This window comes from Pithys albifrons, chromosome 4, assembly GCF_047495875.1.
Source record: "Pithys albifrons albifrons isolate INPA30051 chromosome 4, PitAlb_v1, whole genome shotgun sequence".
Taxonomy (NCBI): Eukaryota; Metazoa; Chordata; class Aves; order Passeriformes; family Thamnophilidae; genus Pithys; species Pithys albifrons.
The window spans coordinates 51,980,459-52,041,765 of NC_092461.1; the positions used below are offsets into that span (position 1 = coordinate 51,980,459).

The 61,307-nt window shown below is 43.4% G+C and overlaps 2 protein-coding genes and 1 non-coding gene across 10 annotated transcripts; 2 read left to right on the forward strand and 1 right to left on the reverse strand.

Annotated features, from left to right (window-relative positions):
- Window positions 1-305: 305 nt before the first annotated feature.
- Window positions 306-387, forward strand: TRNAS-AGA (transfer RNA serine (anticodon AGA)). The gene has a single exon. It is a non-coding gene; the product is annotated as a tRNA-Ser (tRNA).
- A 349-nt stretch (window positions 388-736) lies between these two features.
- Window positions 737-17,915, forward strand: CFAP418 (cilia and flagella associated protein 418). Of its 4 annotated transcripts, XM_071554121.1 has the most exons (8): window positions 737-847; window positions 2,696-2,795; window positions 5,177-5,247; window positions 5,945-6,010; window positions 6,812-6,907; window positions 8,815-8,946; window positions 12,760-12,830; window positions 14,414-17,915. In XM_071554121.1, coding segments are annotated over exons 1-8 (639 nt in total). In that variant the 5' UTR covers window positions 737-746; the 3' UTR covers window positions 14,416-17,915. The 4 variants fall into 4 exon arrangements, with proteins under 4 accessions (XP_071410222.1, XP_071410224.1, XP_071410220.1 ...); XM_071554123.1 differs by lacking the exon at window positions 12,760-12,830; XM_071554119.1 differs by lacking the exon at window positions 14,414-17,915 and having other exon boundaries at window positions 12,760-13,121.
- Window positions 17,916-36,686: 18,771 nt separating this feature from the next.
- Window positions 36,687-57,708, reverse strand: PLEKHF2 (pleckstrin homology and FYVE domain containing 2). 5 transcript variants are annotated; one of them, XM_071554125.1, is made up of 3 exons: window positions 57,582-57,708; window positions 41,434-41,574; window positions 36,687-40,043 (listed from the first exon to the last, which is right to left on the reverse strand). In XM_071554125.1, exon 3 carries the CDS (start codon window positions 40,027-40,029, stop codon window positions 39,280-39,282), a length of 750 nt encoding a protein of 249 aa, XP_071410226.1. In that variant the 5' UTR covers window positions 40,030-40,043; window positions 41,434-41,574; window positions 57,582-57,708; the 3' UTR covers window positions 36,687-39,279. The 5 variants fall into 5 exon arrangements, with proteins under 5 accessions (XP_071410226.1, XP_071410227.1, XP_071410225.1 ...); XM_071554126.1 differs by lacking the exon at window positions 57,582-57,708 and adding an exon at window positions 56,944-57,244; XM_071554124.1 differs by lacking the exon at window positions 41,434-41,574.
- Between the last annotated feature and the right edge of the window lie 3,599 nt (window positions 57,709-61,307).

The window sequence follows — 61,307 nt, forward strand, 5'->3', positions numbered from 1 at the left end:
GTCTGAGGGTCTGGGGACGCTCCCTCTGCGTCTCCAATCTAGGAAAAAACTACAAAAAAACACGAAACAAAACAAAATCAACACACAACCAGGCTTCTCCCGCGGGACTCAGCAAAGCGTAGCCGTTTCGTTGTGCTCTAAACAGCCCAATACACCGCACAGTGACCTCCATGACAGACGCATTAAGCATAAACTCTGTTTTGTGCCTTCACCGCGCCACGCGTGGAGACGTGTCCTAAATAGCAACCCCTGAGCCTCCTTGGGCAGTAATTCATAAGGCAGTAAATTGCACCAAAGTAGCATGCGTAGTCGTGGCCGAGTGGTTAAGGCGATGGACTAGAAATCCATTGGGGTCTCCCCGCGCAGGTTCGAATCCTGCCGACTACGGCCGGGGGTGGCTGGCTTTTTCTGTTTTCTTTTTTTTTTTAATTTCCCGTCGTTCACGGCCGAATCGCGGGAGTGGCGGCGCGGGGGCCCGGCGGGAGCCCCAAGGCCGACCCACGACGGGCCGGGCGCGGAGCCCCCGCCCTTGGTGGCGCGGGGGCGCCCTGACAACCGGGAGGGGGCGCCCTGGCAACCGGGAGGGGGCGCCCTGGCAACAGGGAGAGGGCGCCCGGCAACAGGGAGGGGCGCCCTGGCAACCGCGGGGGTGCGCCTTGGCAACCGCAGGTTGGTCACCGTGGCAACCGAGAGGCGGCGCCCTGGCAACCGCGGGGGGGCGCCTTGGCAACGGCGAGGGCGGCAAGATGGCGGACGACCTGGACCGGCTGCTGGATGAGGTGGAACGGCGGCTGTGCCGCGGGCGCGGTGACGTCGAGGAGGAGCCCGCGGCGGCCAAGGAGGACAGGTCAGCCGTCCCGCCGCGGTCCCGGCGCCTTCACGCACCTCCCCGCCGAGCGAGGGGCCGCCTGCGTAGCGCGCAGCCCGTCCCTCTCTGACCGGCCAGGCCAGGCCCCTCACGGCGTTTAGGAGTTGAAACACTGGCGGCGGTCGGCGAATGTCCCGTGTAGCCCTTGTTTTTTAGTAATCTAAGTGGTGTGCCACCTGTTACTTCAGACAGTCTTCATCTCTTGCAAGTACTGCAGCTTCGAATTAAATATGGCGTTAAAAGCTGCAGTAATTTTCTTCTGAGTTAGTCTTGGGGCTTACTTGGCTCTATAACTCACCTCCTGATATATATCAAATATCTATAAATCTAGCAAATTGGAGCAGGAAGAGCTTTAGCAATAGTATTATCAAAGATTTTATTCTCTTGGTACTTCAGTCACTTCACAGAAGGGATCCACAAGGATCACCAAAGCCCAGCTCCTGGCTCTGTGCAGGACCATCCCCAAGAGTCACACCATGTTCCCAAACACTTCCTGAGCTCTGCCAGGCTTGGTGCTGTGACCACTTCCCTGGGGAGCCTGTTCAGTGCCCAGCCACCCCCTGGGTGAAGAACATTTTCCTAATATCCAACCGAAACCTCCCCTGACACAACTTCAGGCCATTCCCTCGAGTCTGTGTTTTCTGTTTCTAATTATTAACCATATCTTCTACAATAAGCACTTAACTTTCAGGTATCTGCCTCATATTCCAGTTTTAAAAATGATGATGCAAATAGTGGCAGGTTTGGTCCTGACAGGGTCACTGCTGATGGTACTGCCAGGCATTCAGTCTGCTGCACTCCTGCCACTGCCTGCCCTCAGGTTTCCCTCATGGACAGCAGGTTTCTGTCCTGGCCCTCAGTGGTGTCTTTATCTCTCCTTGGGCTTCCATCCCAGCCTTCATAGTTGTCTTTGCTTGTCCTCAGGTGTTTATCCAGGCACTCACAGACATCTTTGCCTGCCCTTGGGTTTCCATCCTGTCACTCAGGTTTACATGCCCACCCTCACAGACATCTGAGACTCCCTTTGGAAGGTCTGTGGACCAGAGGGCCTTGGCCAGGTGTCTCTACAGGTGGGCTGCTGAGCACTTACCCAGCAGACATTTCAGAGTCTCAGGCAAGGATCTCAAAGAACCTGATGTAAGAACAGCAAACCCACTGTGTTTGGCCACATTGCTGGGCTTCCCCATTGATTGCATAATGGTTAGATGAGTACTTAGTTTTTGTCAATCTAATTATAAACTTTTTAAAAATCACAAAGTTTTCCTCTTTCTCAGGACTAGATTTGTTCTTGATTGGTTGATGCAGCAGCACTGTAGGCCTCTCTTTCTTTGACAAAGAGCTAGAAAACAGCAGGCTTAAGTGTCACTTGAGTGAAAACAAAGTACAGGTGACCTTCCTAAACACATCCAGTTTGGCGGGAATTTCTCTAGAACTCCTGCAGTTGTATAGCTTGAGAACTCCCTCGGATGTTTTCATGTTACTGCTGCTGAAGGTTAATGTGAAAAATTAGGGCTGTCCCATTTTGTTGCCCAGTAAGTGCAGCATGGGTTATATAATCATAGTTTTATTCAGGGTTGGAAGTGGTTGGCAATAAAAGAAGCAAAAGAAAGAGCTATGATGGGACAATTCAGTGGGGCTGAAAGGTGTCACCCTGCAGTTTACACCTGTTCAGTCATGACTTGAATGGCCTACCTAAGATACTACAAAAATACTAGAGGGAAAAGGCTGTAACTATATTTATTTTTAACTTATAATTCTTAGAAATGCTGTAGGTTTTTTAGCTTCATTTTTGCTACAAAAATGAAGGCTGATTTGTTTGTTTTTCAGATCAGCTAAACTGTTAATGAATGCTGGCAGTAGTGAAGAAGATATAGATGACATTATTGATGAAATATGTAATGACAGCAGCTTTACCAAAGCACCTGTGGTGAGTAGAGTTTGCAGAAAGACACAATGGATCAGGTTCCACAATGGAAAGGAAAGCTCCATAAGCTAAAATTTTTAAGCAAAAAATGAACTAAAACAAGCTGTAGAATAAACTTGGAAAATAAAGCAGAAAGGAAAATGCAACAATCCTATAGTGTGGAGCAGGAGGGACATAGCGATGCTCTCACCTAGTTAGTAACAGGCAATTAAAGGAAATGCTAGTTCAAGACAGAGCGTAATGTCATATATCACAGAATGGTTGCGGTTGGAAGAGGGACCTGTGGAGAACATTCGGTCCAACCCTTCTTAAGCAGGGCTGCTTAGAGCCAATTGCCCAGATCTGTGTCCAAATGGCTTTCAAATATCTCCAAGGATGAAGACTACAGCCTCTCCAAGTAACCCGATTCCAGTGTTTGACCACCCTCACAAGAAGTTTTTCACATGTTTAATTGGAAGTTCTGTACTTCAATGTGTGTCCATTGCCTCTCCTGTCAGTGAGCCCCACTGAGAAGAGTCTGGCTATGTCTTCTTTATTTTTCCCTGACATGTTTTTTAGACCTTGATAAGGTTCTCCTGACCATTATCTTCTCCTGCCTAAACAATTCCAACTCTCTTAGCCTCTACCTGTATGTCAGATGGTGTAAATCCTTAATCACTTTCAGCATCCTTTCCTGGGCCCACTCCATTGTGTCCATATCTCTTGTACTGGACATAGTGCTCCAGTTTATGAGGTCCTGTCTAAAGTGCTGTGTCCAGTTCTGGTCTCTCAGACACAAGAGGGAAATGTTGCTACTGGAGTCCAGAAAAGGCCCATGGAGATGGTTAAGACTGGAGTATCTGTCACGTGAGGAGAGGCTGAGAAACCTGGGACTGTTCAGCCTGGAGGCTCCGGGGGGATCTTACCAATATGTGTAAATACCCAATGGGTGCAGTGAGGAAGGGGCCACACTCTCCCCTGTAGTGCCCAGTGACAGGACAACAGGCAATGGGCACACACTGAAACACATGAAATGCCACCTGTACACAAGAAAACACTTTTTATTGCAAGGGTGGTCAAACATGGGGACAGTCTTCTCAGAGAGGTTGTGGAGTCTTAATCTGTGGAGATCTTCAGAACACAGCTGGACACAGTCCTTGGCAAGCTGCTGAAGCTGACCCTGCTTTGAGCAGAGTAAGGTCCCTTCCAACTGAGATGACTGTAATTCTCTCACCAGTGCTGAGTACAGAGGAAGAATCATTTTCTTGGATGTGCTGGCAACCCCTCCTATTGTAGCCCAGGATGTTGTCAGCCTTCTAAGCTGCAAGGGCACACTGCTGGCTCACAGTCAGCTTTTTCTCGACTGAAATTCCCACAGCGTTTTCTGCAAAGCTGCTTTCCAGCTGCTGAGCCCTCATTGTGTTCTGATGCATGAGGGTTATTCCCTCCCAGGGGCAGGAGTTTGCATTTCTCCTTAGCTGAACTTGAAGAGATTACTCTCAGCCCATTTCTGCAGTTATTTGAGGTCCCTTTCAATGGCAGCACAGTCATCTGACACACCAAACACTGGTCCCAGTTTTGTATCCTCTGAAATGACTTCTCTTGTTGCACAGCAGGAGAGAGAGATGAAAGCTGCACATTTATATTGTCAAGACAGTCAGAATGATAGAAGACATAGAAAATATTTATGTATCAGCAGTAGAAAAATGTGTTATTTATACTTCATAACCCCTTGTGCAGATGGTGTTATTTTCATGAGGGATATTGTTTTTGCTTTTTTTGTCTTCAGTTTTTTAGAGTGGCTAAATCTGAGCCAACAAAAAACACTTGTATACCACAATACATGCATCTGAGGGTGAGAAAATTATGTCAGTACCTTTGTATAATTTTATCATTTTATATCCCTAGAACTTCCCATTTAGGATCTAGAATTCTATTATTCTAGAATTCAAAGAAACTGGGTTTTGTGCAGCAAATAAGGAACTTTTCAAAGACACTCGTGTCTTTTTGAATAATCTAAGTTCTTGATGTGTTTTAATGAAAGAAAATGTCAAAAACATTGAGGGAGAGAGTTCCTAAATTAAAATGTTTTTAAAAGCAAAATTATTAAAAGGAGGGCATAAAATACTGAGTCTCTATTGTATAGTCAAAGTGATCATGGGGTGTTGAATTCCTTCAGGCAGAGCTGAAAATTCAATATGGGAAGAGAAGCCTTGGTCTCGCTTATCTGTTACTTCAGCAGCTTTTGTCTCAAAAAGCCTCACAGCCCTGACCAAGAAAATTCCCAAATTCTTAGTCCCCTTCTTCTGTGACAGAGATTTTCTGGCTTCTGTTTATTAAGTAAAACAGAATAATGTTACATTGTTGTAATACTGCATTTTATTCTTCGATTTCTTTTTAAACAGAAATTGAAGTCTAACTCTACAAGTCTCACACTTGAAAAAGACAGTGCTGTTGTACAGGCACATGGGAAGCGGTAAGTAAGAAGTGTTTTAGTTTACTGGACATAGCTTGCTTGTAACTTCTTGTTAGTTTAATAATATTGTTGCTGCTTAATCTGTGTTGACATTAACTAAGAAAGACACAGAGTACAGAAACATTCTTTTTAAAGACAAACAAAGATACAGAGAATTTTGAACCATTGCTGATGTGTTTTCACATTTATCAAATGCTGCAATATATAGACCATGTATATTTGCTAGAGAGAGTGATTTTCACAGTTTTTCTTTGAATACCTTGGTAATTTTAAAATTCTGTAGTTTGCAAGCATTTAGATGCTTTGCCTGTATTTAGTAAATATTATTTTATAATAGTTACTTTATAAATATTATTTTATAAATAAAATTTGTTTTATAAATATTTTATAAATATAGTTTTTAAAATATAATTTATAAGTAAATAGTATAATTATATTGTAAATTTTATAAATTTGTTTTCTGCATAAATATTTTATTAATTTTATAAATTTAGAGCCAAATTATTTTATATAGTTTCTAATTTTTTATAATATTTTATAAAATTTATAAATACATAGATTTTTATAATAAATTCATATTATTTTATAATTATTATTTTTAAATTATTTTATAAATATTTTGAACTAGGAGAAGCATTATACTACTTTCTTCAACCTGTTTTGCTATAAGTTAATATTTTCTAATGAATCTGTGTAGGTGCTGTCCCGTGTACCTGGGTGGAAGCACTTCTCCATCTGGCATAGGAACAAGTATTTCGAAAAGGTAGGAAACCTGGAAAAAATGTGCTGCTTGCTTTATGATTATTTTTATTCAGAGCTGTGTTTCTGTGGTGGTGCAGAGTCTGTATTTGAACTGGGCAGGACAGGCCTAACAGGCATCTGAAGAAAGGGCTGCCTGTAACTGCAGTTGGAGTCAGCTGGTCCCTTCCAGCCCTCAGTTGCTGACCATTAGATCTTTTGTTTGTTTGAAGCGTTGAAAGATGAGTGCAAATGAGACATTGAACTCCACAAATCGTAACAAGTAGTTCAGGAAATTGCTGCTGCATTGTTATTTTTCCCTGCCTCATCTTTCTCTGTATGCCAAGAATGTGACTTAAATCAGTGGGCTGGTTTAAATCATCCCAGAACCTGAACTGAAAATAGTCAGAGTGCTTTGCAACTGCAGCTGAATTTAGTAGGAGAGGTACTTTGAAAATTTATCTACAACATCCTATAGAACATGATTGCATTTCTGTGTGGGATTTTTTGTTGTAAGTAATTTTGTACTTGATGCATACTTGGATGCTGGTCAGGTTTTGTACCAGTGAGGAAGACCAAAGAATATATCAAGAGAATATTAGTTTATTTTCTGTGATCAGTGAGGTTAGGAACCTGTAAAAATCATATTTTATCATACAGTTAAATCGCATAACATAATGAACAGGCCAGAGATGAAAAACATTAAGACTTGGTAACACTTCTTCTAGTATTTCTCACTGAGTGCTGTACTTTAAACCAATTGTGATCTGGGCAGCTTCTCTGATTGTGATAAGTTTTTTGGAGCTTTGTGTTCTTTGTTGACCAGAACGTGTGATCAGCTGCGTTGTACTGCATGTGACTTCCGTGTGTCGCTTTTCGATGACTACATCTGGGATCAGTCCTGTGATTATCTTTTTTTCAGGTATGTCTGAGGTGGGTTTGGTATTAGTACTGTGTTAACTGTGCCTTGGGACTTGATAAGAACAGGAAAGAAGAGTCCTGAGCACTGCTGTGTTATCTAAAAAGGAGTGTGTGTGACCTGTTTGGGACCAGGTGGGAAAGTCTGTGGGGAGAGGGAAGCAACATCTCCTGTAATCTGATTTTATCCATTTCGGTTTCTTCTCCCATCACTCTCCCTCTCTGCTTTTGAAAAGAATTCAAGTTTCATGAATCAAAAGGCAACTTTATTGCTGAAATAAGCAGATAATCCATGGTGATGGGTTGTCCTCTGCTGTGCCTTTGCAGGGTGCCTACAAAATTAATGCAAACTGTTCAGCATGTGCTTCTCAGCACACCTTCAGTCATACAGGCTGTGACTGTTTCAAGTCAGATTTTTTTTTCCAGTATCAAGTATTATTCTGTCATGTTCAGTGAAAATCAAATAGTTTTATTTCTTAAGAGATTTCTTTCTTGAAGCAGTGTGGTTAAATGCTGGGGTAGGATTTTTATTTTCTTCTTATATCATGATGTCTTTGACTTTAATTCTTTAAATAGATTTTGAAGACTTAAAAATAAGGAGTCCTTATTTCCAGTTTCTCTAAAACTACATCTAATGCCAAGACTTAGTGAAGGGGAGTGTAGTAGGCATGCTCCTAATACAGACATCAAATTTGGATTACTCTTTATTTTAGTACAGTCTCTGCATGTGCCTGTTAACTGATGGAAGAGTATGTCCTTGGGCAGCAAGGGGTTGGACAGCTGGAGTAGAACAGTAATGGAGACATCAGCTCCTTTCCATTATTTTTCCTGTATTACATCTTTGGTTATTCCTGTGTTTTCCTTCCAGTCTCAGAATTTGTATTTCTCTTTTAATGTCATTATTTTTCCATTACTTAAGACAGCATTAAAAACATAGTGCTGCCTTAGTCTCCTGAGATGAGTTTGGTAGTGGGACAAGTTAAACAAAAGCAGAGTTCTTCTACTTGCTCAAAGTCTAAATTATTCTGCTTCCCAGATCTTAAAATTAATAAATAAAAATATTTAAATAAAAAATACATTAGTATCAGATATTTGTATAAAATCAATAATCTTTAGCAAGATATTTAGATATTTATTTTGACAAACATGAATTTTAGAAAGCAAACTTGAAAATTAAACATTTGCCTTTCATGAATAGGTGTCTGAATTCTTTTTCTAAAAATTCTTCCCTTGATACTTGTTTTGGCTTTTCTTTATTATGGGCTAGTTAATGTTGGTCTTGAGCAATTTAGTGTCTAGTAATTGGTGGCCAGAAGGAGGTCTTGGGAGCAGACATGTCTAAAATGCTACATTTTCACTTGTTTTTTTGAAACAACTTGTATTTGTCATAGCCATGCTGAATTTTCATTTGTTGTGGTTGAGTCTTGCACAGGAATTACTTGTAGTCTGAAGGGCATTCTTCCCTCTTATGGCCATTTCATTTCAGTCACTTTAACAATCATCCTGAGTAACAGTTCCTGATGAAAAGTTTAACTCTATAATTGTACTCATCCTGCATAGCGATTTTTACCGTAAGTTGGATAAAATATACACATTTTTGGATAATTTCTTAACATGAGAATTAACTCTACCTGGTTTTCTTCCCAGCTGTTTCTCTGGAGACTGACACAGGGTCTCTAAACCCAGCAGAGCACATTGCTTACAAAAGCACCAATCTCTAGCTGGTCAGGGAACACAGCAGCTATGGACCAGGAGTGGTCCTGGGAAAGGATTAGGTTCAAAACAGAATTTCAATATATCCCTAAACTCATTCATGACAGTGGTACTCAGAAGTGCCCTTAAGAGCTCTTCTGATTTGAAATGGCCTCATGAATCTTGTTTCTGAAACAGCTGAATTTACTTGTTTGACAGGAATAACATGCCTGAGCTCAGTAAACTGAGAGCAAAGATGATAAAGAAGAAAGGAGCACGAGCATATGCTTGTCAGTGCAGCTGGAGATCCATTCATGAATTAACTGACCTCCAAGCAGAGCAGCAGCTTCGGTGGGTTTGTGGTAAACATGGATAATGAAGTCTCCTTGTGTGGGATGCCGACTTGTGTGGACATGGGGCATAAACTCATTTCCCAGTTTTCTGAGAACAGGTGAAAACCTGAATACTTATATCTAGTTATAGATTATAACACCCAGATTTCAACCTGAAAACCTGTTTTTTCAGTTTAACTGTCTTGCAAACAATGTGGGGAGCTGAACTGTTAGAAGAAACAATTTTGAGGCTTTCTGGAAGCAAAATGGAGAAGTTAAAACTCATACTCAGTAGTGTTAAAGGAGAAGAGGAAATACCAGACCTGGGCATGAGCAAAACACCTTGATACTGTTCCTCATATCTCGCAGAGAGCCTTATTTCCCACGTTTGCAGAATTTTGATTCAAAGTGGTAGGTTGGGACACAGCCGTGACACCCAAGCCTATGAATTTCTGCACGGAAATGACTTGCGCTCTTCTGCTTTGCTCACAGCTGGTAATGAGCAAGTGGTTGTAGCTCTCTTAAAAAATTTCTGTGGGGTCATCTCCCACCTCAAAGATTTCAGCACACCCACAACTTTGCTTTCTTCTACCCACCAGTAGCCAAAAACTGCAGGTGCTGAAAATTTTCTTACAGTTCTTACTGCTTTCTTCAGAGCATTTTCCTCTGACTAAGCACTTTTACGAAAATGAATTTCTCTTCATCCTTCACTGCAAGAGGTGAACAAGTTATTGTGCAATTATTAGATACTGTGCAATTTTAAAGAGACTCTGAAGAATATTCTATCAATATTTTCAAGTGAAAAAGGCTCAGTATTTTAAGAGAATATACATATCCCCACTGATGTTCAAATTTAGGGGTTTTTCAGTTTTGCTTAGCATTCACTTCAGCTTCTCTTTAAAATACCATGTATTCAGAAAGTATAACTGTCCTTTTTTAACACACTTCTTTCCCCCAGGATCATTGTTACTCAGAGAATTGTCTTGCTTACAGCCACTGTCACTGTAGTTCATGAGCTTTTTCTTTTCATTATGTATAAATAACACAGGAGATAGATTTGAATTTTATGCAGGGAGGGAGGAAAGAAAGGACTTATAGTCCTGTCATTCACTATATTTCAAAGTGTCTAAAAATGGGAAGTCTGTTAGTATTTTTACTATGCAGTGTGTGTGTCTGTACAGATAAATTCAGAATTACTTACTTTGGGCAATTCTAGCTATACAAAGCAATTTACTGCTCTGTGAAGTTTTGCTCATGGTTCTGACTGTACATAGAATTATAGAATCATAGAATTGATTGGGTTAGAAAAGACCTCCAAGATCATCAACCCTTGGTCCAACTCCAGTCCATTTACCAGGTCACAGCACTCAGTGCCATGTCCAATCTCAGTTTAAAAACCTCCAGGGATGGTGAATCCACCACCTCTCTGGGCAGCCCGTTCCAATGCCTGATTACTCTCTCTGGAAAGAATTTTTTTATGATATCCAATTTAAATTTCCCCTGGCAGAGCTTGAGCCCGTGCCCCCTTGTCCTATTGCTGAGTGCCTGGGAGAAGAGACCAACCCCCATCTGGCTAGAACTTCCTTCCTGATAGTTATAGACAGTGATAAGGTCTCCCCTGAGCCTCCTCTTCTCCAGGCTAAACCACCCCAGCTCCTTCAGCCTCTCCCCATAGGACTGATGCTCCAGTCCCTTCACCAGCCTTGTTGCTCTTCTCTGGACCCACTCCAGCACCTCAATATCTTCCCTGTACTGCGGGGCTCAGAACTGAACACAATACTCAAGGTGTGGCCTCACCAACACAGAGTACAGGGGAAGGATCACTTCCCTGGTCCCTCTGGCCACACTACTCTTGATATAGGACAGGATCCCATTGGCCTTCTTGACCACCTGGGCACACTGTTGGCTCATTTGTTCTGTTTCTGAGCTTTTCCAAAACAATTGCATGGTATTTCTTATAGAGGTGATCTCTTGAACCTGTCGCCCTCTGAAAGAGCAGATCTTGGTAGTGAGCAGAGGTATAGTGTGCTCTGCATCCTGCTTACCTTTCCCTTCCGTGAGCGCTTGGTTTAGAACCTACAGAGGACCAACATTGTTCCTGGGAGCCCTGGCAGTGCTTCTTCAGTGCTGCAGATGCATCTTCCAGTGCCACTCGGAGTCTTGCTAGCAGTCAGAGTTGGCTTTGGAGAGGTAGTACGTGGCATAATGGTGTAGACATATTTAGGAGCATATATTGATTTCAGTTAAATTGGTATTTCCGGATGAAATTTCAACTGCTAGAATCTAAAACTGCAGGTTCAGGAAACCAGGAGACTCAGAGACCAACTGATTAATGCTCAGTCAGCTGCCTGCTTGCCCTTCTCTCCTTTGTGAAGAGCTCGCCTTGGTGTGGGCTGAGCACAGTGAGTGTTCTGGGTTTTCTCCAGGTGAACCTGAGTGATCTCCATGCCCAGTAAACATCAGTGTTAAGCATAAGAGAAGAATCCAGCAGTAGTTAACAAGCTGTGGGGAAGATGAAACTGTTCTCCATTCTTCTTGAATTCATTTCAAAAAGTGCTGATTTGCCTTGGCCTGTCTGTTCTGAGGCTGTTTGAAACTCATGACCAAGTAGTCCCACAGGGTGCTTTTTTGGCTGGATTTGCACTGGAAATTGTGCCACACTGTAGGAGCAAGCTGGGCTTGCAACTTGTGATCTGGAAATGGGGAAAATCCTAATACCCATCTCAGTTCCTGAGACCAGGTCTTACATGACTTGGAAAAGGAACACGTCTCCTGTATCCTGAGCATTCCCCTGAAATAAACAGGTTTACTCAAGTGTAGCTACTTGTTTCTGGCCCTGGTCACAATGGTGGGATATGACAGCTCTTTGTCCAAAGGACGCTGTAAGCAGGTGCAGAAATAGTGCATATTATATTGGTTTTCATTACAGAGTTTAGCACACTTTTAAATTTGAGAATAGTTACTATATCATTAAATATACTTACTGTGTTGGAAGGAGGACCAGTATTAAGATTTGATTACCTTTCCTTTGCTTTCTTCAGTTAGAAATCACTTCAAAGTCCTCAAATGAAAAGAAAGTGAAAAAAAAGATAAAAATACAACTTTTGTTCATTAGATGAAGGTACTGTCAGATTGTACAAGGTTTACAAGATGTAGCCCAGACTGTAAGTGATAATTCCATGTCAGTTATCCAAGATAGCTGGGATTATGTAGAGAATCTGTTTAAGAATATGGAAAGAATTCTGTTTAAGAATGGCATTCATCTGTTGTCAGATGGAAGTACTGGAGCACAGTTTTGCTAAGTATGTGACCATTGTTTTCCTCCAGTTTTTTGTTTTGAAAGTAAAAATAACATTTCGGGTTTGTGAAATGGACAAGGAGAAAATTTGAGACTTTTATTTCGCTTAAGTGATATGCTTTGAAAATTTTCTAGCCCTCAATCTCAACAAAACAAAGGCCATGAAGGGTGACAAAATGAGAATCCATGCAAAAGCATTCCCATGGAAATGTAGTCAGTGGTTTAAGGTCATTCCAGCTTTTCTAAATCTGTGTTCCTGCAGTATTTCTGGATATGCTATTCAGATGTACACAGTACATTTTGATAGCTTTTCTTCCTCAAATTTTAATGTGGTATTCTGACTATATTTCACTTGACTTACCTGCAAACCATGGAGAGTGCCCAATCCAGATGCTGAATACAGCTCAGAAGAGTCATCATTAAGGATCTTGACCTGCCATTAAGCTTAACTTACAGAAGCGTAATAGCATTACATATTGCAAGCTCTGCACTGTGTTATATTGACTGGAGTTTTTTTCCATACACCTATTTCAGTTTTGTACTGAAGATATTCTGCAAATGCTGCCACTTGCTGAAAGGCTGCCACTTCTCTTGTTTCCTGACATGTGAGTCCTTGGGTCATGTAACCAGCACATGTGGTAGTCACACAATAGGAGAGGGACTATGCTGGGAGCTCTGTAAGCAGATTTTTTCTTCCTGTTGAGCTCTTTTTGCACAAGACCTGACCAGTTTTGTTTCTTGTCTGATACCCATAACCACAGACAGGTGGGAGGTGGAGTAAAGGAACATCAGGTGCTGCTCATTTGTGAGGGTCACTTTCAATGCCTGGGGTTTGGCATCTGTGCTTTGAGAAAACTACTTTTCAAATGTCAGCACTTAATAAATTGAAATGTTGGAACAAATCTGAATTGTGTGTTGCGTAAATTTTACTGTGGTGTTCCTATCCAAGAGAAGCCTTATAAAAATGATGTAGGACCATATTTTCTGTCAGAAGAGTTATGATATGCCCTTAGTACAAAAAATGCAGTAAGTCTTGTTGTGTATGTCTTCTTACATCAGTGGGGATGCAGCAAACAGCAGAGAATTAAATAAGCTTTTATCATTCTTTGCCAGATAACATAAGGAAAGTACATTAAATTATTGAGAGCTCATAAAGGTGGATGCATTTGCCAGATTTCTTGGAAGTTTACCTAGGCTAAGAGGTGGAACCAGCTGCTGTGGAAGGAATCAATTGAGGAATCACAGCATTTGCTGTGCCTTGGATCTTACTGCAGAAAACTGTTCTTAGTACCTGAGAGGAGTTGCTCTGTATATGGGAGTTAGAACTTGATTCTCTGCCATCAATAAATGCATGTATACATGGATGGTGGCATACATTAGGGTAACAGACATAAATATTTCCTGTACCTCATTCTGAATTCCGACTCCAGGCACTGGTGCTATTCAGGCAATAATTGTTTCCTTGACTTAATGGGCAGTGTGGACTCTATGAGGACACACAGAAACCACCCATTGAGTCAGGAATACTCATGACTTATTTACGACTTGCAGTGTCATGGTGGACCAGTAAAAGATAGTACTTATGAATGTTTCATTCACAATGACAACGTTTTTCTGTTAAGATGTGCTTTCAAAGTACCTAAGCAGGGGTAATATGTGATTATACAATGCAGTCTGCAGAGGGCAGAGCAACACCGCCGAGTGTTTTTCTGGAATAATGGAGGTTTACTTTCCACGAACTGAGGCTTCTTGCATTTGCCTCCTACTGGTGTGATTATAAGTGGGGTAGCCAGATCTGTAGCATCTCCACTTGATTTTTCCATGGCTTCATCCAAATGGTCCTCAAGTGATCCTTGACAAATACTGAAGTAGATTAATGTTTTTAGCTGTCAACTAAAGAAGCATGAAAAACTGTGTTGTGTGTTTGTAGGTATACCTCTGTTTATCCTCCAATAACTTCAGTAGAAAAACTAAATTGCAGGATTTACCTTTCACCCGGCCCAAATTAGTTTTCCATGAAAACATTAAATAATTTTGACAAGTAGAGGTTGTGTATGTTAGGATCTTCTAATATTGAATACAAAATTTATATAGCACATCTCCCAAGATGATGAACTCTTAAAAAGGAAATTATATAAGTCTAAGATTTAGAAATAATAAAAAAAAAAATTTGTTCCTGTCTATGTAGGAAAGCAACATAGACCAGAGATGGTGCAGAGCAGTCTGAGATACAGCATGAGAATCGTCCAAAGACCTGCATCCTGCAGTTCATCGTCCTTGAGCCACAGCTGAGGTTTGGGTGAAGCGTCACTCTCTGAACTCTTTTCTGATTCTTTGGGAGGCCACAAAACCAGAAGGTTTTTGTGTACAAAGGACATTTATAGGGGATGGAAGCCAATGTTATTTCCAGTAACCGGTAAAGCTGTGTCTGTTTCTGCAGAAATAATTACATACTTTTAACTAGAAGCACAAACATATCTAAACCATAAACTAGAGTTTGCTTATGTTACAGGTGAAATAGGGAGTATCATCTAAATTTAGCCTGGTTACACCATAGGTCACTGATCTCTGCAACACATTATTCTTTACTTACTTACTTTCTTCTAATATGAGAAACAATTGAACTAAAAGTTTAGTTGAGCATGTAGGAACAAGAAGTAAGGCCGAGTAGCACACAGTGCAAGGTTTCACATAGAAAAGGTTTGAGAAAACATTTTTTTCAGGCAAGAAGTAAGCCATTGGTTTTTGTTTGCTCAAAAGACCTAAGTGAACAAAATTAAAATAGCACGGTGCAGGGAGAAGGTCAAATGCCCACTATTTGCCAATAGCAAGGATGAAACTTCACACTGGGGGTGTTCTTTCTAGGAATATTTTTAAGATTGCAATTCTACAGACTGGCCCAGAAGTCAGGTGTGAATCCATTCTCCCATCCCCTGCCTAAGGGTTTTCTGCAGTATTTTGAAACCTGTTTCCTGGAGATAGGTTTTAGAGACAAGAGCTAACACAGATATTTAGATGTAGAGCTAAGATATGCAGGGCTTGTAAAACCCTCTTAGACAGTGGTTTATAACTATTATTCAAATATAAGCAAAAGAACTTGAGTTTTTTTAAGAGAGTTTGGTGAAATGGAAACCGTTGCAGCCTCAGAACTTTTTGATAAAGAACTGGGAGGCAGAGAAAAGGAAGACATTTTCATACCAGACAAATCAGCACATAATATTCTAGCACCTTAATAGCTTAAATTCTTCTATTTAAAGAACTTGATTGCCTATGGAGGGGAAAAAATGTTCACTCTTGAATGGTGATAGGGTATTTATAAAGTCTCCATAGAATTTTTCAGTCTCTATTTAAAGGCAAGCAATATGGCCTTACTCTAAGACGCTGCAATAGATGTGATAGTGAGCACAAACTTTCAGCCACAAGCTTTGAGATAGTCAGCAATCTGAGTGTGCTGAGAAGCCCATGTCCTGACTGCCCCAATGTAAACAGCATTCACAGGAAGGGGGAAGCAGCTACCAGCGACAGGAAGGTTGAATTTACCATCAAACTCCTTATCTAGGCAGAACGGGCTGCTCAGAATGCTGATAAGAAAAAGTGTATAAACTGCTACAGCAGCCTGTGATAGCTGCCTGGCCCTTCCTGGGAAGACCATTCTCATCTGTGTAATCAGAGTACAAGCTTACATGTGCACATTGGTTTAGGAAGAGATTATAACCTGAGGCCAGTTATCCAAAATAATGCTTACCATGGTGTATTATGGTCTCATTCAGTCTGGGTTATTGTCACTTGCAGGACGAGACTAATCTGCATGCTGAAGTAGGAGAGTGGGTGTGTTTCAGAAATAAAAACTTTGTCATAGTAAGAGTAATTATTAGTCTTCCTATCCATAAAGAAATGTAAGCCTTTCTTGAATCCTAATATGCACTGCAATATCTTGTTTAAGGTTTAGATCACGCGTTTTTTATCTATGCTGGCACAGCTCTGGTTCCACCTCTTCAGAGATAAAAGGTGCTGCAGCGTTGTGTTACGTGCTTTGGATCAGTGAGCTGTCTTGTTTATGAGTGGCAGATAAGTGGCTTCAAAACATTATTTGCAGTGTAATCAGTAGCTCATTAGCATATGATGCCAAATTTCCTTTTGATTTCTGTGTATATCTTGTGAAATCCATCTGCCCTGAGCCTACAGCACAACAAGGCACCATTTCATCAACGTGCACTCCTCAGTGGCTGAAGTGAAGAGTTAACACAAAATCGTAGCATTCTCCACATTGATTTTTCTGTGAATGATGACTCTTGTTTCTGACATCTTGCCCAATTTTATCAAAACTTTATTCAACCTAAGACTGAGACCTGGAAGCACTTTAAAGTGGTCTTTTAGTTGCATCTTCCCATTTATGTCTGAAACACATCTTTTTCCCTTCCCCTTCCTCTTCCCCTTTCCCTTTCTCTTTCCTTCCCTTCTCCTTCCCCTTCCCTTCCCTTTCCTTTCCTTTCTAAAATTATATTTAGTTCATTTTCAGTGAGGAAGGCTGGAAATTATTAAACCATGAAAAAGGAGAGTGGTATAAAAGAGTCTACTGATGTCCTGAACAGCAAAGAGAACATTCTGGATATGAATTGCTAAAACAATTCAAGCCAAAAAGACGTTGGGGTCCATCTGTTCTGCTAGCAGAATGTGGGTACCACACATCACCAATCTCCTGAGCCCAGGAGGACATGGTGACACAGCTGTCAGCAGTCTTAACACCCAGAGTATCCAGCCAGGTGCTCCCCACCAGGCTTGCTAGGGTAAGCTAAAATCCTTAACTGCTCTGTTTTTGCAAAAGAGTTTTCCCCCCATGGTATACTGGAAATCCCTCCTAAAACATGGAGAACATTACTTCTTTATAAAGAATATGTTTGTAAAGTAGATAATTTCCAGATGTGAAATCGTTTGGCAGACCTTGCAATAACAATTCACTACTCAGGGTTCTCAGCCAGTGCTGGGCATGTGGTTACCTTGGGTATTTTCAGGATCCCTAGTAAGGCAAATGACACCTTTAAACAGGGGGAAAACAAACAGCCTAATAGGCACCTCGTGGCAAAGAGCACCTCATCAGCGTCGTCCCAACACATTCTCACGTCATTGTTCAATAGGGTAACAGGCCATAAAAGAATGAAGCAGCTACTTTCCTTTTCTGTCAGATGTTGCAAGTTACTCATATTTCCTGTTCTGCTATTTAAAGGACTAAGGGCTGAAAATGGGAGTTCATTAACTTGTCTGAAATGAAATATTTTGCTGTCTTTCTACAGCCACGCTCAAATGAATGACACTAACACAGGGCTGGAAGGCATCTCCAAGGAGCAGGTAGTACCTTCCACCCTGAGCCAGGACTACTCCTATGGGAAGCTTAGGCTAAAGGCAGGTGCAGATTGCCACCAGAAATCTCCCTTCAGTCTGCAGGGAAGCTGGATATAGTATACATCAAAGAAAGAGAGACCACATGTTTCCATGCCAGCTGTCCAGTGGGTCCAAGGAGGGACAGAAGGAACACCCCTCTCTCCCTGCAGCCTGATGGGTTGGGCTGTATTTTAGCCAAGAAAGAAGTATGTGGGAGAATGCAGGAGAATTGCAGTAAGTTAACACCAGTGGGATTTAGGCACTTGGTGATATTTTTGACAGTTGTACTTCTACTAAGCACACTCACACTTCAACCATTTAAAAATAAAACATTGCTTCCCACACTTTTTTTCTTTCCTGTTGGCTGTTGTTTTCGTTACGGACTTGAAACTATGCTTATTCATCCTTCAGAAAAAATCTTATCTCTGTTTGAGTGGCCTGGGAAAAGCTCAGAGCACGCTTGCAATGCAAACTTTGAGGAAGTAAATTTAGTTTCTCAATGAGTCTAGCCAACTGAACTGTCGTTTTTGACAACCAACCTTCTACACTTTTGATGGGGAGAGACCTCTTCTCTGGGGCATGCAGTCTAGCGTTGTGGGTCCCAGTGTAGCCTTGAGCCCCAGAAGGTCACAGGCCACATCTAAGAGGCCCAAGAAGGGTAACTAAGAAAAGCAATTCTATTGTCAGCAGGCTTAAATTTTCTGTGCTGCAGACTGTACTGCTGGGGTGGAAAAAAAAGTGCAAGATTGCAGATTGAAAGAAAAATCTGAAAGCAAGGGGGGCAGCAGCAACTGTTGTGTTTTTCAAAGTACAGAGCAAATTCTTCCTGAAATGCAAAGATGTTTTCAGGGAAGTATTTTCACTCTAATATATTCTGCTTCAGCACCAGTATGTAAACTAGAGACCACTAACATAATGGTGTACAAACATCCTCACATGAGTTGCTGCCATCCAGATAGGTGTGCGTGAGCACTGAGGAGTCTGCTCACTGGAAAAGCACACCTGAGGAGCTCCCCTCACTCTGCTAATTATACTCTAGCAAGTTTTAACATATGTCATTAACCCATCCTGCCATCTCCAGGGCTCCATTTTTCTTTCATGCCCCTTAAATGCAAAGAAAGGGGCTCCAACCAAGAGCTCCAGTGGCTGCTGCCAGAAGAGTAGCAGTGAGTTTGATAGGGGAAGGAGATGGAGGATGCTGCCTGTGAGCTGAAGGCCCTTCCACACCTCCTCCTCCCCTAAATCCCACATGAGTAGCAGGGATTTGGTGCTCTACCATGTAAGAAAAAGGAGTCTGTCAAGTCACAAGTGCACTGCACCTGGGGAAGGCAGATGTCAGCAGTCAGAGACAGGGGAAGATGAAAGGGAGGAGGCAGGCTGCACCTTTTTAGATGTTTGGGGAGTTCAGACAGTGAATATTGACATGGATTGCTTACCTTTAAAAATGTCTCCATAAACTGCTCGTCATTAAAAAAAGAAAGTTAAAAATCACACCTCTTAGTAAGCAAAGCAAAAAAAGATAAAGAACATGAGAGTTAGAAAAACCTACAGCCAAAGCCTTAAATCAGTGTAGATAAAATGTAGTCCTGACACAGAGATTTTTACATCTTACAGCCTTGAGAAATTATCTTTCTTTATTTCATAAAATAAATCAACATGATACAAACAGCATCAGGAACTTAATAGTCTTGAGAGGAGCTGATGCTAAAATACGGTATGCCAGCCCTGAAATGCCTCCTGACTGTGGTTGTGTAATAGGGATAAGTACTGTACTTCTTCGGAGCATTAACCTGAATTAAAGGATGAAACAACTGGGCAGCTTGGCAGGGATCAAGCAACACTCCTGGTCACTGCTGAGGCCTTGATGGAAGGATTAAAGAATCTGCAAGATGATCATTTAAATATGGAAACTCCCACTGAGGAGCACAGCAGTTTTCCTAAAAGGGATTTCTGCTCCCTGCAGGACCAGACTGGCTCTCAGGCAACTGCAACTGGGGAGAAAGAGATTCAAAGTGGGTTCAGCATCCACACTCCATCACATCTGTACCCAGCACTTGGAGGGCATGGCTCCAGTATGGCCCTGCTCACCCCACGGGTTGCAGTGACTCTCAACAGGGCCAAGCAGTGCTTTCCAGGGAAGGCAAATGGAGGAAGTATTAGGGACTGATGCAAAACCAGTTAATTGTGTGTATTACGCAGCTGCGTCAGAAGTTACATACCTAAATCCCTCTGCATCACAGTGGGGGAATGCTCCCCACGCAAGGCTCTTGTTGTCAGTAATCCTTTCAAATCACTGTTCAGAATACGGGATACAGCAGTTACTGCCGCACCACGGAAAAAACGTGGTATGCTCTGAAGTCACGTAGAGCCTGATCTTCAGCTGGGGTCAGGCCATGTAAGCCTGTGCAATGCCTGCCACTGCTGATGCATCCCACTGGGGGCGTTCCTGCCTGCCAGAGCAGAGGCAAGGCCACACCAACAGGAAGCTCCACTTCAAATTCTGAGCCCTTCAACTGAATTATTCCGGAATATTCTTGGGGATCTACAATCTGAATTTAGGCAATGCATGTAGATAAATACCATTTATTTGAGTTAAACCCACCAGCTTGGTTTCAGTTTGAGAGATACCTCGAAGGAACAAACCCCTCCATGTGCTTTGCAACTTTGGAATGGATTTTAACATGCTGCTGCCTGCATAGGGCCTGCAACACACTGTGCCCTTTCAGAGCTGCTTTATATGTGGCACACAGGACAAACTTAACCCATTCACCTCATGATAACACATCTAGATAGGCTTACTGCAGGGGAATATTAGCCTTCAGTATAGGGAAGACTGGTCCCTGTGCAATTGTGTTATATTCTGGAGTTGAGACAAGAATGAGTCAAAGGTCTTGCCCACTAGATGAGGTTTTTGAGGCTCCCAAGTGTTGGCTCACTGTTTTTCCTTACTGCACTGCCAGCTTTCCCCTGCTGATGATGTTAAAGCAGCTCCATGATTTTGTTGTGATGGCTTTCATGCTTATAACACCTTGATGGGATGAACAGGGCTGGCACACATATATCTCTTCAACCATCACCACTGCTCAGTTCTGGAGGCTTCCTCTCTCAAGACTAGCTCCCAGCACTGCAACAGAATAAGATCTGAGTCAAATGGTGTATGTATGTGTGGAACAACCAGAAAAAAATCTTCCTTTGCCGCTGATTAAAGACAACGTGAAGATGTTTGGCTGTTACGTTCCCCTAAACTGATCTTTAGTGTCTGAGCATGAAGACATACTATAACTAGGCAAGGCAGGCTGGCTCTAGGACAGCTTCCTGCCAAGACCGGTTTAACATGTGCTGGGGAACAAGTGACTGTGCCTTTACTTGATTTAGACCATGGTGGCTACATCAAACCATCTGGGATGATTTTGCATCATCCCTTTCAGCTCTGTCTAGTGTTATAAAGCCAAAAGTAAGAACAGTCAGCCAGACTTTGATACTCTCCTAAGAAAACTAGTCCAAGACTCGTACCTCAGGAGCTTATCTAAATGTAGGATTGCATTACTTCAACAGAAACAATTAAACTAATTGACGCTTTTGCAAAACACTGTGCAAGTACTCCCATTTGCATTTTAACCAGATGTCTTTCACACCTGCCCCCACCATTGCTTGCTCCAGTGGTTTTCAGTTTGTACTTCTTCCACCTTCATACAGGTCACAAAAAGCAGCAGAGAAAAGCAGTTTGGCAGTAGGTCTGAATTCCTCTCAGGTAAGCACTGGAAAGTATCTGTGAAAACAACAACTTTTAAGATAAAAACCCCACTGGCTTCTTTAGTTAGCTAAATGTGCAAATATATATGAAACCACCACTCCCTCAGACAGTGATGCCTCAGGAGCAACCTGTCTGGCCATACTACAGCATGGAGCAGGGATGCTACAGCAGGGCACTCAGTAGCCTGGATGCAGAGTGGAATCCCACCCTGTCACTTATATTCCCCATGCTGCATGCTTCACAAATAAAACAATCACAGCCTCTCACCACCTCACCTCTGCCCACCCCAGTGCTCAGGTCTGCTGTGATTTCCAGAGCATCACTGTCTGGCTGTAAACCTGGGTGACCATCCCCATGCACACACAAGACACTCCATGGCACTGCCCTTGCCACTGTCCCCTGTCAACAGATGTTCTATGTGTAGCCCTGCAGGGATGTCCACACAGCTGTGATCTGGCATTGCAGAGAACCTTCAGCCTTGCAGGCAGGTGGTGAGTGCTCTTCTGGGGTGCTGGCTCTTCTGGGGAGGTTTTGCCTGTGTGGTTTCCAGTTCAGTGCTTCCCACAGCTGAAACACAAAGTATTGAGGCTCAAGAGTTTTAAGTCTGCATCCATGCTAAAATGCATTGATTGTTTTATAGAATTACACTGTCTGAAAAGGTACACTTCAGATCCCCTCTGAGGCAAATTCTGGGGTAGTGACACAAGGTGGGATGGAGAAAGGCATATGGAGGTTTCACCTCTTTTCATTCTTTCACATTATAGTAATCATAATATCTGATCATTTTCCAGACCAGCAGAACCATTCTCAGCAAAGCTGCTCTCCTTAAAATGTTTAACCTTTAAAAATAAATAGATTACTTATAGATAACTTCTATAATTATACATAACTTCTGCCCACTGAATTGTCCATTCACTCACTGTACACTCACTACTTCTTCAATTTGGCATTTTTTTAGGAACTGTTTTTGCAGAAGTAAGAAAGTAGCGTAAATAATCAAGTACACTTTCATTGTCTTTACCTGCTTTTAAATTAGTGGTGTTTAACAACCATCACTCCTAGATACATCAGTTGTAGATGAACCAATTGATGTGTTGAAATGTAGCTATGGAATATGAGAAATATACAGAGAATGTATGTATATGACCAGCAGTGGGTGCAAAATGGAACTGTGGGGCCTGAAGTGCCCTTCTCTGGTGGACACTGCCTGCCTGCCAGACCAAAATCAACCTCACTGGGGAAAACCACCTGCTGGGCTGGATTAGGCCTCACTTCTGGCCAGGGATGCTCATCAATGCTGCTTTCAGAGCAGCAAGTTTAGCACAAGACACTTGAGCAAACATCCCTGCTTTTCCAGCCTATTTGCATGTCCCAGGTTTCCAGATGTCACTCCTGTGCCCTGTGGATGCCTCCAGCTCAGCAGCTTCCACAGGAGGACCCACATCTTCACCCAAATCTACGTGCTTTAGAGTGGTTTTGAGGCAGGTTTAGTCAGTCCTTGATGTTTTGGCTGCTCTGCTCAGAGACTCAAGCACTGCTTTTATTCATCGGGGAAATGGCTGTAGAAAAAGAAAAAAAATAGCATTTATTTGGTATTCTTCCCCTTTCAGGAAAACCCTTAAAAAGTAGAATTTCTGTGGCTTCAGCCTCTAACCCTTCTAAGGTACCTTACGGCCTCAGCTTCCTCAGTGGCTTGCATGCATCACAGGCATGGCAGGGTGGCATGCAAGGAAACATGAGGTGCTGTATTTAGATTCCCATTTTCTGGGTAAGTAGAGACATGGTGAACAAGGGACATTCCTCTGAGCTTGGAGGACCTTCCCTTCATCCCCATCAGTGAGCTCCTTGCCCATGCCCTGCACTGCCCCAAAGCTTTTCTAAAGCTTGTGCCTTTACTGGTGTGGGGCATCACCAGTGTAAATACTAGAAGAGCCCTTTTGGCCTGCCTGGAAGTTCTGTAAAGCATCTGTAGAGCAGCACTGCCAGGGGTGAGCTGCCCTTACAGAGCTGCAAAATTGATTTTTCTTGTGCTAACATGACTTGGAGGGAGTAACACTGGTGTCCAAAACACAGCCACTGTGAAGGAATTTAACTCTACCCCAGCTGAAATCAGCATAACTGGGGAGGAAATTCTGCATGTTTGGAGACAATTGTAAAATCAGATGAGCCTTTGACATATGTCCAAAGTGGGATTGGCCCAGAGAGGTCCAAGCACCTACACAGATCAAGATGAGAGACCTTATTTCCCTCACTAGAGAAACTCATTTGGGAGGGTGCAGGAGATGCCAGTGAGGGGCAGCAGGTTGCAGCCAGACACTGCTCCCCATGCCATAAGTTTAAAAATCTTTTTCTGTAAGCACTTTGAAAGACTAAAGACTGAGATATGCACTTGCTGCACAGCTGCATGGGTGTTTCAAGCTCAGGAGGGACAAACTTCACCCTAGCCTGGCTCTCCTGCCTATAGCTCACAGCAGTGCCGCCAGGCAGTGCCCGCCTGGGGCTCAGCACCATCTCTGTGCCCTGAGGGGATAGGATGGGGACAGGGAGCTGTCACTGGTGCCATGTAGCTCCTCACCCTGAAGTGCTCAGAGAAGGGTGATGTGGGCTGTGGCACTGTGCAACTGCCTGCACAGCTCAAGCTCTCAGCCAGTCCCCACGTTACACGTGCCTGTCTTGATGGCTGTGATATTTACAACTACCCCCTCCTTCACTCTGAGACCACAGGATCTCCCCTGACATCCAGCAGCATCCCTTACTTTGTAGGTCCAGCTGAATGTGAGCTCCATGAAGCACACGCTGTGCCAATTAGCACTAATCACTGTTTACTTCCCACATCCCTTCCCATCTCGTAGCAAGTTAAAATAAATGAATAATATTTAAATGAATAGTGCATTTGTGATCCCTAATAATTTTCCTTGAAGTAGTTATGATGAGCATACTAACTGGTACTAATTCATCATGCTGCTTGTAATTTGGCCAGGATTCAGATGAGAGACCCTGTTTTCATAGCAGCTAATAAGCAGTGGTTTATTGCTGCTCTGCCAGGTATGCTGGAGCTCCAGCACCTTCCCAGCACAGTAGCCATGGACATCTGCTTCTCTGGCACGTGGTTCTAGTTACAGACATGATGCTGCACAAATGGATCAAGTTGGTTATGACTCAGCTCTAACCACCACAAACAGTTCTTTTGTTTCATCAAGGGAAAACCGGATGGAGCAAACATCTATGGAAAACCCCACAGTTCAGGTGCATTGTATAGCACCTGGAGCCAAGGGATGAGTTCATAGGCCTTGCCCTAAAATGCAGTGCAGGCTCAGGAAACCAAATTATACCATGACCTTTCTTATGCATCATGCTTGCAGGTATTTCAGGTTACGCAGGTGTCTTGTGCTCCGGGGGCTCCCACTGAGGCTGGACCTGCAGCAGGGATTGGCCCAGCAGCACTGTGACTCCAACCCCGACCCAGGAGCTGATTTCAAAATGGAAAGCTGAGGAAAAAGGGCTGCAAGAGGTTGGCAGGATCCCCAGGTCAGGAACACTGATAGTTGAGACCTGCACTTACCCCACTTCAGCAAGGCAAGAATTAAGTTAAAACCTGGCTTATGAAGTCTGTGTGAGCCCTGCTGACTCACAACAGGATGACAGATGAGAGGGCTCACCTTGTTAGCCAAAGAAGTGGCAAGGCTGGAAGAGGAAGCCAGGGCTGAGATTTCCATCCCAGTCCTGCCAGCACACCAAAATGCTGTAAGGGAACATACTCATCTAGACACTGAATGGGAATTGCTTACAGGAACAGGGAGGGAATTCGTTTGGCAATAAGCCCCTGTAATTTCAAAATGTTTATCCCGCTCTGGGCAAGGACAGAAGATACAGGAGAGCTTGCCAAGTGCCTTCTTATGGCTAAAGATGCTAAGCTTCTGCTAAACCTACCAATTAGTAACAGCTAATAGGAAAAGAAAGAGAAATGAGTTTGGGCATCCTGGTCAAGGCCACATCAAGACCTGATGAATGGTGGCCCCCAAGCCAGCAATATCCTGAGGTTTCTAGTAGTGTCACACTAATGAAGACTCAGATTCTTTCTGCAAGATGCATCTAATTTCCCATTTATTATGCTTGGACATCTCCCCCCTTTCCCAAGTGCAGGTGTAATTTAAACCCCTGTTTTCTCTGCTGGCAGCACAAAACTAGGGCCAGCACTATGCTGAAGGGTGAAAAGGGACATTTTATAGTCTGAAAGGCTACAGAAACCAGAATCTCAAGCATTTTCTACCACATTATCCTGATTTTCTGCTGTTAACTCTGGAGACACCTTACCCCCACAACCTCTTCTGTGAGCCAAGTATTCATAGCAGATAAGTTGCTTGGCCAAATGATTCATCAGCATTTTATCCCACAGGTAAGGGCAGGAAAGCAATCCTGTACCTCTCCAAGGGGTGGGCAGTGCTTGCTCCCCTCTCCAGCACATTCCATGCCTTGGGGCTGGGCTGTGGCAATCAGTAACTCTTTGCCCACAGCAGCCTCATCCCCAACCACCTCCCTCTTCCCATCACCTCAACCAGCAAAGGGCTGGTTGCAAGCAGCAGCTCCTGGCCCAAGGCTGGCCAGACAGTGGCATGCGCCCCAAAACCATATATGATGAAGGGCTGAAAAACATGTCTCAAACTCAACTCCCTCCTTAGCAAGGGAGCTCCCACTGGGGTGTGTAGGGTGCAGGGAGCCACATCTGAGGGGCCAGCTGCCCATATGTTTACAAGAAGGGCTGAAATAAACAGGTTCTTACTACTTTTGAAATAGAAAACTGTTTCGATCAGAATGTTTAAGTGGGTTTTGAGCTGTCTGGAGAGAAAAGCAGCTGCTTGAAGCAGGGGTTTGACTTTTGATATGAGCTGTTTTGGTGCTGGGCTGTATTCAAGATACATAATGGGAAGTCGAAGGATGGGGATCAGCACAGAAAGGAGACACCCTTACACCCAGGTGGGCAACACCCAGAGCAGCAGACCCACAACCAGTCCCCAAACACCAAAAAGGGATAAGGGCTCTCAGGATTCAAGCCTGGGTCCTGATGGCAACCAGCCAAAGAAGAGACCAGCAGTGTTGACAGGCAGGGACAGAGCAGGAACTGCATCAACCCCTGAGGAGCACCTGACCCTCTGCTGCATTAAAACAGACAAGCAAAATTGCTTCTTAATGGCATCATTCCAGCTTTCCTCTCAGACAGTGTTTTTTTATTAGCAAATTATTACAAATGTTTTGATTATCACATTCTACAGAATTATGGCTTTGTTTCCTCCTATCCAGGGGAAAGACCACCTCACCCAATGTTCAGCAGGATGAGCATCATCCTAGAGCAGCCTGAACACATCTCAAATCCTGGTGTTTTTTTTTAACCCATTTTACTTTATTGTTCTCTATCTTCCTATCCTCTTTCTTATCTCGCTTTCTGACCTTTCTCTCCCTGTTTTCCCTTTGTAGTCTCTTCCTTGGCTCCCCTCCCTTCTTGCAGCATTGCAGGGAAAACCATCACCCCTAAATGTGGCTGCTGGTACCCAGCAGTGAAGATGATGGACTAACATGCCCCCCTGTAACTCTGAGGCTCAGGAGCTATATTGCAGGCTCTCAGCCCTTTCCTGTTTGCATCCAAGCACGCAGCAGATGAAGAAACTTTCTGGACCTTGGAAGAAGCCCAGGCAGTGCCTGCAGCAGTGATCACATCACCAGCAGCCACCTGAAAGGGAGAGGTTGGGTTTGCCCAGGCTACCTCCAGGTCTTTGCTGCCTGAGCTTTGACAGTAAGAGATGCTCCTAAATTAGTAAGCAAGAAGAGGGGGCTGCCTTGCTTAAAGGGTTTGTACTTTTAGGCCACTATGGTATTTGCCATGAAGGCCAAGGGCGAGAGATTGATGCAGGGAGAACCAGGGGGGAGGAAGTGGAGGTGCACCCAAGGCAGCAGGATCAGGCTTTTAAAGTGTTTCAAAGCCATTAGCTACACGATGGCTTAACCAGGAAAAAGCTGCCAAATAGAAGATAAAAAGCAAGAGTAGAGTAGTGCTTTGCACATAGTTTCCATCTCTCAAAAGTTTAAAGGTCAGAATTCAATGTTTAAGAAGCAAGGATTTACATATAATACACTTGGGTTTTTTATTTCTCCTTTATATTGGGAGCCTTTAGGGTTCTGTTTCAGTTTTCTTCCCAAACCACTTACTGCATAATGAAACCTGACATTTTGATGAACTTCATGTTATTCTGGGGAGGTGGAGCTTTAGAAAAACACCTTATATATCAAGAGCCACCAATACTGTGTTCACAGCCCTGTGCAGGTGGCTGCCATGCTAACGGCCAGCAAAAGGGTTCCTCTGCTGTGTGCTGCAGGATCAACTTCACAATCCTGATTTCTTTACTGAAGGGGAAAGCTGTGTCATGTCCAACCCAAAAGAAATGACAGCAAAATGTGAGAGCGGCAGAAGCTGGCTGGGAAGGTGACACCATTTGTTCCACATCATTTTTTTGAAGGCGTCACTAAAGTAACACTTGGTAATGACAGAGCATCATCCTGCCAGCCTGCAGCCAGGCACCCATCCTTGCTCTGCATGGAGAAAGCAGGCACTGTATTGGTACCCAAAAATGAATGCAGAGCACTGCTGGGGGTCTCCTTCTGCATGGCCTCCCACCAAAATCTTGCCTGGTCAAAGGGCTCCTCTTATTCTTGGTTTCTTGTCCAATTTGTGTTGTGAGAATCAGAGGTACGGCTTTAGCCAGGCCTTCTGAGGAAAGCAACCCTTCTCTCTTACACTGCACATGTACCTGCCTAAACACCTTTCGAATCTGCTCCCTGTATTTCAACATCATTTCATAAGAAAAAAAAAGTAAAAACCTTGAGGGCTGCAGAAGTCTTGTGAAGACAGAAACAGCAAATAAAAATCTTGCCCTCAACCTTATGGCAGAACAGGCTGATAAACAGGCCCTTTGCACACTGGAAAGGACAGTGTAAGTGAGGTTATGGCAATGAGCAGATTTCTCTGCATGCAGCATGGTCTCCCTGTGATGTTCTCCAAGTCTACATGCCTCCTGGGTTTGAATCATGAGCCTCCTATCTCATTTTCTTCAATGATAAGGCTTTAAATAACTACCTGCTTATACAATAAAGTAAATATTCAAGCAACTCAGAGCTAGATTGCAGATCAAATATCTTTAAATCTTTCTTCTTTCCCTTTTAAAAGCAAAAATCCACACATGTAGCTTGCAGGGGAAAAGATTGCTCACTTAGCACTTCCCTCAGCCTATCAGATAAATAAGCAGCTACCAGTAGTTCAGAAAAACCAGGCCAGGCAGCTGCTGCACTACATGCCATGGTAATGTGATGGGAAAGAGCCAGGTGCCTGCTAAAGTCTGGCTCCTCTTCTGCACATGCTCTGTCCTCCAACTTGGTTAACTGACATGCCAGCATGGGCTGCCAGAGCTCTTTCTGGCCGGGACAGGAGGTGGGTTCTGTCTCCTGTGTCTCCCAAGTGGAAGCACCACATTCATACAGCCTCAGACTAAAGACAAACTCTGGAGAGACTGTGGCTATAAAGCCAGTCTTAAAACAGAAAAAGGAAGGAGAGAATGGGGGACACATCCCCTTTCCTGGTTATGGGTCCTGCAAAAGTGTATGCCAGGCCCAGAACAGGATGTTCCAGGGAAAACCCACCACAAGCCAATGTCTACCTGTTTCTGCAAACCACCAGGGTGTGTTGGAAGCTGCTTCTGCTAGGCAGGGCAGTGGTTCTTGGTGAGGAGGGGGCAAACTCTCCCAACTGTTGCGGTCATTTCACTTAAGGAGGGAGGGACGCACTCCTTTGTGTAAAACATTCACATGCAAAACAGCAGAGAAATTATAACTTCATCAGTGTCCCCATCCTGAGCAAAATTATATTCAGCACACTCTCCAAAGTGCTTTGGGACTGTGTTGTAGTTTGGGATTATTATGTAAATTCTCTCCCCTGCCACTAACTGCCCATGCCAGCAGTTAACAAAAGAAGTAGTTAACTGCTGATCACTTGGATGGGGGCAGGTTTGTCTCTTGTTTTTGGGGACATCTTTCCTTTCTTAGCTCAGCGGAACGCGGGAGCGGTGGCTGCCGAGGAGGGAAGCTGCTCTGCTGGCTACGGCTAGGGCTTCTGGCTGAGACGCTGTTTTTCTCCTCGCCGCGGCTGTTTTCTCCTGGTTCCTGCATCTGGAATCCCGGCCTCTGTTCCAGCCTCACCACCGCCTGCACCGTCACAGCCTGCCCACCCCGGCTGGGGCAGTGACCCGGGAGAGAGAGGTGTGCAGCTGCTTTTTGCAGGACACATGGTGGTTCCCCACTTTCAGCTTTCTTTTTCCTTCATCTGGGATAAGAAACACAGAGTTCATCTGAGAGCTCAACACTCGTCTGTCTCGCTGGACGGGGACTGGAAATTCACTCTGCAGCCAGCCGGGCTGTGACATTGACACTGCTTAAGTATAACTTTCCTCCCGGAGGAAAACCTGCTGGGTTTTGTTGTTGTTTTTTTTCTTTCTCTTGTGGTGTTGGGGAAGCGGTTTGCACTCCCAAACTACAATAGACTGCCAGTAAGTTACTTTACCTTTCCCCAGGTGAGGAAACTTTTATTTATATGAGTGAGCAACTCAGGTCTGTGGATGGCAGACGTTTGGTGCTGAGCAGTGTTACTCTGTTTGGATCAGTGCTTTGTTGCAAGTAGCAAATCTAAAACAGGAACAAAGTCATAAAGCTTCTCATCTGTGAAGAGTTGAAACTTGAGAGACAGAGAAGAAAACAAAAACTAACCACACACTGCTTAAGCACGAGTTTGGCTGCCCACTAAATGTTAGGGACCACGGTGCCTGTACTCTGGTGGATAACACAGCCCATAACCCAGTCTCACCAGCAGCTTGGCATCTCCTCTAACACCAGGTCACAAACAACTTCCTCACAGGACAGGTAACAACTGACAGTCACCGCAAGCATTTTATCAGGTGGGAGCTCATAGCATTATTAAGGTTGGAAAAGACTGCTAAGACTTCCAGGGAATTGTGCATCTGTGTTCACGTTAGTTACACTGCGGTTTGCTGTTGGACCCACAAGAATAAGGGCTCCCTAAAAGGGCTTTCATTTTCACTTGTATTCACAACTGTGTTGCAAGAGCAACTGGCAACACCTAAAAACTGAAGTTTTCCCACTTGCCCCGTGCTTCCCTGAGGGCTGCACCGGATGCTGCCGTGTGAGCCAGGCTGTGCTAAGCCCGGCGGCGCAGCGGGAATGGCCCGTGCTCGACCCCGCACCGCGGTCGCTGCCGAGCTGAGCCGCGCAGATGCCGTCTGGGGACAGGCAGGCTCTGACGCAGAGGGGATTGAGACCATTTAGAGCTTTGCAGAACATAAGCTGCACCCTTATATCCACCTGCTAAAAAAGCCCTGGCAGCTGCTAGCAGCCAGTGCAGCAAGGGCAGGCACAGCCTGGGAAAACCTCTCCGTACCCTTCACGGCCTTTGCAACTCCCAGCACAAGCAGTTACACAAATTACAGGAGGAAAATTCCATCTGCAGCATTACTTCATTATTTAACCTCGATCCAGTTCCTGCCATGCAAAACATGCCTGTAATTCTGTATTGACCATCCATAAAGACAGCCCTGGCTGCTTGGCCACTAACAGGCCTTCCCTTTAAACTGTATACACACTGCCCTTTCCCCACATCTGAATACCCACGAAATGGAGCTCTTAACGTCCAGTTAGCATCATTGTATGGGTTATGCATCCTATACAGGGGTGGACTGAGGCAAAGAGGAGCCTGGTGCAGCCTTCCTGGAACCACAGCAGTGTTGAGGGTGCTTCTGGTGCCAAGCATGATACAGATGGGATGGGTTTCCAACTGGATCCCCAGCACTGTCCTCCCTCGCCGTGACATAGATGAGGGTGCTGATTCTGAGAGAAATGGGAGGTCAGGCTTGATTGCCCAAGAGAGGAAGAAACTGCATAAGGAAGAGAAAGGGAACCAGGAAGAAAACAGCACACCAACATCTTCAAACCCTGCCCTGGGCTTCTCTTGCATTGTCCCGAACCAGTTCTTTCTCCATGACTCATCTCACTTTTGTCCTTTATCTGCCCTTTTTTTATTCCAAACTTAAGAGAAGGCAGGTTTAGGCATTCATTCGAAGTAAAGTAACAAAGGAGCCCTTATCTCGGCAGGGTTGCAGGACCGCTCCTGAAACAGCCGTGGCGTAGCCCCAGAGAGGCGTCACAGCCCCGCAGGACCCTCCGCTCCCTGCCCCGGAGTCCCCGCTCGCTCCGCTCCCTGCCCCGCAGCCCCCCTGCCCGCTCCGCTCCTGGATCCAATACTGAGTCCAGTTCTGGGCTCCCCAGTACAAAAGAGACATGGACATACCAGGAGAATCCAGTGAAGGACCACAGATCATTAAGGGACTGGCCCACAAAGAAAGGTGAGAGAGCTAGGAATGTTCAGCCTGGAGAAGTGTAGGTTCAAAGGAAACCTCATTAATGTGTGTAAATACCTGAGGGAGGGTGCAAAGAGGATGTAGGCAGGTTCTTCCCAGTGGTGCCCAGTGACAGGACCAGAGGCAATGGGCACACACAAACACAGGAGGATCCCTCTGAATGTCATGAAACACTCACTGTGGGGGCAATGAAGCACTGGAATACGTTGCCCAGAGAGATCATGTAGTCTCCATACTTGGGGATATTAAAAGCCACCTGGACGTATTCCAGGGCAACCAGCTCTAAGTGGTCCTGTTTGAGCAGGGGATCAGACCAGACGACCCCCAGAGGTACTGGCAGACTCAGCCAACCCATGACTTCACATAGGGAGCAGCAGACAAACACCCTTTTCCATCTCCTCCCAGTTTACACAAGTAGAGCGAGACCAAAAAAACAGGTCACAGATTTTTCTGCAGCCAAGGAGTCAGGTCAGTTCTGGGAGTCAAATCAATCATCGGTCCAACAGCATACAGGACAGATGAGCAGAAGGGAGCTTGCATGGCACTTGGTCTCTTGCTCCTCCATATTCATTCTGTGGACCAACAAGTTCCCATTTTAATCCCACCTAGGTTACCACTACATGCTGTGATGAATACCATCAAACCTGGCAGGGACAGAAACCGGCACTAATCCTCTGTACACTAGCACTGATGCTTGCACAAGCAGGACAATTACTTGCATTCCTGATACTCTTGTGACACAACCAAAACAGCCTCTTAACATAGGTACCACCAAAGAACTCTAGATCCAAGACTGAAACTGCAGATAAAGCTTCTCAGGCAACAGCTCCAAGGTCAGGTATTCATTGCTGAGCCCCACCTACCCAACAAAGCCTGGTGACACACACAAGACATGCTGATGCTTGCTGCACTCGCTCTACTAACCAACTGCAAACTTCACCCAAACCCATCTGTCCCCTGGGGTGATCCTCCCCACACCCCTCACCAGCCCTGAGCCACCCAGCCTACTCAGGTGAGGCCTGTGGAGGCATAGTTGGGCAGAAAGAGCTCCCAGCATTTTGGAAGAGCTGCTGTAGAACAGCCAACAGTGCTGGGCACCCCCTTCCAGGGCAAAGAGAATGGGGAGCTTCAGAAGAGGCATGGTTCCTTCCCCATGTTTTGGGACAGTGTGGCAGAAAGTTGTGTCCAAAACTGCACCAAAAGAGCCTCAGGTGTTTGCAGCCACTAGGGATCAGACATTGCACTTCTCAGCATTAATTTGTGCATGCTGACAAGCAACAGCAGTAACTGGTTTTCCTTCCCAAGTTGTTCCTGTCTCTTGGAAAAAGTGTGACAGGGTCCACATTAGCAGTATACTCATGTGCTGCTTAAGATCTGCTGTCACCACCTGTAAACCTGAAGCCACCAGCTTTTCCCACACAGCACACGGAGACTGCTTTGTTTTAGGTATGAGCAGAACTGCACTGTGCTGTGCGTGTTTGAATCATGTTAGATATTTTCTGCAACGAGTCTAATGGCTTTATTCACAGAAAGATAAGGGGGTTTTGAACTTACCACATTTAGTTTCCATTAAGGGAGGTAACAAACCCTTTTATCATGTGCACTATAAACACTAGGAACCAACTACCTCAACAGAGGGTAACTTTGCTCTGCTTCCAGAGACCTCATGTGAGACAACCTATATGCATCACTAAAAGCTAAAGAGAATATCCAAAGCAGACTTTGTCCTCCTCTTGCACACTATTGTTTCAACAATTACATGTAATTAAAAAATTACATGACACTCTTGTTTAAAAGCCAGGTTGATCCTTCCAACCTTTAAGCCCATCTATTCAAAATGTCAAGTTACTACACATAAAAGGCTCAGATTGACCCAATGAGAAATACTTTTACTGACCTATTACAGACTTTTTTTTTAACAGTAACTTCAGCTTCCAGACTTGCAAGCCCTCTCCATCCTGTTCTCACTAAAGCTGGTTGCCTTTCCTTCTGCATCTGGCTGCAAGCACCACAGCGCTTTGCATGCTCACAATAGGCTGAGAAGGTCAGGTCTGCCCTCACAGACAATGTCAATTTACCAGCGCTTTGTTTGCTAAGTGTAGCACTTAGTTCTGTTGTCTTCCTTACTCCTGGTAGAGCATACACATCCCACAACCCACCCTACACCTCAACAGTACTCACATCATCCCTGTCACACAGGAAAGGCAAGTTCACCTCTCAGTTATTCATGTGCTAGGGTAATTCCCTGATAAAGCAAGTATGAAGCAAGCCAGGCAGGGAAGGAAGGAAATTGCTCTACCTATATATTTACACAGACAGAAGCAGATATCCCAGCTCATTTTGGAATCATTCTGGAGACAGCACAGGCCTGGAGTGGGGCAAATAGGTACCAGAAGGGACTGCTCTTTCAAACAGACCAAGCAGGTCCCCTTCCTTCGCTGCTAGACACCTTTCTCAGAGACTGCTGCTGTTATGCAAACCTGATACAACCAGCTCACAGGGTAGAAGTGCTCAAACAGCAGCACCAGGCTCTATAAAGAAAGTAGCCAGCAAAGCCCTAACTCTTACTACAATGTAGCTTATGATTAAATTTGCATACACACTACAAGCTTTTGGAGAGATGAATCTAAACAGCAAGTCTAGCCAGAAGCTAAAAGAACTGGCAGGAAAGCCACTTACACCTGTAATAGAGTTGACCACATCTACTTTTCATCAGCAAAAAAGACTACCTAAGAAAGGTCAGCAGATGCTCTTGAAGGTTTGACTGTTTAAAGATTTAAGCCCTTGAACTCATTAGTTTTATGCCTCAGAACATCTGAATAAAAAAAGCTCTTGCTTTCTGCATGAACACTGTTTAGGCTAGGGGTATCATCTTGCATAAAAGGACTTGTAAAGGAGGTTTCTTTTAAAGAAGTTCTTACCATTTAATCCAGTTACCCTCTGTGTAAGTGAGAATGACCCTGAACGAAGCAAGGAGGTTGAATGTAGAATCAGGTCTCTTGGCATCACCTTGGCTTTTGCTGCTGCAGGTGTTATGTGGTACCCTTTTATGCTCACAGAAAACACTAAATACAAATAACTGCAAGTTTTATAAATGCAAAACTCCATCCCAATGGAGAGATTCTCCCACTTATGCAGGCTAAACAAGTTAGATGCACTGAGTGACCCCCAAATGTCTCCTGCTCCTTAGCATATTATTTCACTGTCAACTCAATTGATTTACATTGTTAGTTTTTATCCTAAATGTGCTCAAGTGCAGTTGAAGCATTTTGATTGTTTCTCTGGGCACATGTAGTATTTCATGGACAATTAAAAATTTAGAAAGCAATGACTCTCTATTATGAAGACTGATGTTCAGATTGCTTATTCCTGACTGAGTTTAAGAAAACTTTGAGGTACATGCAGTACAGCAGAGCCGTCCATCACTGTACAGCAGACTCATCATCACTGTGCTGCACCTTCCAGTAGCTCCAGACTCCATCACAGCAAGGGAACAGAGCAGAGATTCTTCACAGTGATAGTGCCAGGAGAGACCCAATGAGTCATGGGAGCCAGAGCTGGCAAGAGCCTATCTGCAGCACAAACAAGGAGCTCAGATTTCATCAAATGAAAGGCACTAAAAAGCCAAAAGACTTTCTAATATTTACTACAATAATTTGCCATTGGAGGGGAGGGGGGGGACATCAGTACTCTGACTCTCTTCTGACTGTATCTGCTAACAGAACCAAGCATTATTCTATTAGTTCAGGGATTACAGGAACATACAGAAATACAATCCATAATCTGCTTCCACTCAAATATTAATCAGGAACTACAACAATCACTGTTTCATTTGCATTAAGCCATTGGCTAAAGCATATCCCCCCCCCGGGGGAAAGCCCCACAGAAATACATTTCTGCAAGTCATTTTTATAATCTGCCTATTAGAGACAAGACCTTAAAAGCCCTGCTGCAAACTCACCACTCACTAATCCACCTGCCCATTTTATTAAACTTTTCTTCAACTGAGGAGCAGTGCTTGACCCTCAGATTACTCCACAGCTACAGCAAGTTCACTTGCATCAAATCTGAAACAGAAACAGTTTAACATAAACTTATGTGTAGAGGCCAAAATTAGTAGACGTCAATTAAAACCTTCAAAAGAAAGACTTTTCCCTTTTCTTAATATTTTCAGCAGACAAACTATGAAGTACTGGTAAAGAGTGCACAAAATGTGAACTCAGCTAAAGCAAACATTTCTCCAATACAGAATCTTCTACAAAGTAGAAGCTGATTGCAGTGCCCTGCAAGAGAGACAGGCAGGCTGCTGCTTTCATTATGTTGCGTTTGGAAAGCTTATCGAAGAAAAGCAGGTGAAATCTACCACAAACAAGAAGTACACAAAAAGCACAGACACTGCCCATACTTAATCACTATTTTAAGATCTGAAGAGTGCAGAAGCTCTGAAAAAATTAACAAGTTACTCTGCAGTTTGATACCACAAGCCTTGTCCCCAGTGGTGGTTTGACAGGGCCAACAGCTGAGACCTGTAGCACTGGGGCTGCTGCACATGAAGGGCCAGCCCAGCCTCTTCCAGTGGCTCATTGACACTAGTCCAACACAAGCCAAACTTGGCAACACGCTTGGTCATCCCTGGTTTAAAACATTACTTAAATGCCTAAGTGGCTTCTAAATCCATAACCACACTTATTTCTAAATTAGCCTTGAAACTCCTCCTGTATGCTCATGCTTCCCATCTTATTAATCCCTCCTGACAGTGAATAAACCTGTGGCTAAACTACTTGTCAATATAAAAACCAGCTGCCCTATTTTCTCTCACCTTTGAAGGCCCACAGTTAAAGAAAATTAAACACATAGGCTTGAAACTACACCATATATTTGTAAATAAAATAATTTGACAGAACAAGATTACAAAGTATGAAATGAGCCCTTTCAGGAACTTTGAACTCCAAGAGAAGTCAATGTAAAGTCATTTTGTAAAGTTTTAAACAAGTATCACTGAGGAACAGGAGAATTACCATAAAAAACCTTCTTTAATGCTTTTTTTAAAAGTTTGAGCCATATTGATACCATACATCCATTTCAGATGAAAAATTACATAATTATGCGTTGTTTGGTTACAGCTTCAGGGATCAGTGCGGCACAGTGCAAGTTTCATTCACAGATAAAAAGATATCTAAAGTAGGTACAAAATACATTCTCAAAATACAGGATGTGATCTAACTGTCGGCAACCCTTTTCACACCCCTAAAATGTGCTGAAAAGTAAGCATAAGGTACGGAAAAAAAGGGGAAAGTACACCAGGAGATGGACTCTCTAACAAGACAAGTTAATATTTGACAGGTTAAGAAAGAGGAAACAATTGCATCAAGGAGAAAATGATTGTTAGTCATTAGAAGGTATGTACAAGGGAGGTTTGTACTTTGATTCTGTAGAAAAACTGAAGCTGACAAGTCTCCACTCCTGAAATAGAAATACTGAGAGGTACAAAGAGTAAGCACTATTAACTCAAAGTGCCCTCTCAGAACAGTCCATTTTTCCCTGCTGCAGGTCACCATTCCCCCATCTTCCAAGGAAAAAGTATATGCAACTACTTATTTCAGTCACTCTTTCAATATTTTACAGAATCTTCCTGGCCCCAAGTCTGCATCAGAAAGTGTTTTCCCCTCTGTGTATTTATTTTCAAGTAGAACAAATACTCTTCAGTGCTTTTATAAAAAGCCTTATTTTTAGAGCCTAAGCTAAAAATATTAATGCAATTTTCACCTGAAGCAATGTCTTGCAAAGTATGAATGCAGAGTGCCTCTCTAAAGGCACTAAGTGCATCTTTAGCTACCAGAAATCTTACAGAAGGGCACAGCTTTGAAGTGCTCTGCTAATTTTTATTTAAAAAATATGACTGACACTTTCAGCATACAGAATGGGAGACTAGTGCAACGTGCAGCATTGATTGTTTATTCAATAAATATTTAATCCATTTGTTGCCAACCAAGGCAAACAGTGCAGAAATTGTCGTTCAGAGATACAAAAGTTTAACATTTTTTGTATAAAGTCAGTTGCCACTACATTCATACAACTATTTCAAAAAGGTTTTTCTGCTTGAAAAATTGGTGCTATCATTATAAAAATAAGAAACATATTTGGGGGTTTAACATGTCTTTGCAAGTCTAACTTTTACATTTATATGGGAACGTGACACTTCTGTACTCAAGAAATAAAAACAAATACTATGGTAGAGACATTTTCTGCACTGATGATTCCATTATAGTCCTTAAACACATCTTTCTTGGTCCTGGGTATACATTTAGAATGAAGTCACTTGCATCTCACATTTATCCTGAGGTCAGCTGTGTAAAAAGGAAAGCCAGTTTTATAAGGATACTTGCAGGCTTTTTGTTGAAAATATAAGGTTATTTTTAAATAAGCCAGTAAAATTCCTGGGGGGAAAGCCCCAATGCTCTTACCAATGTTTTAAGAGAAAATTTAGTGCCATTTTTGGGAATTATTTCCAAAAACACACAGGCTATCACATCCAAATGTTGTATCATTCAACCAAAATTTCAGTATGTATTTGCCAAATTTAAAACTTCAAAACTGTTCTGAAAAGAAAATGTATAAATCCCCACAGAGAGTCTCCCTAAGCTTCTCATCTCAAGATCCCAACCCTCAACACAACTTCAGCAAGGAAAGCCCTGCTGAAGCCCATGGAACCCTGCAGAGTTTGGGTCTGCCTGCACAGGTGAGGACATGTGATCTGGGTCTGCATCACCCACCACAGGGTACAATTATGACCTTGTCAAAGCTCCACTTTGAACACAGCAGTTATTTTCAATAGCACCAACAATCTCTCAGCATTAGGCGACATAAAACAGGTTTGTTTCTTCCTGAATCAGCACAACTGGTACAAGGCACTGCTTGGCATAAGAAGTCATGAATAGGAGCAAAACAAGAGTTTCCAAGGTTTTGACATTTAGGTTTGTAAATTACATCACCTTTCAACTTATTATATACCATGGCTAGAAAAACAAGGTCGTCTACAGGATTAACAAAAACACCACCATCCCATGCATGCTCAGTTTTCTTCTCCATATCCAAAAATCCTCCACATAACAACCTATCAATATGAAACATTTGGAAGCATGGGTTGTTAGATTAAGAAAACTACATTTTATTCTCCAGTCTTCCACGAAAACCTAACCTAGACACAACTCAAGTATATGAAGTTGGAAAATATTCTGGTAACATTTGCACCTGTCTATCCCTGCAGAGGAGAAAAAAAAACAAGCTACTGTCTAGAGAGTTCATAGATTGAGGCACATCACAGCTGAAGATATTCAGGCATATTTTATGGCTAGAACAGGATTTTTCTGAGGAACCTCACTATAGACTTCCCCAAAAGCAGCTCCATATGGTTTGAAACAACTTGCAACACATGGGAAAAATGTTTTGTCCTTAATCACTACTGTCTTCATCATCATCATCATCAGATACATCATTTAAAGATGACTTAGGTGACTGGCTGTAGGAGTCCGATCTACTGGACTGACAAGCAGTCATCTCCCCGGTAGAAAGAAGATCATAGCAGAAGTCACAGATTCTCACTGGCTTGGAAGACTGGCTCGGGAGAAGAAACCTCTTTTCGGAGCAGGGCCCGCACACGACGAAGCCGCACTTGCGACAGTGATGACGACGGTTGACGGGCGTGAATTTTGCTTTTTGACAGCGCATGCACACACTGGCCTCCGAGTCTGGTACCCAGACAGCTGCATGTTCATTGCTGGGAGTCTTCCCACTTTTGGAAAGCAAATCAGAAACACACTTATTTATGTGATTCATCCACTCAGACTTCTCTGTAGCAGTGGCAGCATAAACCGCAAAAGACTTGGTTGGTGTCTTGATAAGCCACCCGTTCCGTAAGTCTCCCTCATCCTGGATGGAATCAATAGTGACGTTTTCCAGTGGGATTATGTGCTGTTTATTGTATTTCTTCTTCTGGATGACAATGTTCCCATAAACAAGAATGTCATTAAACAGGAAGAACTGCCTTGCTTTAGGCTTCTTCCTGCACAGCTTTGTTAGTACTCCCTCTCCAATGAGAACACGACCAGGAATAGTCAGAGGCTGACCAGCCGCTCCAAAGCAGTTTTCCACTATACTTATTCTTCTAGTATTTGCCTCACTGTTTGCCAAGCGATCCACCATTTTTCACAAGTATCCTAAAATCAAAAAAAAAAAGTTTTATATTAGAACAGGACTGATTCAGCAGCAAGCAGCCTTCCCCAAGGAAGGCACCGACCCCACATTTCTTAAAATATCTAACAGCACTCGCTGGCTCAGAGGCACCCACTTGGGCTGGATTTAAATAAGTATTAACACCTAAGAATTTTCAGCAACCGATTAGTCCTTTTTCCAAAAGCAAAACAATATTCCATGCAGCTGACAGCTATCTTTATCACACAGATGGCAACTACAGAACTGCTTTCGAGAGACTCCAGCAACTATTTCCTCTCTTGTAAGGCTACTACATCCTGGCTTGATGCTCATATTTCTCTTTGTATCCTTCTGCACCTACTCTCTGGATGGCAACAGGAAGTATCATCTATCATTCCAAATTCTAATGCTGCAGAAACATCAACTTAACTGAGCAGCCTGGAGACCCACATTGGTTTTAACACAACAAACAAATTACATAACTGATATTCACATAGGAAATCACACTTAGTACTGCTCTTTTTTTCCAGTATGCAAACCTCAAATCATGGGCCACAGCCCTGGATCTACCTGCTAGAAACATTTCATACAGGCCACAGCTTGCACCACCCCTCCACCTGATTTCATGGCAAACTCCTGAGCCAGGAGCAGGGAGTGAGTCATGGCTGGTGGCTCAGAACCTGCTTGCTGCTGCCTTCTTTTTGCAGGAGCCCCTCAGTCCCTCCCTCCTCATCTACTCAAACCACACCTCCATCACACTGAGGCAACATACACAGGCAGACCTGCTCAGGAGACAAGCCACACAGCTCACAACTGCTCTTTAGAAACACTAAGTGACCTGCACCAGCTGAAAGTTTACCAAAGACAACTTCATATGTCATGAAGTACTAATGAACTGAAGAGTATGTTTGTTCCAATTATGGATTAAAACCCCATCTTGCTCAAGTAGCAAATAAGATTTTCTCTTGTAAGGGTGAGATACCCAAGGCATCCAACAGTGAACTAAAAATAAGAAATCATTATAGTTATTCATACCCCGGCAAACTGCTCTCTAGCTTGTCTTTTACCCTGGAGTTTCCCAGGCAGAAGCCTGGCAAAGGAAACTCCTGCCAGTCCGACCCACATCCACTCCACCCAAACTCCTTGTGAATACAGCCACGAACCTGAACTGTGGGCTTGACTGAGCAGCAAGACACCTGGCAGAGGCAAGTACTATGGACAGGCTTTTGTCTCAGCATGCAGAAGATTCTCCAGTGCCTTCCACAGGGCTGACACTCGCACACCCTTTGCTACAGGCACTACTTGGGACATGCCTGAAGAACAGCAGAGTGACAGTGTCTACTTCCTGCACATCACAACATGATCGCAGTTTGGGAAGTCCTCTACATTACCTACCTTTTCTTTTAGGCCTACATTGCCTGCCATCAGTACAGCATCAGCCTACAACAGTGAGGAAACTGGGCTGAAACAAGGCTCAGATTTGAAGCTGCTCAGACTCCCTCGCTCTGCCATAACCTGATCCAGTCAATCTTCTTCCTATGAATCAAAGCACAGATACTTCCTTACAAAATAGGGAAACACCTCTCATCAGGACCCATCTAAGCATGTTACCTGCGATTACACACATCCACATGACCAATGTTAGAACCACAGAATCACAGAATCGATTGGGTTAGAAAAGACCTCCAAGATCATCAAGTCCAGCCCTTGGTCCAACTCTAGTCCATTTACCAGATCACGGCACTCAGTGCCATGTCCAATCTCAGTTTAAAAATCCCTAGGGATGGTGAATCCACCACCTCTCTGGGCAGCCCATTCCAATGCCTGATTACTCTCTCTGGAAAGAATTTTTTTCTGATATCCAATTTAAATTTCCCCTGGCAGAGCTTGAGCCCTTGACCCCTTGTCCTATTGCTGAGTGCCTGGGAGAAGAGACCAGCCCCCACCTGGCTAGAACTTCCCTTCAGGTAGTTACAGACAGTGATGAGGTCACCTCTGAGCCTCCTCTTCTCCAGGCTAAACCACCCCAGCTCCCTCAGCCTCTCCCCATAGGACTGATGCTCCAGTCCCTTCACCAGCCTTGTTGCTCTTCTCTGGACCCACTCCAGCACCTCAATATCTTCCCTGAACTGCGGGGCCCAGAACTGAACACAATACTGAAGGTGTGGCCTCACCAACACAGAGTACAGGGGAAGGATCCTGGTCCTGCTAGCCACGCTATTTTTGATAAGAATGATTATTGTTACTGCTTTGAAAGTTTAATTAGTTTCACACAAATAGTTTGACAAGTGGACTTGCACAGATATAACTACCTTTTTTTAAGCTCTGCACACATCATCTTGTACCAAAGTCTGACACTGAAGACAGAAGAATCTTTAAAAGTTTTCTCAGCACTATTTTTGAATTTTCTTTACATGCCTTGCAGCATTATTACAGTAGGTGAATATTGTGTTAATTAGTTCTATGGTTAGGGGAATTACAAAGCTACTAAATCCGAAACTATTTTGATGTGCAGAAGGTGAAGACAAAACACAAATGCCAAGTAGAAAGTAGTTAGAAGGGAAGGCACAAAAACAAACTAGGAGCTCTTTTATGTGTCCTTGCTGTAGTCCTAGGTTTCAAAATCAAATTCGGGTGCCTGAGTGCTGAAGCCGAGGACTGGGAATGAGGGTTAACTGCCATTAGCTGTCAAATAAACATTCCCATCTAACAACATACCAGCAATAAACAGCCTTCACAAGCGTCAAACCAACAGCCCTTCAAACTTAGAAAGCAAGGAGTCAGTCACAGGGTCAGTCTAAAGTTATTTACTAATCCCATGTTCCCTGTAAAGTGCGGAAGGGCATCAGTCATCAGAGTGCAAAGGGGACAGACCATAAGGAATACACTTCTCTGCAGGTACAAATAACATGCACTATTACTAAACATATACTTTTATACAAGATATCTACAATTACAGCCACTTAAATGCTTCCGGTAATCCACAGGGGGAAACCCCACTCCCACTCACATTCCCAAACCAAACCCACAAACACAACCATGCTGATGAGTTTCAGTGAAGGAAGCTCACGGTATGAAGGTACAGCGACCTGTAGGAAGCAGCCACTGCTCCACAGCTCCAGCTCAGCCATTCTACACTCCCTGCCAATAAACTGCAAACTCAGTTCAAGGTCACCACAAAAGCTTTCAAAATACAAGTCACTGGGAGAAGAAAACAAGGGAAGGAAAAGCTAAAGGTTTTAATTAACTGTTCTCTAGGATGACCAAGAGAAAACAACTGTAACCAGGATAGTTTAATAATACTCATGGCTTGACACCAAGACGCGTGACTCCAGAACATGTGCTAAAGGCTGCATTTTGAGCTTGTTGTGAAAATAACCACTTACTGGACTTAAAGCAAGAATCCAGGGCAAGTTAAGGAAGACAAGATAATTGCCTCTCTTCCAAACTGAAACGTTTTTCTATAATGTTTAACACTGTCACCAGCCAGCCTCAATTGAGGCAGCAACTGCCACAGGCTGCTGATGGATGCGGATCCCACGTTTCCAGGGCACGAATTGTATTTTCCCATACTAATAGATTAGACTTTTTAAAATAAGCACTGACGTTTTTTGGATAAGTTTTTAAAGAACTAAACATTAAAAATCACTCTGAAATCCCATGCACACTAATGCTCATTCATCTTCACTAGTCTTTTCTGAGAAATGGAGGATGTTCAGAAATCCGTAAGAAACTACCAGAAACGCATCATTACTACAAGAATGAAACACAGAAAAAAATAGACCAGAAATACAAAAAGAAGCCATTCCTAAGCCATAAAAGCTACTGATGTATGTATGTATGGCCAAACTCCACGAATGAAGATTTGGGAAGGGCTCTGCCCACGTGGGTGTGCCCTTCCAGCCTGAGCAGTGTTTTTTTAGGTGAGGCACAGTGTGCACAGAACTGGCCCCACCGTTTAAGTCCTGAGGTCCATCTGCCACAGCCGAGCGAGCTTGGACAGTGACAGTGAAATCCTTGGTACTGTCACAGCACCCGGTACTAACTGGGGCTGACCCTGCTGAGCATCTGAGACCTGATGGGATGTGATGGCAGGGAGGCCTTGAACTGCCAGGGGACGGTCCCCACTGAGACTTGAACTCAGGTCCTTGGGATTCAGAGTCCAGAGTGCTCTCCTTTACACCATGGGACCACCTGCCATAAAAAGCTAAAGTTAGGAGAAATACACCTCTTCCTCTCCTGAGCACACTGAGTAAGAAGGTACTAAAATTGTCTGGACACACAAAGAACTTTTAACCCCAAGATGTCACAGTCCAAAAGCAAAGCTATCAATTACCAGTATTTAAAAACTACAACAATGTTGTCCTAAAGCATATTAAGATATATTGTAAGAGACCACAGATCATACCCTGGAACTGGATACGAATACCCTCATATTAGCTCAGTTGGTTAAAGCTTGGTTGTAATAATGCCAAGGTCTCGGGTTCAATCCCCTGTATGGGCCATTGACTTGAGCTGGACTCGATGATCCTTGTGGGTCCCTTCCAACTCGGAATACTCTGTGATTCTGTGATTCTCTCTTCCAGCTAAGACTTTCCTCTGAAGCTGTTGGCCACAGTAAGAAGATATAGATTACTGTCCTCAAGATGCAGAATCTTGAGACCTGACCAAACAAAGCAATTCCTGAGTGATGGCAAATTGCTGAAAACATGCCTTGCTATAACTGCCAGTTCATCAATCGTCATCTTTACACTCGCCATTGGGCTGTTAACAATTATGTTTAACACACTGCATTAATACAAACTAGAGTCTACATTTCTCAAAGCCATGGTATCAGGATGCAGACAGCTAAGAATATTCATAGTCAAGGTGAGAGCTTTAAAGGAAAAAGGTGTATTTAAGCTGCTGAAAAAAGTGGAAGAGCTCAAAACTAATCATGAACAGGCCCACTGAGTCCTAAAGCTGCAGCAGATTCTGGATGTCTCAAAGTCAGATTCAGTAACACCAGTCTGATAGAAACAATGTGTCACTAACAACAGTATCTGACTGCACCACCAGAACAGATAAAATGATACCCAGCTATTGGTGCACTGAAGCAAATGCAGAGAACAGAAAAGAGAAGCTTCAAAAATGGAGGAATACAGAAAGGAATAAAGAAAAGGTAGAAACAGCAGACCTAAATGAAAGCACATTATACCTTGCCACACAACTCGTAAATAATTATCCAGTTGTCACACAGAACCCTTGTTCTCACACCTGCATCTGCACATACAAACAGCGTCAGCAACTATGTTGTTACATCACATACATTCAAATGAATCCATTTTTCTTTTTGCCTCAAGGTAATATACATGCTTCATAAAAGTTTCTGATTAGAGTTTCTTAGTAGAAGTATCATGTTTGACTCCACAACTTGAAGGCTTTGAATAAAACAGAAATTTGCAACAGAAATGCATTTTGCTTTATACTTAATTGCACAAGTTAAATGTCATAAAAGGTACAGAAGATAAAAAAAGTCCAAACTTTTACAAGACAGAAACAAGCAAATTGTAAACCAAAGACAGACAAGGACTACCTCGAGACCAGGTATCTAATGTGCATTAAATGACTGGTTTGTAAAATGGCTCATTTTTTGGATCTGCTGAAGAAAATACCACACTCTCCCTAAAAAGAGTCCATCAGACAGAATCAGTCACTAAGTACATAGTTATGTGGGAGTTGTTTAGTAACAGCTTTCAAATAACTGTTATAAATTATCAGACTCATACAACTTTTCTCTTATTCTCTGCCTATGCAAGGAAGACACCCTAATTTGAGTTAGTTGCATAAACACAAACAAGTTACCCAGAACCATCATACAACTTTCATTTAATGTTCTGTCTGAAATAATATCACCACTTTTTGTGAACAAACTTCCAGCTATGAAGGCATCTCAGTACTGTAATACATTATGTTAATCTCTATAAATATTTCATGTATTGTACTTAAGAGCAACCCTTGACTTTTTGCACCATTGCCAAGTAAAACACAATCAATTTCTGAAGTGCAACCTGTTTAAGAAAACTTATCTGCATCTAACGCTTTGAAAACAGTTTTAGTGTGGAAAATTGCTGAACTAAACTCATGCACAGTAGATACTCCGAGTTTCTGATACAAGTCAGAAAAGAAATTAGCACAAATTTTAAATCTGACTTTGGCCTCACCAGGTACACCTTCCTTCAGCACACAGAGAGAAGGATGATACCATTGCTTGTCCTGATTGGCGAAATTACAGTTTCTCTGCACTTAAATCAGATCAGCTGTAATCAGAATCCAAGCATTCATGCACAAATCACCTTCATGGGCCTTGCTACTTTGTATTAAATAATCAGAGGGCTAATTTGAGTATAACGTTAAGTGAAATTAAACAAATTTAGTCCCAGAAATATTGAGAGGATACACGAATATGACAAATACCTTCTAAAGGTCTTTATCACGGCTAAAAGCTGACATGACAGTAACAACTCAAATGCCTGCCCTGCGCTGGAGCCAGTTGTCCTAGATGCTCTTTAAAAGATAAGACAACTACTGTCACTTCCAGAGAAACACAGCCTTCTAACAAGGAGTTCTCCAATGCTGCTCTTCACACAAGTATTCCCAAAACTGCTAAATTTGACAAACTGTCTTGCTATCACTATTGTAACCAGCTGGTCAGGTACAGAGGGTAGCCCTGGTAATATCTGGAATATGTGAGTATTAGGAATGGCAGGAAGCTACACGACAATCTGGAAAAGAAAGAAAAGCCAAGAGATTAAAGAGACAGTATCAAGGTAGAGATAATAACAGGAAATGAGACATAAGATCCCTCTGAACTTCAGCATAGTCTTTATCCACATAATCACCTCTGACTAACTTGGCCAATGGCTGCAGCATTCAGAAAGGTACTGATAGTCAGACAGAAATTTTGACTTGATTTACAGTGAAAAAAAATTAAAATTACCTTTTCCTTAAGGTAATGTAAGCTGTTGACTCTACACCGTTTTTCACATCTTAAAAATCACTGGCATTTAATAAGTCAAAAAAGCTGCAAGATAGAACACTGGAAAAGACAACAGCGATACCAAGACTGCTTTGGATTACTCTGAGAAGGCAAAGATGCTTGCAACACTTTCATCCAAACACTGTAAAGAAACAGTGTAAGCATCTATCAGTGGTACACTGGCAGGAAAGGGGAATAGATGATACTGTGAATCTCCCCAAATCTCATTTTTATGATTCTCAATGTAGTATTTTCTACATTAATGCAATTTTTTTCCTTCCCCGCTGCAAAGACCCAGCTTCCTGCATTGTGCAAGCCTGTGGAGCAACGGCTGTGGTGTGAGGAAACACAGAGTAGCTGACTCTCCTACTGGTATATCCAGTACCAACCAGCAGTCTTAACCCTTCATTCGTCTCAACCTGTTGGGTAACGTTCTGGCATCGACCACAGCCTTGCAGAAACCGTGCTGGAAATATGTTAACAGTAACCACATTATTCATATTGTGCAACCTGTGAATACTCTGCCTTGCCAACAGTTTCAAAATATTTATATTATTTCTCAGTCCATTTATTCATGTCTAAATATATCATGAAGGCAAACCCAAGAATTTGTCTAGCTGGATGTCATCATAAACCTATAATTACTAAAACAAACCAGACAGATCTGTTTTGTTTTTTAACTGCTGCAAATGACTGTCACAACTCAAATCCCACTAAAGCTCTTCTTGAAAGAGCAACTTAGAAATTCCTGTTTTAACTGCCTGACATCTTACAGTTTAGTAATTCTTTCCATACATTACAGTTAATTTTTGCATACTCTAATTTCCAACTTACAAGCAAAGTTTGCTGTTTCACTTTAATTGACTGGTTGTGTAAGAATTGCTCATAGAAGGTAAATTAGTCTAAATCCATAACAAAACCAACAAAACCCCTCTTTATTATCAAACCTGCATGGTCAGTGGATTGCCGGTCAAATTTGCAATAGCCATTATCCATCTGAGCTAGAAATGCCTAGAAAGGCCAATTCCATCTTGGAGATGGAGATCATTTCTATGTAGACCTTTTAACATGTATGACCTTATACTCCCCAACCCTCTCAGAAGCCAAGTTTGGGCACAGAAAGCTATTTTTAGCAAAAGACTATCTGTTTTGCCAAGCAGCATGTGCATTAGCACAGCAAAAGCAGAGCAATGCTGTTTTACTATCCAGGCTACTCTGCTGAACATGCTGCCTGAGCTGCTGTTTGCAGGCAAAACCAGCCAAGTTCAGCACATCAGCTTCTCACAAGGTTTGGTATTTATGACAATAAACCTCAGCTGGAAAGAGAACACCAATTTAACCTGCCTGTAAACAGAAACACTCGCTCCCACATTCCCCACGAGTTGTAATGCTAAATAATCACAGAGGACACACAAAGAAAACACAGGCATGCAGAAGAGGGCTGCCCCACCCAACATGCTGGGCTTGTTTTAAACTAGCCCTGCATAAATGGTGAGAGGAACCACCTTGGCCACAATGCCACGTGCAGGGATGCCAGCACCCCTGCTCCAAGCAAAGAACATGTGGGACCCATGGAAGAGACAGAAATTCAGAACCGCTGAGTTCAAAGCTGTTCCCACTACCTTTTCCTGCTTGGCAGTAACAGAAAATATGAGACTGAAACACAATCATAGAATCACAGAACCAACTGGGTTGGAAAAGACCTCCAAGATCATCAAGCACAACCCTTGCTCCAACTCCAGTCCATTTACCAGATCATAGCACTCAGTGCCATGTCCAATCTCAGTTTAAAAACCTCCAGGGATGGTGAATCCACCACCTCTCTGGGCAGCCCATTCCAATGCCTGATTACTCTCTCTGGAAAGAATTTTTTTCTGATATCCAATTTAAATTTCCCCTGGCAGAGCTTGAGCCCTTGACCCCTTGTCCTATTGCTGAGTGCCTGGGAGAAGAGACCAACCCCCACCTGGCTAGAACTTCCCTTCAGGTAGTTACAGACAGTGATGAGGTCACCTCTGAGCCTCCTCTTCTCCAGGCTAAACAACCCCAGCTCCCTCAGCCTCTCCCCATAGGACTTGTGCTTATCAGTACGAAAGGGTTTGTACCACAGGGCAGTGCATGACTGGGAGGGCCTCGATGCACTGTCAGACCAATTGGAAGGTCCTCAATTGCACCACAAGTCTCTGAATGCCTCTTAGGGGAGAGGAGACCTCACTGCAGAAGTCCAGAAGGAACATTCTTGTAAGAGGTCCAGCTTTTTAATGAAGTCAGCTGCTTGTTACCACTGTCAGGCTTCTATTTACAATAAACCATGGTAGCTGACACTGTCTTCTGGCACAACAGAGACAGAGCTGCTGCTGGGGAGAAACACACAGTTCTCCAACCCCCACCTGGTAGTCAAAGGTTGGAGCAAACAGAGCAACTATCTACACTAAATTTCCTGTGTCCTTACCCATCCGCAGATAAGCTGAGCATTTCCCAAGGACCTACATAGGCTTACACGGCTTTGAGCAGCACGTGTGAAACGCAGTACTGCCAGCTGAAGGGTTGACATTTAGATGAGAAAATTCTTAACACCCCTCATGATGTGAGAGAATAAGTAGCCAGCATGAGAAAACCAGGTAATGGCTAGAATTAAAGGAAATATTGAAGCAAACAGAAAACCCAAACCACAGCACACAACCCTGAAAACCTGAATTCTGAAAAGGTGAACAGGCAGGCCTGATCCACCATAAACTGTGTTTCAAATTCAACATAGTCATCTGTGAGCAGAACCAACTATTGGCATATCAAATACTTGCAGCTTGTCAGCATATTGAAAGGGGGATAAATAAAAAGGTTGATGTTTTGTATATATAAAACTATGTATTTATAACCTACATAAAACACATCTGCCCTTCAAAATTAATCTACAAACAAGTGACTAAAAAAGCCAGATATTCAGATCAAATCTTTGCTGTCATGGGGAAACACCCTAACATTTTGACTTGGCATTTGCATGTATTTAGGAGTACTAGCAGTGGTTGGCTTAACCTCTGGTGCTGGCAAACTGCTTCTTTCATCTTAACCAAAGCACTGGGAACACACACTAGAATATGTTTCAAAGCACAGTTCCCACAAATCTTAAGCATAAAAAAGCTCAAGCTCCTTCTGGAGTTCTCCACAGTTCTGAGTAGCTGAAAGCCATCAGAAGAAAAGCAGACAACAGACCAACACCTTAAAAATGTGCCTGAAGAGACAAGGACAGAGAAAAACAGTGCCATGATCCTGCTCCACCTCAAGAAGCTCCAACAGACACAAACTCCACGTGCTGGGCCAGTACTAAAAGGATGACTTGACCAGGCTGAGATACCAAATGCTGGAATACATTTTTGTGTTTACAGTTTAATGTTTCCCTACCCCACTGCTTAAGATTCTCTCCCAGCAAATGTTATTTTGCAGTTTGGCAGCAGTGGCTTACCCCTCCCTTCCAGGCTGCCTGGACAGGAGCCGGGTGTGCCCTTCCCATCCGATACACTGCCTGCCAAGGAACAGCTTAACCAGTGACAGCCCACTTGGGAGCACCAGGGGTGCTCTACATCTAGACATCTGGGTTAGCAAATAATTTGACAGATACAAATACTACCACATTAAACATTAAGTGGACATTGGGTATTTGTGTATGTATGCCCAGACTTCACGAACGCAGATTTGGGCAGGGCTCTGCCCAGGTGGGTGTGCCCTTCCAGCCTGAGCAGTGAATGTTTTAGGTGAGGCACAGCGTATGCAGAACTGGCCCCACCATTTAAGTCCTAAGGTCCATCTGCCACGGCCGAGCGAGCTTGGACAGTGACAGTGAAGTCCTCGGGACTGTCACAGCACCCGGTACTAACCGGGGCTGACCCTGCTGCGCATCCGAGATTTGACGGGATGGGATGGCAGGGAGGCTTGAACTGCCAGGGGACGGTCCCAGTGAGACTCGAACTCAGGTCCTTGGGATTCAGTCTGGAGTGCTCTCCTTTCTTTACACCACGGGACCACCCTGGACATTGGCTGAGGGACAAGAGAAATCGATCAAAAGGATCCTGCTTAAGCTTTGCCAAATCAGCACAATGAAGAGAATCCACAGAATCAACATAAATCTTGAAACAGATTTACATAAATTCTTCTGGGGAGGGCACACAGCAGCAATAGTATAAAAAACCAGATCCAGATGCAACTGTTCTACAGAACTGTTGCCAAATCCATCTTGCAAGTGATTCTCTAAAACCAGACTGGCCGTGTGATTTGTTGTTGTTATGGATTATTATAGCACACACGGAGGCTACTTGCTAATGGCCAGCTAGACCATCTCTCTGCCAGTGTGAAAAGAGATCTGGTTTTCAGTGACTGAAATAAACAGTATTTTTCAGCATACTTCTTGCAGGATCTTTAACCTACAAGCAGGTTTTCCAAAGCATAAGTATACACTCAAAACAGCACATCCTGCATTTCAGGGCACCTGCTTGTTTTAGCACTTGAGAACTATCAGAACAGCTACATGCTCAAAAGAGCTACCTCAAGTTAACAGAATTTTATTTTCCGTTTTTTTCAGGAATTCAAATCACTGACACACCCGCTTGTTCACTGGCTTATGTCTTTTTATTATGCACAGGTACTTCAAACAGCTAATATTTAAAAACAAACACACAAACAAAAAACCCCCAACATTCTGTTTTAAATTTTCTTTAGTTCACTTTTATTACCACTATGAGAGAAGTTACTGCACTTCACCAACAGTCTAACAAGGACTAGACTATAGGTAGTCCCTCATAGCATGACCAACCTAGAGTTACCAAACAGCCAAAGCCAGGCAGGAGACATAACTTCCTACAAATAACTGCAACACAAAAGCACTTTCATTTCTAGTAGCCATGTTTTGAAACAGAGCAAAGTTTTCACATGCAGGTCACAATTTACAAGCACAGCAGCATAACCACATCATTGCTATTTTTTTATTATTATTATGTAATTTTTTCTTACGTGTGTGCTCTTTAACTTCAGATACCCTGCTCTAGGAAAAGAAGCTACACAAAAAAGAGGTTTCTTTCACCAGTTCAGTAATTCTAAGTATTTCTACAGAACTAAACAAGACACAAGCCAAGTAACAACACTCAATCTCCTTCTCTGGCCAGGAGCAATCACCTCAGCTTTCTCCTGACCCTTGTAAGTTAAGAAATCTTCACTTTAGGGGGCAACCCTAATAGCATATTGTACTCTAGAAATACTTCCAGGAGGCCAGGCAGCTGGTCACTGCCTAACAGGGTCAGACAAAACACTGCTGGAGCACATTTTCAATAATATAGTAGGAAAACCAGAATATACAGACAAACTGACTTCCTTAAAATTCTCAACTCCTTAATTAAAAAATTGATCCAAATAACTTCTACCATTAGTTCACCAGCAAGAATAGACTAAGGGCAAATATGGCTGGCTGCAGGGAATCTTTTTCCTACCTGCTGAAAGAAGTTGCTTGACTTGGTACTAAAACTGGCTCACACCCCAGGACCACATGTATGGCAAGACTGGCATCAGGATGAAACCACCAGCCCAGCAGAAACCAGGGGCTCAAAGGCAGCTGAAACACAGTGTGGGGCTTGGATTCAACTAAATGTGATTTTCAGGAAGCTTGAAAGCACTACTGAAGTGCTGCATGGACCTGTCACTGTCGACCCCCATCAATATCTAAATTTACTTATCCAGCATTATTTAAAAATACATGATCCAATAAGCCAAGTGTTGAATTCTCTTTCTGAACAAGGGCCATAAGCTCTTTTATATCAAATGCTGCTATCTAGTGCCACGGGTGAGCGGGAAAGGTCTAGAAACCTGACATCTGACAGCTATTAACAAAAGCCAAAAGGAAAGCTTTAAACAATGATACCATAAATAAAATGTCAGTCTTCAGTGTAACCAGTTTTTTAACCATTCCCTGGATGTTAAAAGGGCAGTTCACTTGCCTCCATCCTGTTAACCTAGATCAGAAGAAAGAGGGGAGGAGGGGGAGAAAAAGTAAAAGAATAATCACTGTCACACAGAGCTTTCAGAACACAAGCACACCCGAGATCACTCTCAGAAGTTCTACATTACCAAGTATTGACAGCTAAGTCAGGAGAAATTTAAAGCAGAAGGGGGAGGGGTGTGTGTGAAGAGTAATTTCCTAAAAGAACCCAATAATCACAGCAGCTTACCGTGGGTAGCCTTCTTGGGAAATACTTCATTAGCCCTTCCCCATTTTACTGCTCGTCAAATGTGCTGGATGCATTTTAGCTGTATGGAAAGCACTCCGAGTACAGACTGTCCAGAGGACACTTTGAAAACTACACAAAGGTTTGCACTGAAGTTCACCTGCATAGCTCACGGTCCCAAGGAAGACGCTGACTACCTGAACAGCTGCATGTACAATACACTGCTCATTTGCATTAACAAGTTATGTGTACACTTTAGAAATGCTAATGTCAAAGAACATGCTGTAACTTTTTCAGAAGGCATGTGAAGTACTTAAAAGCAAAAGGGTTACCTCGAGAGATGTGTTTGAGATACAAGAAGCATTTAAGGAAAGCCAAAGCTGCTGATATAGGTATGTATGGCCAGACTTCACAAATGCAGATTTGGGAAGGGCTCTCCCCAGGTGGGTGGGCCCTTCCAGCCTGAGCACTGGATTTTTTAGGTGAGGCACAGCGTGCGCAGAACTGGCCCCACCATTTCAGTCCTAAGGTCCATTTGCCACAGCCGAGCGAGCTTAGACAGTGACAGTGAAGTCCTCAGGACTGTCACAGCACCCGGTACTAACCGGGGCTGACCCTGCTGAGCATTCAAGATGTGACGGGATGGGATGGCAGGGAGGTATTGAACTGCCAGGGGACGGTCCCAGTGAGACTCGAACTCAGGACCTTGGGATTCGGAGTAGAGCTGCTGATACAAAGATCACATACACCAATCTCTATCAGCCTCTCCTTATCTGTTTGAATAAGTAGAACTTCTCAACAGACTGCCTCTCCACACAGTAACTACCTGCTCTGGTGCCATCTTGCTACATTCAGGTATGGGGTGGGCAGGGGTGATGCAGCAAGAACATTCCTGTATTTGAAATCCTTGACTTTCAAATGTTTATTCTTTTACACATCTACAAAATGCCAAAATCCTGCTATATTACATACTCAATATGCTTAACATTAATTGTAAAGGATAATGATGCAAAGAGAAAAAAGAGAGCCACTCCCACTTAATTTTTAAAATCCTTCAATTATTTACAATTACTAATAAGCTAAACCAAAAAGCCAACACCACCAAAACCCCATGTCATTATGTCTAAGGCAGCAGCACTCTTAACCTACTTATGCAACTAAAGTAAACATATAAGTATGTTTCTGATGGTGTAGTATTAAAGTGGCAGCTTGAAAATCATGAAGTACTCTTCTGTTCAATAACACTTCTGCACTTTAATATTTATTTTCATAAAAGGAGAGTCTTTTTCCTACAACTCTCAGTCAATCCACTTCTCTAGCAAGCAGACTCATATATTTCAATAGGACAGCTCATGTGGCCCAGAATTCACAGGACTACTTGCTAACACAGTCGTCACCACAGCTTACAGCTTATGATAACAATAAAATAGTCTTCAGCATTGTAAGCACATCCTACCACACCTATTTAAAGAGTAGTTTTTACAATTGAGAGAGGGGAAAAACAAGTCCTCGGCCACACCATGGAGACAAAAGTTATTCTACAACAGCAAACCTGGAATTTCCTGCAAAGGGAGAAAGTTTAAATATGTGTTTCTGTTTCAAAAGCCTGTATTTGCCTTTATGTATTCTCATTCAGAACAATCCCCAGATTATCAAACTTTCATCCAACTACTGGTTAAATTTTTTGAAGATTAAAATATACATATACAATCTTGATCTGTAACTTTCAAAAAATATATAAAAATTAAATGGAAAAGGAAGCTTAAATATTAACAGAGCTAGGAATAAGTCACGAATATGCCTTTAGAACCTGAGGTTGCACAGAATGAGGCTTCATTTCTTAATATAAAAATCAAGAATTTAACTTCCTTACCTACCATCACCATAGAAGCATATCCTTTGCTAACGCTGGGGTTTCCTTATTTCACATCACCCACTAATACACGCTATTTAAGAACAAAAACTTGCATGTCGTTTGTTTGCTTGGACACCCCTCCCAAGATTTTATCTTACAGACATGCTTTCAGAAAATTAGATCTGGAATGTGCCATGCCTTGACCCTAAGCTTTCACTAACACCTACAGCCCTCTCTGGTGAAGACAAACCACTGAAAATGCTGCAAGGGTACAAACCCAGTGTTTTTACCATACCTTTACTGCTCACACAGGGCTCTTGGAAAGATAAAAAAGATGCGCCAAGCTCTGCCATATCGTGCATCACCTGAAATTGCAGTTCCATCTCTTCAGCGCTCCAAAACCTTCCTGCATCCACTAATCTCAACAGTGAAACATGAAAATCACCATACCTTTTGGATACAAGAACCATTTTGACAGTGATAATTTTTGTAAACTAAAGGGCTTTATGGTACTGTGGATAGATCTTCATTAGTCCAGGGACATATCTAATTACTACAGTTATGGCTCAGATCATGATTTAAGGGAAACAGAATGGAGATCTTGCTGGAGATCAATTTCAACACTACATCTAGTGAAAACTTGCTTCTAGGTGAAAAGATGCTACTCTCTCTCTTTCTAGAAAATACAACAGAGGATACTCAACCAGCTTCTCTGGCTCCAAACTTCTACTCATCCATTTTCATTCATCATTTTAGGGACTTCCTCTATATGGGTTTCCATACAGAGCCAAACTCAGACACTCCAAAGGCACACAGCCAATCTGCATTCAGAAGCAAGAATTTGGGACTTAGACTCACAACACTTCATTTCCACTGTTGTTTTCAACATACTTGGCATGGCATTAAAACACTTGAGAAATTATTATTTAACAAACTGAGCTGATATACAACACATTTGACAACACAGCAACTCCTGCCTCCCACCAGATTAGTTAACAGCACTTAGATTATCGAGGTTAAAAACAAGAGCACTGCCTTCCAAACTAAAGAACTAATTCCATTCTCTGTGCTGATGACTGCATACAATGCGATTAATGGTAGGATTGCAGCACCAATTGCACTGCTGTCTTTCAGTACTGCCCTTCTTTCAGACAGTCATCTCTAAAATAATTCAAAATACACGTATCGTAACTTGAAATCTCAGTATTTACGTTCTTCTTGTTTCAGGAGTAAGATGAATTTGCAATCTCAGTTCTGCAACAGATTCCTGTGTTGTGGGTTTGGTTTTAGGCTCACTTTGCCTACTGTATTCACCTCATCTGAACTGAAGCTGTTATGCACATCACAGCCTCAGATACAGCGTTTCTCAAATCAGCCCTTATAGTAACTCCTAGCACGGCCTGAGTTACAACTTAATGATGCTTCTGGAACCACTCGCAACAATTCAACCAAAAGACAGTCCTTGGTCTCTGGATAAGGATACAACAGGTCGTTTTGGTTATCTACAACTATTGTGCTGATGCTTCATGTCAAAACTTGAGTTACAGCTGTTTCCCTAAGCAGGGACAAAGACAGTGCCAGGACGCGCTGCTCAGCAGACTCACCCACCACTTTCTTGTCGTGATGAGTTTTCCCCCTAATAAATTATAGGTGGCAATGCACCCAAGTATTTCAAGCAAGGTGAGAGAAAAAACACGCGGCTGCCTTTTTTCCGGGCTGCTTTCAGACAACAGTTTATGTGCCACACGCACCTCCGGCAGAACAGTCACACTCCCCTCCAAAATACAAAATATGCGAATTTCACAAGAAAAAAAAAATAATAGCACCTTCTGTTCGCAGCCGCCACCACTCGCGGTTCCGCTGTCTTTTTACCAGAGCATCAAGACTTTTCAAGTGCCTCGCTCCGAGAACGACGAGGAGTTTCAGAGGGGGCGCGCAGGCCGGGGCGGAGCGCGGCCCCCGCGGGGCAGGAAGGGCGCTCGGCCCGCCCGGCCCGGCCCGCCGCCCCCCGGCGCCCGCCCCAGTCACGAGTCGGGCAGTTTCGGGCACTTACGTAACGCCGCGGGCTCGCGCCGATGCTTCTGCCCCTTCCCGAAGCCAAAGTCTCTTCCGAGCCCCCCCAGCTCCCTCAGCGCTCCTGGATAAGCCAACGCCCGCCACCGCCGCTTTCTTCCCCAGGTCCTTCCCTTCCCTTCTCGCTGCCTCCCTCCCTCCCTCCTTCCCTCCCGGCGGGACGCGGCGCTGCCCCAGCCCACGGCGGGACAGCGGAGCGCGGCGCCGCCTCTCGCAGGGGCGCTCCCTGGCCGCCCGGCAGCCCCCGGCTCCCAACATGGCCGCGGGAGAGCGGCCGGACCCCGACGGAGGAGGGCTCCGTGAGCAAAGTTTCTCTCTCAGTCCCGGCCGCCCCGACCCGCCCCGGGACCGACCCCCGCCGCCCGGACCGCGGCCGGACCGCGCTGCTCACCCAGTGCACCCGCTCCGGCCGCCGCCTGCCCCGCTCCCCGTACGGCCGCGGTCATAACACCCCGCGCCGGCGGACGCGCTCCGGGACACCGCCCGGCGGGGCGGGGCCGCCTCTCGCCATCTTGGGCGGGGAGGGCTAAGGCGGCACCGCCCCCGCCCCGCCCCGCTCCCTCCGGCCCCAGAGCCGCCCCGAGAGCCACCCGACAGCCGCCCTCGCCCCGCTCCCTCCGGCCCCAGAGCCGCCCCGAGAGCCACCCGACAGCCGCCCCGCTCCCTCCGGCCCCAGAGCCGCCCCGAGAGCCACCCGACAGCCGCCCTCGCCCCGCTCCCTCCGGCCCCGAGAGCCGCCCCGCGGGCACGACGGGTCCGGCCCGGCAGTGGCACCTCGTTGCCTCACGTTTGTTTGTATTTAAAACACCACATGTCCACTCTTTGTGCACCATCCCGGGTTCGTGCCCGCTGCTCTACGTGCCCTCTCCCAGATGTCATTCAGTATGGGCACGTTTCAATTACCTCTCGGTACATAAAGTTTTTTATGGCGCACGGAAGTGCATTAGGAACGTTCTTCAGCTTGAAGAGTTGTTGGTCAGCGTTGAGGAGCTGTGGCAGGTCTGCCAGAAGGGCTCCCACCACGAGGAGCCCCTTCCATCGTCTGTGTCGGCATTTAGTGCCTACACATCCAGTCATCCAGAGCAGCATTTTCCAAATACAGGCAGCTGCTCGGTAGCTAACGTGATCCTTCTGAAATTTCCAGCCACAGATGGATGGTACCAGCGGGGATGGACGGCTGGTGAGCTGAGGAGAAGGGGCAGCAGCATCATTCCTTGCTATGGTATGACTCCAGTGCCAAAGTCTGTGTGCTGGAAAAAAGCCCAGTGGGCTTTCTTTTTAAAGAAAATTTCATTTACATGCAATATAGCAGTTTCATTTCCCAAATTTCACATTGCTGAGCAATAATGCGGATGGCTTTTCTGGGGAATAGATTGGTGGTGGGGTAATCATGAACCCACTGAACCTTCTGAATTTCATCTGAATTTTGTATCCCTGCTCAGACAATGACACAAGTAGATGAGAGCCACATCACTGAGCTGGGTCTTTCCTGCTGTGGAAGATGGACACAGGGAAGGGAGCAGGACACAGAGGGCTGAGCATGGGTGTCCACCCACCCTACCGTATGGCAGCCTGGTCATCTGCTTCTCCCTCAAATCCACCCAGTGTTCAGCCTGAGCTGTCCTGTGATTATTTTTAGTGTACTAATTTACTTAAGGTGTGGACCAAGCTGGTTAACCCCCCCAAGTATTTTAGAAACAGGTACTTGTGGCAGTTTAAGACTTCCAGGTCTGAGAGCGTGTGCGGGAGGATGTATTTGTCAGGTGCTTCATGTGTAACGAATTTGGGCTCTGACAATGTTTAAATTGGCCACCAGTGTCTTCATTTTGGGATTCCCAGTTGCAGAGAGATCTTCGCACCAGACCATCTTTTATGTATGAGTTGAGCTGGTTCTTGTGAACCAAAACAATCACTTTATGTCATGACCTTCGGTAGCTTTAACTTGCCCTCTAAATCAATTTTCTTGGCATCAGAAGCAGCTTCATTGTTAATTAACTTTTCTTTCATGCTTACAAATAATTTTATAACGCCCAGTTAAGATACAGCAGTAAGCTGGAAACACGCAAAGTGAAACAGTCCTAGTGTCTCTGCCTGTGTGTCAATGTCTTAATTCTCTTCCTGAAGCCCAAACTGACATTGTTTTCTAAAGGTTTGCAAAGTGTTACAGCAGTGAGATGCTTTTTCTGGCACATACAGTCATGGAAAATCAGCATAAGGCCTTAACTCCAGTTAAGAGAAGAATAAGCAACCTGTTGTCTGAAGAAGGTTGTGAACTAAAAATGACTGAATGCTATTATGCAAAGCAATTTCAGTGCTCTGAAAGTCTGCCCAATTTCTTTGTGTTATCTTCCTATGATCTTCAGAATTCTTTTTTTCCTACTAAATGAAATTTAATTTTTTTACTGTTTTCAGCAAAAAGGGGAAATAACCTGAAAATAGTGTATATTTGCAAACCCTCAAACAGTTGTTCTTAAATCTCTATTAAAAAGTTAACATTTGACCTAATTTTAAGTAGTGTTGAAAAACTCGGCTGAGGGTCAGTGACACTTGCTCTGTGCTCATTGAAATGTCGTACTGATCACGTGTGTTGGTTTCAATGGGGCTATTTGTACTTACCTATCTTTGCTCTTACATGCTAACTCTGTATCTTAGTGCTGCAGAAGCAGTTTTGCAAAAAAATAAATGCTGCACAGAAGATGTGTAGAAGGCAAAGGAGGGGAGATCGTGGGATGTCCCACTAAAAAGAAGTATATACTAATTTATTTTACTATTTTTGTATAAGTAGGGTATTTCACATAGAGAAATTACTTAATTGTAATTTTTATTTAGTTGAAAAAAATTTTCCCAAAGCACAGAAATAAGTAACATTTATTTTTGCTCTCTAATTATAACCTTACTGTTGTGGTTATGCCACAGCTACAGTTTAAGAGTGGAGGAAATATCCTCTTCAGAAGACATGGTAGAGCAACGATGAGCTGCAATACATGTCTCATACCATGCTGTCTGAATTGCCTTATCATTTTGAATGGACACTGTTTACAAAGAGCTGTTTCAGGGCTTGTGTTTCTACTTTAGATCTTCACAAGGATCACATGAAAATCCGAGCAAATCTGTCTGGTGTCGAGCCAATCCAAATAGATGGTTCAGTAAGTATTTTTATTTCATTGTGTCAGTGAGACATTTGCAGTATTTACAAAAGCTTCCAGCAATGGGCCGTCTTACAACTCCCTTGGCTTACAGGTTTCTCTCAAGCAATTTGAAAATTGCTGTGAACATTTCCTTTGTGCTGGCATCTAATTTCTGATGGAACCTTATAGAGGTTGCAGCTTTCTGTAACATATGAAAATGCTCCAAAATCATCAGCAGTGCTGATGGTTTTTTAGCTATACTAAACATTTTTAAAAATTGATGGAATCCAGCATACATGTCGGTTCAGAGATGTATTGTGTGGCAAGATTATCCTTTAAAAGTGTATTGCCTGTAAAAGCTGGAATTGGTGATTTTTTTCCTTCTAATTCTCAGTACAAGTGGGCTTGGTTAGCCTGTAAATGGGAAGGAATTATCTACTAATAATCAAGTGTAGTTTGTTTTGTAGAAGTCCAGTTCCCTCTTTCACTTTTTTTTTTAAGTGCTCAAATATCAGTTTTACAATTGATGGGACTTGCAACTAGAACCTTGCAGCATATGTTGTCCTTGGGCTAATATAATCTCTCTGTTTCTTACACAGCCAAGTGAGTTCTGTGTTACAGCACAAAAGTATTAGAGATTTAATTCTTAGCTTTATATATTCTTGGTGACAAAACTCAGTCATGGCATATTGAAATAAGACTTTCTTTGCTTTCAGTAGCTTTAAAAAGTATTACAAAAAATAAAATGTTTCTGTGTTTTGTTTCTTTATTCATTGAAATTAAAGGAACAGTGTATTGGCTTTTCCCGTTAAGAAAAATGCAGAACACCTTCCCAGCTTTAGAATACTTCCACTTCTTTAGCATCTGCAAAAGGAGGCCAAATCCAGTAACTTAAAGCTATTTAAGGGGGAAATTAAATGCTTTACTCTCAAATCTTGCCTTTTGTGGAAAAAAAAAACCAGAACAAATATTCATTGTGTCATTGAAAA

What these genes read in the sequence shown, in the direction of transcription:
- CFAP418 (XM_071554119.1), top strand. Translation starts at nt 747, where the DNA reads ATGGCGGACGACCTGGACCGGCTGCTGGATGAGGTGGAACGGCGGCTG. An exon ending in GCGGCGGCCAAGGAGGACAG is followed by an intron (nt 848 to 2,695) that starts GTCAGCCGTCCC and finishes TTTGTTTTTCAG; the next exon opens with ATCAGCTAAACTGTTAATGA. An exon ending in GCTTTACCAAAGCACCTGTG is followed by an intron (nt 2,796 to 5,176) that starts GTGAGTAGAGTT and finishes CTTTTTAAACAG; the next exon opens with AAATTGAAGTCTAACTCTAC.
- PLEKHF2 (XM_071554124.1), bottom strand. Translation starts at nt 40,029, where the DNA reads ATGGTGGATCGCTTGGCAAACAGTGAGGCAAATACTAGAAGAATAAGT.